The sequence below is a fragment of the Zeus faber genome (assembly GCF_960531495.2).
Source record: "Zeus faber genome assembly, chromosome: 7".
NCBI lineage: Eukaryota > Metazoa > Chordata > Actinopteri > Zeiformes > Zeidae > Zeus > Zeus faber.
The window spans coordinates 14,680,321-14,750,320 of NC_137203.1; the positions used below are offsets into that span (position 1 = coordinate 14,680,321).

A 70,000-nucleotide genomic window follows, 5' to 3' on the forward strand; every position below is an offset into this window, starting at 1 on the left:
TGGTTCGTTAGGCAAAGAGCATATCATGAAACCCACACATTAAGAGATGGCACAATGGCCGCTGAATGTTTGCGTTGCTTGATATGTTTGTCAACAGATTGATTATTTGTACAAAGAGGAATAATGAACTTCTGCAATTTGGCATGCCACTTAAAGTAAAAGAGAACTACTGTATATTCACTCACTTAATTATATATACACACACATATATATATATACACACATATATATATATATATATATATGTATATGTATATATATATATATATATATATATATACATATATATATATATATACACACACATATATATATATATACATAGAGTATATACATATGTGTGTGTGTGTGTGTGTGTGGTGTGTGTGTGTATTTGTTTTCATGTCTTATTATTATTTTTTTTAAATTTATTTATTTTTTCTCTTATTTTCATCCCATGCAACCCAACCTGCAACTTCTGTGAGGAAGTACCTAAATCCAGCTATGGAAAGCCTAAATGAAACATCGGGGAGCACCAGAGGGGGGAAGAATGAGCACCACTACTGGATGGACCTTAAGTTAACGACCAGCACAAACTTATTACCGACAACGATGGCAGAATGTGTCTGCGGCAAAGTATGAAAAAATCTGCGTGGCCTGAAGATCCACCGGGCCAAGATGAAATGCTTGGAAAAGGAGCAAGTGGTACAGTGTGCAGGGATCATCTCTGGTGAGACGCAGGAGGAGCCGGGCCCAGAGACACCCCACAGTGTCCGGAACCTCCACGTACCAATCGCCCCAGCCCCAGGCAGAGTAATTGTACATCGTCGGGTCAAGTGGCCTCCAGTTTGATGATGATGTGGACAACATCCTACATCCATCAACCAGATAGGGCAGGAGCCGCAGGTCCTGAAGCAGCAGTACAAGGAAGCGCGAGAAGAAGGACCAGTTGGAAGGACATTCAGGAGGTCGTCAAGGCAGCCAGAGCCAGTTCAGCCCCTGGACCCAACGAGTGCCCAATAAAGTCTACAAGAGGTGTCCCAGACTCCTTCACTGGCTGTGGAAGATCCTGAGGGTTATCTGGAGGAGGGGAATGGTAGCCCAACATTGGAGATTCGCAGAAGGTGGCTGGATTCCCAAGGAGGACAATGCTAAGAACATCGAGCAGTTTAGGACCACCTCGCTGCTTAGCGTTAAGGGGGAAAATATTCTTCACCATCATATCCCATCGGTTGAAGGAGTTCCTCCTGAAGAATTAATATTTGACACCCCTGTACAGAAGGGTTGAATCCCGAGGGTTCCAGGATAAGCATACTGGAGTGGTCAGTTGATCAGAGAGGCAAGAGAAGGGAAAGGAGGCCTAGCAGTGCTGTGGCTCGACCTCACCAATGCTTATGGATCCATTCCCCATAAGCCGGTGGAAACAGTACTGGATTGGCACCATGTCCCAGGCAAAATCAGGGACCCCATCTTGGACTATTACAACAGTTTCAATCTGAGAGTCACCTCTGGGACAGTCTCTCAGAAAGGGATTATCACTGGATGCACGATTTCAGTGATCCTCTTTGCCTTGGCTATGAACATGTTGGTCAAGTCAGCCGAAGTCGAATGCAGAGGTCTGCTCACCAAGTCTGGAGTCTGCCAGCCCCTCATCAGAGCCTTTATGGACAACCTGACAGTAACAACGACATCAGTGCCGGGGTGCCGATGGATCCTCCAGGGCTTGGAGAAAATCATCACTTGCGCTCGGATGTCTTTCAAGCCTGCAAAATCTAGGTCCCTGGTGCTCAAAAGAGGGAAAGTGAAAGACATGTTCCGCTTCTCTCTGGACGGCACCCAGATTCCATCTGTCACTGAGAAACCCATCAAAAGCCTTGGCAAGACCTTTGATTGCATCCTAAAGGACGCTGCATTCATCAGGGCCACAAATCGGGAGCTGGAGGCGTGGCTGACAGCAGTGGACAAATCGAGACTGCCTCCTAAATTCAAGGCCTGGATTTATCAGCACGGTGTTCTCCCCGCATTCTGTGACCCCTGCTAGTCTACGAGTTCCCAATATCGATTGTAGAGAGCTTGGAGAGGAGGATCAGCCATTACCTTCGCAGATGGCTGGGCCTACCACGAAGTAGCAGCTCTGTGCTGCAGCAGAGCTCTAGCATCGCTCTGTATTGCCAGAAGAACAAACTCAAGTTCCCCAGCCTGAATGAGGAGTTTATAGTTACCCGTGCAAAAGAGGTGCTGAAGTACAGGGAATCCAGTGACTCGTAAGTCTCCCAGGCTGGCATCGTAGTCAGGACTGGGAGGAAGTGGAGGGCGCGAGAGGCATTTGAGCAGGCTGAGTCACGCTTGTGTCACAGCGTGCTGGTCGGCCCAGTGGCATCTCGACGAGCAGGGCTTGGTAGCGTTCCAACCATGCGCTATGACAAAGCCCTGGCCAAATACAGATGCCGACTGGTCCAAGAGGAGGCGAGAGCTGGTGTGGAGGAACTGCATGTTAGCCAGATGGTGGGGATGCGACAGCAAGGCGCATGGACAAAATGGGAACAAGCCATGGACCACAAGAACCAGAACTCCAGGTAACTGCCAGTACCTTCAGCTTGTACCCCACCGAGCACGTATCCCATAGGGTTTTTTTGACTATGCTACACCTGCTCGTGAGGCAGCTCGTGGACTATTTAACCTGGTTCAGGGGGACTGGCGAGTAATTGACTTTTCCATTAAATTTTGGATCCTGACAGCAGAGAGCGATTGGAATTCCTCATCACTGGCAGACGCCTTCGACCACGGGCTCTCTGATGTCATCAAGGATGGGCTGGCGGCTCGGGACCCACTGACAGATGTGAACACTCATCGGCATCTCCTGGAGCAGAGGCGTGAGAGGGTGCCGACCAGTCATTTTCAAAGTCTTCCGCAATCACCAGCATCGCCTCCTCCTTCCTTGTTGTATCCTACCCCGAGCACCACTACCGACTCGGCAGAGCCCATGCAGCTTGGCAGGACCTGACTGTCTTCAGTGGAATGACAGCACCGTCGGAGGCAAACTGCTGTCTGTACTGGGGTCAGGGGGACCATTATGTGTCCAACTATTTGGCAAAAGGAGGGGCTCATCAGTCAACCAGAGGGCACTGGTGAGCTGTGCAATCCACTCCGAAAAACCCTTTCGTCCTCTGGTCCTCGCTCAGCTGTAAATGGCCGAGCCGTCTCACATGATCTCGGTTCTCATTGACTGTGGAGCTGATGCAAATCTTTCAGACTCCCTCCTGGCAGCGCAACTGGGCATTCCCCGGGAGCCCCTGTCGAAACCCATCAACACCAGAACTCTCGATGGTCACCTTCTCTGCTACGTCACTCATCGTACTGTGCCTGTATATTTTGGCGTATCATCTCATCGGCCCTATGACTGCAGTATTGGGCTTCTTCCCGGTTCTATGCCCCCGAGGGGCAGACTATACTCCCTGTCCATCCCCAGGCGGAGGCTACGGAGGCCTACATCCAGGAGTCGTTGACAGCAGTATTTTTTGACCCTCTATCTCTAGCCGGAGCGGGATTCATTTTTGTGGGGAAGAAGGACTCAGGAAGTCACTGCGACCCTGCATCGAGTACCATTGTCTGAACAATATAACGGTGAAGAACAGGTACCTGGTCATGCTCTTTGGTCTCTCTAACACTCCTGCAGTCTTCCAGGCCATGGTGAATGATGTTCTCAGAGACTTCATTAAAGTATTTTTTTTTGTCTACCTGGATGATAACCTTGTCTCCTCCAGATCTTAGCATGAATACATCTGCCATGTCAGGTGTGTTCTTCAGAGGCTTCTGTAAAACAAGCTGTTGTAAGGGCTGAGAAGTGTGAATTCCATGTGCCCAAGGTCTCCTTCTTGGACTTTGTGGTAGCTAAAGGGAACATGTAGATGGAGCTGGCCAAGGTTTAGACTGTCGTGGACTGGCCGGTACCGGCCTCCAGGAAGAAGTTGCAGCAGTTATTGGGGTTCACCAAGTTCTACAGAACTAAACCTGCCTAATCCCTCCCGTCAGTTTGTGGAAGAGGTGGATGCCTCAGATTTGGGCGTAAGGGCCGTACTCTCCCAGATAGCTGCTGTCGACCAGAAACTTCACCCCTATGCCTTCTTCTCTGGCAAGTTATTCCCTGCAGAGTGCAATTATGACATTGCAAACCAAGAGCTGTTGGCAGTAAAGATGACGTTGGAGGAGTGGAAGCACTGGTTGGAGAGAGCAGAGCAACTGTTCATTGTCTGGACTGACCACAAGAACTTCAAATACATCCCGTCAGCCAAGTGGCTGAGTCCCAGACTAAAGAACACCTAACCTGACACAATTTTTTGCGTCTACCAAGCTGAGGGTCATCCTTCACAGCCAGAGGAGATTCTGCCCCGATCCTGCATAGTTGGTGTGGTTACCTGAGAGGTGGAGCAGAAGGTTAAGGACTCTCTTTCTAACCACCCATCTCCCAGCACTTACCCTGATAACCATCTTTTTGTGCCAGTTGATGTACGCTCTCAGCCCACTAAATTGCCCACAGCCAGAGAGATGGCCGAAGTCATGCTAAATCAAGTGTTTAGAGTGCATGGCCCCCCTAGAGACGTGGTCTCTTATAGGTGGTCTCAACTCACTTTTCATTTCTGGACTGAATTTTGCAGTCTATTGGGGGCCACTGTCAGCCTCTCTTTGGGTTTCCATCCTGCTTACACTCCCCAGAGCCAAGATTATCAACCCAGCAGCTATTTGCATGCGTCTTCCGCGGTCTCTCCGCATCCATCCCACCTTCCACGTCTCTCGAGTCAATCCGCTTCAGGATAGTCTGCTTCACTTTTTACTTTAGACTTTTTACCTGATTGTTTTTGTGTCATGCTTATGGGTTCACATCCGTTCTGAGTCAGTGAGCGTAACAGTGCAATTGAGTATTGAGAATACACGCCACAAAAAAATACATAGATTAAAATGACAATAACAAACATTTGTTCCAATAACAAAGGTGTCAAAATGTATCAAATGAATCTGATTCTTGCTATTAGAAGTACAAAAGTTTCTTTTTTCTTAGATTAAATTCTTGTGCAATGATTCCACTCTGTTCTCTTAGTCTGGTTCCAGTTAGCAGAGCAGCGGTGTGTCACACTCCTTCGCTGCCTGGAAAGCACACCTCAGGGTGCTCGGCATTCAGGTTCTGTCTGGAGGGTCTCTGGTTGCAGTTGGTACACTGACAAGCCAACATCTGGCTCCTTCCTGGGCCTCCCGGTGCTGTCTGGGGGTGGAGGACCTGGGTCATTGGAGGGGGCATTGCCTTGTTTTTTCCTTCTTAAATGACTGGTGTCTGAGACGAAGTGATTATAACCTTGGGAAAGTCCCTACTATAGTATGAGATGAGGCCCAATATCTGTCAGCTCTTGCAAACTGGCCTTTCCTTTCCCCTGGATCGCCTTTCTTTAAGTACTTGGCAGAGTATGTAATTTGGGTCCATAGTATAACACTCTCCATGCACTGACCATTTTCTCTCGGAAGCGGACATTTTTCTTGATAACCTTACATTTTCAGAGCGAGGTGAGTTAATGACATGCTGCTTGTACTTCTGTAATACCATTCTCACATGCTCCAGGTGGTCTTCAAATGTGAAGCTATGTACAAAGGTGTCTTGAAGGTACAGGTGGCATATTAAAATAAAATGGTACTTTGTTATAAATAGTACTACATCGTGGAACTCAGCAAGGACAGATCCTTGACATAGACAAGGACTTCCAGCCTTCTTCGTGATGCACACCCTGAGGTGGCGATCTAACCTTTATGTCCCAAAGTTCTTCAGCGGGTCTGGGGTCTGGATGAGCTTCACCACCATCCGGGCTAGCCTAAGCCTGATCGATTTGGATGGTCGCACAGTCCATCTTGGATTCAGGGCTCTGGGCTTTCACCACTTCTTCAAGGTCACTGAAAACAATGTTTTTCGACAACACCTGGATCCTCACCATCTCTGATGTCCCCTTTTTACAGTTGTCTCATTGTCTGCCTGTTCTACCTAACATTCCATTCATCTTAGAAGGTTTCCTCCTTCTAGTCCTTATTATTTTACACCTGCTGTGTTTTTGTATGGGAAGAAGAAATTAAAGTATGTATTAAAAAAGGTATTCCTGCGATTTACTTAGTGAGCTCCCTGTATGTGTGTGTTTCTGCGGCTGGAACCTTGACTTTCTCTGCCGCTTACTCTCTCCCCCCTGTTGTACTGATTGTAGTTCAATCTGCTAACCATCAGCCCTGTGATCTCAATGCTCTTTGTCTTGATTTAGTTTCTCCTCATACTACTGCCATTCAGTATCGTTCTAACAATCCTTCTTCTGTAGGAGACAGCATGTTGGCAGTGGCCTGGACGCAGAGTCGTTAAATGTGGATATGCAATCTAGTAACAACTCTGAGCATTTTCACACTTTTGCACTGATCAGAACACGGCTGCCCTGGTTTGGGGACACTGCTTTTCATACTGTGTGTACTGTGCCTGTTCCAACAATATAGTAGTAAATGAGTCAGAGAATTTTAATTACTTGAAAAAAAAAAAAAAAAGTGCTTCGGGATACATCATGGTTATGTCTGTCAGCTCACGCCCACAGTAAGAGCAAAAATATTTATACATTTATACAAATATACATTGTTGTTTGATATAGTGAAGAATTATAATTATTTTCAGAGAATCAGGAATATTTAAACGCTGCTGTCATGACATATTTTAATATTTAGTTGATGATTATGATGTTATTTATGGAATGTGGAAATAATCAGCAGCCAGTTTGAGGTACAGCAACATTCAAATACATGTAATCCAAATAATGTCATTTGAGTCAGATTTAATTTTATTCAGGCCAAGAATGCTTTTTAATCCAATGCATTGACCTACATTGATGCATGTTGCTTGTGAAATACCGCCGTGTATATTTTAGGGACGTACACTGCACCGTGTTACAAATCAAGAAAACATGGGTCAATGTAACCGCATTTCTACGGCAGGCACATGGTAACGGGAAGCCTAAGAATGTCCCATGTGCCACGTGAAGGCTGATCCTAATGTTCTCTCTCTCTCTGTGGGTGTGTGAAATTCACACATGTGAATACCACCTCCTGCCCACAGACAAGTAAGCTGTCTGACCTTTTCCTGGTGGCTGACTTAATGAAGTGACTGCCATCCTCTGTCTCTGTGACTGCATGCTGCATCTCAGAATCTCACACATACAGATGTGAATGTGCACATCCTTATTGCTCCTTGGGCCGCCATTTCCGGCCATGTTAATTGACAAGGCGCTCAGTCAGTCAAGTCCGACTGTTAGAACCTGTGGGATGAGATGTGCGCCTATGTTGGAAATGAGAAGGAAAGGATAATAGAGACTGCGGTTCTGTCATTCAATGATTGGTCGTTCAAGAGGTTCCAGGCTATCATGGTTAAATCTCACCATTATCTCACCATTTAACAGATGTTAGCACTATTAGGGAAGGTATGTACAATGACAACTATTTGGATCATATTTTGGCATTTATCTCACTAACTATCATATAGACATGTATGGAGGATCGGAATAAATCATAAAGGGGCGAATTCACAAAGAATGGGTTGTGGCCGCTACATTAATTGCACCATGAATTGCGCATCAATTGCGGACGCTATCTGTGCCGTCACAGCGTCCAATTCACAAAATATATTGCGATTATAATATGCCAGCACAAACATGCCCAAGTTTTGCTGCTGAGCTTAATTTGCCCTCGTCTTGCCACATCATAAGGGCCATTGAAAAAATAAAAAATAATAATAAAAAAGGCAGCGGTGCCTCAATCTGCTCTGCTGCACGATCAATAAACATATCTGTCAACATTGGGATTCGAAAATAATGGCAATGGTCCGGCATCCCATTGGGGGTCTTCACGTGCTTCTGATTACAAAATCCCCATTACTTGTACCCCGTTGGGGATCTCCCTGTGTGTAACACCCCCCCCCCATCCATCACCCGAGGTGAGCTGGACCATTTCCGTTATTTTCAAATCCCGATGTTTAACTTGACAGGTATACAGCGATCAGCCAGAACATTAAAACCACTAATTGAAGTCAGCCACACTAATAACCACTAATATTGTGTTGAAAAACAAAAAGCCAACAGCCAAAACAGCTCTGACCCGTCGAGGCATGGACTCCACAAGACCTCTGAAGGAACAGCCCCATATGCAGCAAGCTGTGATGCACTGTGTGTTCTGACACCTTTCTATCAGAGCCAGAATGAACTTTTTCAGCAATTTGTGCCACAGTATCTCTTCTGTGGCATCGGACCAGATGGGCTAGACTTCATTCCCCACACGCAGTCGTCTAGCCATCACAATTTGGTCCTCATCAAAGTGGCTCAGATCCTTACACTTGTCCATTTTTCCTGCTTCCAACACATCAACTTCAAGAACTGACTGTTCACTTGCTGCCTCATATATTCCACCCATTGACAGGTGCCATTGGAACAGCTGTCAGGGGGTTTTTATGTTGTGGCTGATCGGTGTGTAAACTCTCAGGGAACGGATCGGCACCTCTGCCTTTTATTTTTGTCCGTGCAGTTACCAGGTCTCTGCAGACGGTATTCATTCCGACTGTGAGTGGCTATTAGCGCCTGTGTTTTGTTGCATTTGCCTAGAAATATGTTGACTTACGTATGTTGCATATGCCTAGAAAGGGGCCAATTTTGCATCAAATGTATGCGGAAAACCTCATTTTAACAGGCGAAAATAGCACCTGGCGCACCGAAACGCTATTTGTGCAGAGAGAAAATCTTATCGGATGGGTTCTGTGGCCTAATGCGTCTCAAATTAAGGATCCCCGATAGATTGGGAATCACTATAGACAGACTAGAGAGCAGTAGAAACCAATGTCATCCGAATTAACACAAACTCATGCTGCAATCACAATTATCGTTGAAGTAGCACCCTCCTGAACTCACCTCCCACTAAATAGTTAGGGTCAATTCTTGGCTATAGTGTAATTATTCATAAAAAAAAAAATAAAAAGGTCTGCGAAATAAGAAAGGAAAATGCTGTGGATCTCTAAAGCAATTCAGTTCAATTCACTCAGGTAAGAATTGATAATTCCCTCTAATACGGTCATATTTGCATTCATGGCAGAGCCCAGTGGAGCCGGACTGGGAACACTGGGGGGAAAAAGGGAACGACACAACCACAGCCTCAAACCGTAGTGGGGCCAAGCTCAACTTTACGGGGGGGGGCTCTGGCGCCACCTAGCGGCCAACACATGTCATCGCATCACTGCGTTGCAAGCAACACATAAAACTTGCACGGAGCGATTTAGGATTTAGGAGTTTTCCCCCCTCCTGAGCGTTTGACAGCGCTGTACACCATAAGTTAGGCCTAAATGAGGACAGAGGTGACATTTTGCAAAACGAGGGTAAATCCTCATCAAACAGTACTGTATCTGACCCATCAAGGCACCTTCAAAGTGTTTACCAAGCAATATAAAACATAATTTCATTCTAGAATATGCAACGATTGTCGGATTGTTTCATCTAAAATTCGTCCGAAAATCAAATGCTCGGCCAGACACGGCCTGCCGAACAACCGGCAAATTAAAAACCACAAATGTATGAATGAATATAAATAAGCCAATGTCCTCATATTTAGACAGCTCACAGTTTTAATATCACATATAAACAATGAGGCACGCGCAAGTGCAGAGCTTGATGTGTACATAAAAAGTATTGCTAGTGCAAGATAAAAGTCCTGTATCTCACAAAAAGAAAATTCCTCACGATGGGAGAACGCGCTTGCCATAAAATTCCGGTCTGTCAAAACCATTTCACGGACGCGGCGGCCATGAATGTGTAATTCAGTCACTTGAGGTTTCCTTGAGCGAGGGCAGAGTCGGATGGAGCACATTTGTTGGTAGGAGGCCGGCGCAGGGTCTCGGCGGCGGTGGAGACGGGGGGCCGCCTCGAGGGGGGCCGTTTCGGGAGGGCACGGAATCAAATAATCTTGACCACGGGGAAGTATTTGTGGGCAGAGAAGTCAAACTCTGGGAGCACCTGGGGATTGAGAATGGATTTGATATATTCTACTACACACCCAATACACTGTACACACACACACACACACACACACACACACACACACACACACACACACACACAGCTTCCAAACGAATCCTTTATCAGTTCATTCTACTCAGATGTCAAATTAAAGGGCAATAGTGGTGTCAGATTGAGTTTTAGCCCGTTTACCAGTCAGCACACGTGTAATTTACATCACCCCTGACCATTTTCCGGACGGTAGCTCGAATTAAAATATTTTTTAGTATTGTCTCGATTTGGGGGTTTTGGAAAATATGGTGCGAAACACCTGGACACGCTGACAATGAAGGTATTTGTGTCAAAGTAACTTAGCAGCATTTTGCTGTATTTTGTATCCGTTAATGCCTCTGCCTTTTGAGGTGACACCGGTCTGGTCCTTTTAAAAGAGTGGGAGGATTTTTATTTATTTTTTGACACTGTGGCGGACAAAGGGGGCGTGGTCAAGCACCGGCCCCGGACAACGGTGCGGAACAGGCATCCCTGACTTCTCAGTCTATTCTGGGACTTTTCATTTTCCGTCCTCTTTTCATTCACTGACATGCGATGTGGATGGAAAAGCAGAAAATAAAAAAAGGGGGCGTGGTCGAGCACCGGCCGCGGACGACGGCGCGGATCCCTATCCCGCGGCCGCCACGCCGCCTCGAGCCGGACCAATCCGACTGGAGGGAGGGAGATTTCTTAATTTTTCTAATTTTGTGGAGGGGATCGGCGCGCGGGCGCTGAACGGGGCCGATTGGAGGCGGCATGGCGGCCGCGGGAAAGGGAACCGCGCCGTCGTCCGCGGCCGGTGCTCAACCACGCCCCCTTCGTCCACCACAGACACAGAGAGCCACTGTTTATTGATTCTTTTCTGCTTTTCCATCCACATCGCAAGTCAGTGAATGAAAAAAGGACGGGAAATGAAAAGTCACAGAACAGATTGAGAAGTCAGGGATTTCTATTCTATGCATTAGTTTGTGTCTCACACAGAAGCAAGCGGGATGTGACCCGTTCTGGATGAGCGACACTTGAGTAGGTAAAGTGTGTGTTGAGCAGAGCGGTACCTTGGTGTCCTTCTTGTGTCCTCCAGCCAGCAGCTTGGTGACCACGATGTTGGGCTTGGCGACCTTCAGGATGCGGTTCACCTGTCGACATCCGACCACAGACTCATTTTCAAGCGTACGGTTCTGGTCTTCTACATTAAAACATATGATCACTACATATCATAGAAACTAAGGGTGAACGACATTCTTTAAAATGTTCCAATTTTTCGGTTCGAATTGACAGAATAACCCACAAGGAACCGAAAGAGGTCTTCTCTTTGTGTCCATCCACAGAATTCCTTCCTTCCTTCCTTCTTTCCTTTTTTATTTTTTTTTTAATCCCCGTTTTCTCCTTTCAAATAAGGGCTGGTGGTTCTGGGGTATCGTATATTTTCTCTTCTGTCAAACACGGCCATAAAAAAAAAATAAAAGCCCGCAGAGACTGTTAACCGCTGATTAACGGCCGTACAAAAAACACCCTCCACCGACCTCGGGGTCCGGGCTGGGCACGTTCTCCAGGATGAGCTTGGCCTGCTGGAAGTGTTTGCTGGCCGCGAGGTAGAGGTCAGCGGAGCCGGGCGGAGGGTTGTACTTCTTCAGGTCTGACATCTCCTGGAGGTAGCGACGGGGGAGGGGGGCGGAGGGGCGGGACACGAGGACGGCGGGAAAAAGTTGTCGTGGGAGGGAAGGAAAGCCGGGTGGAGGGGGGACGAGAAAGAGTTAAAAATAGGTGGAGGAGTTATTGGAAAAGCGGGAAAGGTGTGAGATACAGGGTGTCCGAGCGGGTGGAATATACACTGCACTCGACGATCGATTTATTTATTTTTATTTTTTTTTTTACACGGTACCTTGAACTGGATGTAGTGCACGGGCGGAGGGGTGACCACGCTGTTGAAGGGCGCAAATCGATGCTCGTAGCGAACCTGCTCGCTGTCCAGCTCGAACCGCGGCTTCCGTACCTTCCCGTCCATATCCAACGCCACCATGGTCTGTCCACAGAGGGAGAGAGAGAGAGAGAGAGAGAGAGAGAGAGCGAGCGAGAGAAAAAGAGAGAGCGAGAGGGAGAGAGAGGACACGTAAGTAGGCACAGGTTGAAACGTAGAGGAAGAGGTGTTTAGTCCCCCATCGGTGTTCTACCTTGTACATGCCGGCACACATGTTCTGGTAGGCTTGACTCATGGTTATCTCCTTGCTGAGAGGGCGGACTGCCGAAAAGGAGGAGAACACAGAGAGAGAGAGAGAGAGAGAGAGAGAGAGAGAGAGAGAGAGAGAGAGAGAGAGAGAGAGAGAGAGAGAGAGAAAGTATCAGCATCCCTCGTGCGTGGACGCGCCGCGGCAAGGCTCAAACCATTAATGGCGCGGGCCGTCGTACCTTTCTTCTTCTTCTTGGCTTTCTTGCTGCTCCGCCCTTTCTGCTGCTCCTCCAGGATCCTCTCCTCCGCCATCTGGGACGAGTCGGCTCGGCTCAGCGTGGACATCAGCCAGGCGTACAGGAACTCTGATAAATACCTGCGGACAGACGTGCACACACGCGCGCACACACAAGTATAATAATGCAGCATAAGTTGAGGTTTGACGGGGTATGTGTGTTTTTGTGCAAACATGCATCCCTCCTCTTTATAACAGCGGGTTTTTATAACAGCGTTTAGGTTCAGCACCATGAGTATCTCAACAGCGTAATCAAACACCGAGGGGTGAAGCACATGATGGGAGAGGAGTGCATTCTCACCAGTAGACGTAGTAGTACTCATGCATGCTGTAGAGCTCCAGTTCGAAGCCGCTCAGCAGGTACTGGATCATGATTCTCAAGTTGTGGTAGAGGATCCAGGTGCCCAGACACGCCAGATGCTGCCTCTGAGGCTCCAGCTTCATCAACAGACTGTGCAGCGCCGCATCCACCTTCTCCGCCTGCGGGGGGGGGGGGGGGGGGGAAAGGCGGAAACAACATTATACGAACATTATATTTTTTCCCCCCACTTTCAAGGACTTCACTGCAAAACAAATATAATCAAGTATTAAGTTTCCTCGTCTGGACTTTCTGGGGGTGAAGTTCTCTCATTCCTTTGTCCACTCATCTCCACCTGTTTATTCTGTTTCTCTCCTCTGTGTACAACCTCCAGTGCCAAAACATAACAGCCCACGTCTTGATTTCTACGGCACATCAATCTCTTGTTACGTCCCCCTCGCCGAGAAATGAAGAGATTTGGTTTCAAAGCTGGGAGTGTGGAGCCACACCTCATCCTGAAGAGTCGCAAACTCTTCCAGAATGTGTCCCAGTTTGTCCCTCTGCCGGGCGCGGTTGTGTCCGTGGATCTGGATCAGACTGCAGAAGGGCTGCGGTGAGAAAGCACACACACACACACACACACACACACACACACACACACACACACACACACACACACACACACACACACACACACACACACACACACACACACACACACACACACACACACACACACACATTTATTTAAGGATTTGACAGATCCCAATTGTTACTGTATTGCTGTGTCATACTGTATACAGTACTGTGTACTGTATATCTCCATACCAACTTTATTCACATGCACTTTACTGCACATATCTGTATATACAAATAGCCTATCCCATAAACATAACTCCATTCCCTTCTATTTTGTTCCACCACTTTGTATTCTCTTTTTGAGTCTTATTATATTTTTATTTTATTGATATTATTCTATTCACTAACTGCATTACGTTGTAGGAATCAGTTAGTTTCAGTTAGTTGCTAGGTAGGAATTAGGTTTAGCTATTATGTTCAGTTTAGTAACTATTGTGCATTATCTCCGGGTGAGTTCCAAAGACATTTCACTGCATATATGCATCAAAGTATGTATATGTATGTGACAAATAAACCTCTTGAATCCTGAAAAACAGAGTATATTTTAACTTGAAAAAAAAAAAAAAGGGGGGGGGGGGGGGGTGTATCTGCTTGAGCGGACACAACGGTTTCTTTAGTAAAGATCTGTACCCTGGAGCAGTGGGTGACAAAGGAGTCGATGTAGTCTTTGGCCTGGTGGTTGTTGAACAGGCAACACCTAGAAAACAGCACAATTACTGGCAGCCTTATAATAGCACCTTAAGAGAGAGAGGCTGCAGAATGAACCGCGCCTTTCAAAACAAAAACAAAAAGACGCTCCAAACAGCACTGACAACCGTCACGTCGAGGGTCCACGTACTTTGAGGAGAGAACAGGAGGACTGACAAAGTATCTGAGGGCGTCTTTTATCATGTCCTGCATCAGGTGCGTCCCAAACACTTTCTTGTTGTCGATCAGGAAGGTTGTCTGGAGACGCAGAAGGCCAGGGTCATTCGTACGGCAACTCGTCACATTTGAAATCAAACGGGCGAAGGGGAAAACCCCCCCCAAAATGGTGGCTCACCTGCAGCAGAGAGCGAGAGAGGACGCAGGGAGACTGCTCACTGAACTCACAGAAGAAGTCCTGGAAAAGCCCAAACACATGGTTTTCAGTGAAATGTTCAAAGCTTAACAACAAGATCCCAAGGTCTCAATTTCATTCTCTATTATTATTGTTAATTTTGTATATGTAGATGTTATTTATTTGATACAATTAAGAATTTGTGGCCATTTCTCATTCATGATTATCATGATACACTTGAGACTTTAAAACGGATGTCAACATATAATAATATGTTCTTCTACCATCCGAGCACCAATAAGAAAGGCAATTTTATTTTGAATTTGAGATATTTGGGTTAATTACCCCAAACCGCGTTGAAAAACTTTGGGTTTTAAATTAGGGTTACGTTAATAGCAGCAAAGGAGGAATCGAGAAGAAAGAAATACACTTTACAAGGTCCCGTGCTGGCTTGGTAACAAAGAAAAGTATTTTGACAAGACACTTTATCAGCCTCTGCTTCAAGGACAGCTGATCTTATCTGAGGCCGCCTGACGTCTCAGTGGGTGGGAGCATGTGTGAAAATGTATTTTTCCACATGTAGATAAGCGCGCGCGCGCGTGTGTGTGTGTGTGTGTGTGTGTGTGTGTGTGTGTGTGTGTGTGTGTGTGTGTGTGTCTGTGTCTGTGTGTGTGTGTGTCTGTGTTTTACCCTAGCTAGTTTCCTGTGTCCTAGTATTAAAAGACCTTTACCAGGATGCCATGAAGATTGGTGGTGTTGATGACATCGCAGACAGTCTTGATGCGTTCTATAAGCTTGCTGAAATACACCACCATGTCCTCCCTCTTGATAATCTTGGCGTAGCGAGGGAAGGTCGGGGGCAGCAGCCTCTGGTTGACCAAGGGCTCGAAACCCATCATGATGGGGTGGTCTGCAGCATGCAGTGGGTAATAAAGGTTATTACATTTTTTTTATTAATTTTTTTTTATAAATCACATTTCTTTCACATGACTACAAGATATTATGCAAAAATGAGCTGCATATATCCAGCGTATTCAATTCTACAGTCCTGAAAAAAGATTTTGGATTTGTAGCACTGCTCTTAGTTGATTGGGTTCGACTGGTTGTGCAATTAAGACTTGATTAAATGGCTCAAAGAACAGAAGGTGTGGCTGGTGTGTTAGTCACGGTACCTCCTTTAGTGGTGTCATTCTGGGACTGGATGCCGTGCTGAATACTGGTGTGTATGGCAGACAGTAAGTCAGCTGCCTGAGCCATGAGCTTCTGGGCCTCGCCCACAGAGCTGGTCTGGTAGAGCACACACACACACACACACACACACACACACAAACACACACACACACACACACACACACACACACACACACACACACACACACACACACACACACACACACACACACACACACACACACACACACACACACACACACACACACACACACACACACACACACACACGGAATTCTTATCTACATAGGAGCAAGCCTTTGTAATCAATGTCACATTTTGACAAAGACACATGGTGAGTGTTTTTTGTATGTGTGCAGCTGTGTTGATGGAATGCACGTTACCTCCTTCTTTGTAAAAGCGATCAAGGCGGTTAAGAGAAGTCGAGTGAACTTGATTCTGTTGAAAAGGGCCAAACACTGCTGGTGCTGAAGGGAAAGAAAAGCATTTTGGAGAGGTTCTGCCCAGTTAACTATTGGAGATTCGAGAGCTTCAAATAGAAAAGACGGTCCCAGGTGCGCGTGCACGCTCGTAAATATGTAGTGTCACAGCATCTACAATTCTCTCTCCCACACTAACACCCCCTGCCCCCGCAAGGTCAGTCACACTGCATTGAAAATGGGACTAAAATGACCCTGCGTTTCAGAATGGACGGGTGGATTGACTTACCTCCCGTTCCACCTCTGGATCTCGCTGCTCACCCTGTCGGCTGCGCGTGCTCTGAGGGAGGGAAAGATAAAACATAGTCAAGAGGAATGGCTCTCGAACATTCATTTTTCCAAGGATATTGCAAGCCAGCTGTGTTGTGTTTATCTCGACGGCAAATAAAAAAGACTTTAAGGGGCGGGGGGGGGGGGGGGGGGTGGCATCTGCTGTGGCCTGCCTAGTGCGTTCCTGGCCTCCGCTTTGAAAAAAAAAAAGCACCCACCTTGACTCTTCTCTGCAACTCATCCTCCACATCTTTCAGCATACCTAAAATCAAACAAACAAACATATGAGTGTGACACTAATAACCACAGTTTTCTTCCCATGATAAAAACACTCGATCTGTAACGGCTGCAGAATACCCAGATCACTAAAACACTCTCACCCGTAACCCGCAGGTCTGTGACGTTATTGGCCATCTTGAAGCCATAGGTCATGGCCTGAAAATCTTCCTGAAGAAAACACGCGGCAGTGGATGGAAAAGACGTGTCAACATTGACTTTCTAAATGATAAACTCCAGCGTGAAAGCAGTCAGCCGTGCATCTGTGTGTTCTTTTTCTAAATAGGGAAGAGAACTTCCATGTTGCTCACCTCCTCGAACACAGCGGCCTTGTTGACCTTCTCCCGGGCGATGTCGCACACCTTGAGGATGCCCAGGGCGAAGGCTTTCAGGGCGGGGTCCTCGATGAGGTCTGGGTTGTGGACGTACAGACAGGTGAACACAGTCTGGGCCAGAGAGTGGCCTTCCAGCCATGTAATCTAGAAACACACACATATTAAAAATAAAAAGAATGATCTTGGAAATAAGGTTATCTTTAATATAATGAGTCAATAAATTATATTTACATGTATATAAATTAATTTAAAAAAAACGTATCGATAGAAAAATTGGGACTGTTTTCATTGGACAATCAGGGAAGACGCACCAAGCAGCAGAAACACGTGTCTATGATGCCTATCAATTCAGGAAGACTCAGGTCTCTGACTTTGATGGCGCTGTCCTGCAAGAAAATACAGAAAAAACAAAGACAAAGATTAAATGTAAAAGAAGGTAAGTGTAAATGACCAATCCATGCAGCGTGGCAGCACCAGAACATTATCTGCAGTGGATAAACAGCACGGTTTGTTGCATTACCTGCATATACAATACATTGCAATATATTATATTAGATTAGATTAGATTCAACTTTTAACATAGTATGTGGAAGTGAATGCAATCACAATGTGTAACCAGAACAATGCGACAGAGAATAGCGATGCAGATATGGGAAAAACTTATTGTGCTCAGAAGGTCTGCATAAAAATAGCTTGGCGAGATCTAAAAAATTCCTTTGAAGCAAGTACAATGTGAACATTACACATTAAACAATATTACAGTCTCTACCGAGGAGGATCTGTTTTCGAGCGTGTCTTGGCAGAGGTCACTGCTGTACTCAGTCTTTTCAAGCTGTTATTGAAATGTGATTAATATTGTTTTCATAACAGAGAAGACGAAGTTAACAGCATTATTTTCAACAAGGCAAAAATCTGAAGTTTTACTGGAATGTATTTGTGGAGTTCTTCCTCAATGTTGTAAATGACAAATACAATTCTAACTTGACGAAACATTAAAATAAATGAAAAATAAATGTCCAAACCAATGTACACTTTCAAAAATAAATGGATGTTAATCAACAAATGAGGACATTCATAATTACTTGTTCATGATTCGTGGTTTTACAATTTGTTACTTTTGGAGATTATTATTATTAGACATTATTTCCATTGTGTCGTAGTGAGTGATCAGTGACACCGCACCTTTACGGCCTGTTCAAAGTTGAGAACCTTCCGGTTGACTTGGTTTCCAATCATTCCAGCGTCCATCTTAGGATCCATCATCTCAATGGCTGACATGGCCTCAAAAAGACCAAACCTGACGCAAAAAAAATGGAGTTAGGTGGCATACGGGTTTGTCTGAACATGTACAGAGTATAATAGCGCTGCATGTACGGTGTGGACTGAAATTATACCATACAGTGTCTATGAGCATTAGTGGATCTGACCAGTACAGCAAATTATTCTAAGAATTGTGGGAAGCAAATGCAATAGAAATATGTAATATTCAGGTAGTTATAACTACAATTGTTGGAAATGTATGAAGCCAATAGAACAAGAAATATTAGGATATACTCACAATTTGTCATGAAGGAGCTCTCCAAGGTTCAATTCTATATAAAGCACAAAGAAAGTCAAGTAACACGCTAAAGCTACTGTAACGCTCCAAAAACATTTTCCCTCTGTCTCTCACACACACACACACACACACACACACACACACACACACACACACACACACACACACACACACACACACACACACACACACACACACACACACACACACTACCTTTGCATGCTCCTTTGAAGTCGTGTGTAATATCGACCCAGTTGGCATTATTCCTCATTTTCTCCGGTATTCCCAGACCCCAGCCAGAATCATCATCCTCAACCGATGACTTCATCACCATTCTGACAAATGAGAGAAAAAAAAACTAGACAGCCATACAGATAATTTAGAAATATGTTCATACAGAGATTCAAGAGATGAATCTTGAATCTTGAAAACCTCCACAAATAGACACTAATATTGTGTAGCTCCCCGTGCCATCAAAACAGCTCTGACCCGTGGAGGCATGGACTCCACCAGACCTCTGAAGGTGTCCTGTGGTCTCTGGCACCAAGACGTGAGCAGCAGATCCTTTAAGTCCTGGAAGTTGTGAGGTGGGGCCCCCATGGATCGAGCTTGTTGTTCCAGCACATCCCACAGATGCTCCATCGGATTGAACCCTAACCCCGCCCATTCACATGATGTAGAAGAAAAGGTGATTCATCAGACCAGGCCACCTTCTTCCATTGCTCCATGGTCCAGTTCTCATGATCACCTGCCCCTTGTAGGCACTTTCAGCGGTGGACAGGGGTCAGCATGGACACTCTGACCGGTCTGCAGCTACACAGCCCCATACGCAGCAAGCTGTGATGCACCGTGTGTTCTGACACCTTTCTATCATAGCAGCATTAACTTTTTCACCAATGTGTGCTACAGTAGCTCTTCTGTGGGGACGGACCAGACGGGCTAGACGTCACTCCCCACACACATCAATGAGCCCATGGGCGCCAACACATCAACTTGAAGAACTGACTGTTCACTTGCTGCCTAATATATCCCACCCCTTGACCAGTGCCATTGGGATGAGATGAACAAGGTTATTCACTTCACCTCTCAGTGGTTTCAATGTTGTGGCTCATCAGTATGTATGTGTGTGTGTACACGCAGGCGCGCGCACACACACACACACACACACGCGCACACACACACACACTCTATGGGGTCACCATGAACATATGTCACTTCAGCATTGAAAAACAGCAGCTGCACACTCACTCACCTGAACCTGAAGTTTCTTGAAAGAAAATATTTTCGTGAGTCCTGACTTGTCAACTAAAATGTCATGATCGTGACAGACCTACTCTTGTATTGATATTTATGAAAGACCTTATAAGAAGGTCACCAGCACATAAACACGGAAGAAAGACAATCACTGGTAAATCTGCTTTGCTATGCCCATTTATGACTATTTTTCAGGATCTACATGTGCAGCAGTTCATTGTGAGGTCAGCTGGATTACTATTGTGTTCTGGGGGAGGACTGGTGCTCAGGATAGAGCCTAAAAAGGTGGCGATCGCTGCATGAACGACCTGCATATGTTTTGTGATAAAGCAGCTCCGGAACAACAAAAAACAAAAGAAGAAATTGTGTCGCTCATTATGAGGAGTTGATGTGGAGGTACAGATAAACTCATCCTATCTATGGTTAAGGTTAAAAAGCCATCCTGGATCAGATCATGAAGGTATTGGCTGGCGTCTAAGGAACGAAATGATTCAAGTCGGATCACTACACTGGACATCATCACAACAAATTGGAGGCATGTGTCATAGTGCAGCTAGTAAATCAATGTATATAGCATGATAAGCTAAACCAGACTACATTAGGCGTTATAGATGGAGAAGCCGGTCTTAAGTCAATTTAATAGATCGCCCATTTCTAGCAAACAACCTGACATTCAGCGGACGGTTCATATCATTCGTAGGCAAGAATGTTTGTAGTAAGAAACGGGCACGTACCTTGCAGTTCGGGCTAATTAAAACCTATTCGAGAGCTGGCGAAATCGAGGCGCACAAATTGTACGTCATATAACGTCGACTCGGGAGATGTAGTTCATCAGAGCGACGGGCGACCGGAGACGCCATTTTTGTAGTTGATGTCATTTCACACGACGGAAATGGAAATGACGCCCGGACGGCGTTGTCACGCGATAGCAGTTATGAATTAAATATTAAAAAACAAACAAAAAAAAACCAACTTTAATTTCATTAATTCGTGTATTTTATTATTCTATTTATTAAAAAAAAATTTTGAATCGCAAACAAGAACACAGAACTGTAAATAACTCATCTAAATATACACGCGAAACAACAAATATTCAACCCTGGAAATATGGACGCCATCGTTTAGAAATGGCGATTCGTCATTTTTGTTGTTTTCCAGAGCTTTATTTGAAAACTTAACGTCGTAACGTAATGCTTGAATGATCAGAAAAAAAAAGAAAAGTAAAAAGGGAGCAAAAAAAAACCAAAACAACGTTTTTACCAACACAATAAATAATGAAAGAAAAAACAAACAAATCATAAATGTGTGGGAAAAAAAAACAAGCTCACATTAAAAGCCATTTCCAATGGTTTAATCATCTTTTTTTAATTTAAAAAAAATATATATTTTTTGCTGTTGTTTTTATCAGATCAAATATTTTAAACAGACCGAAAAATCAACGCCGGCCTCGCTCACTCGTGTGCCAGTGTCGTCACGCCTCCGCGACCCGTTTCCGGTGCGTACCCTCGCGTTGCTACCGCCTCTCGCGATGGCGGCCGCGGCTCCCCCCTTGACAGTGACAGCTGGCTCCGGGGAGGAGGGGGGGGGCAGGGGCGGAGGGCGGCTCGCACCATAACACCGCCGCGGCGTTCGCAGACCAGCTCCGTGTCGCTGCCTCCCATCTTGGAATTGGTTCCCGCCCGTCACGGGACAACAATTCCTTCCGACGCAGGTTCGTAGAGCATCCTACCCTTCCGACCCATGCACCTAACCTCGCGTTGACGCGCGTTTGTTTACGAGTCCCCCATCAACATAGGCCGGTTAGCCGGCTCTAGCTAGCGGCCGCCGCGGAGTGACCAGTGGAGCACCTGTGACCCCGGCAAGACTTCTCAAAAACAGTCCCGTGTCTCCGCTCGTTCGTCCTGCGGATGGCAGCCTGGTCCTAGTGACCACCAACCGCTCTGTTTGTGTGATCATATTCCAATTCATAGCCAAATGAGGCCCCCTTTCCCCCCCCCCCCGCAGATTTTGACACCATTTTTCCAGCATCCACTCCGCGTCCAGTGTCCGATTAGATGAAACAAGGTTAGCTTAAGTTCATTCAGTTCGATGTTTTGTGGTGAGTTGTTGCAGAGATTCTGATCTTCTTGGGTTTTTGTGGACCGTCATCAATACGCACGTTGGTTCACTTTCTGATATAAAAGCCTTGTGTTGGATATGAGCAATTTATATAAACAAACTATAAAGATTGAAGTTCCCTAGGTCTGTTTTATGTGTGTGTGTTTTTTTTAAAGGTGAATACAAGTCGTAAAAAACTGTCATTTGTTGATTGTGCGTGTGTGTGTGCATGTTTTCCCCCAACGCACTCAACACAAAGCTCTTTAACCAAGTTTTAATACTTACAATATAATCTGGTTTTCTTTTCGTCTCCTTCTTGGGTTTTTATGGCAGCTTGCACCCTGTTTTTTGTGTGTGTCTACAAAGCTGCGTGTGTGTCTGTGTGTGTGTGTGTGTGTGTGTGTCCGTGTGTGTCCAATCACCGACTCTTCATACTGTCCTTTCTTCCTCTTCTTTCTTGATTATTTTACCCTCGATTTCCAACCCAATGGTACACAACCCTGGCCTCTTGAGAATTCTGTAAAGGATTCCACATCCTACCCCAGACTCAACCCCAAGTGTCTCACCCAAATAAAAGTCCCCATGTTTTTCTCATCGGAATTCCTCTTCCATTTGTTCCCTTTCCCTCCAGTATCTTTGACAACTTCAGCACAGGTCCATGTCCTGCTATGTCCAATTTTTAATCTTGGTATAATGGTCTCTTAATATCTATTTTCCCCAGGTTGTGAGATAAACCCACCTTATTTTGTATGTTGTGCGGATGTCTTCCTTTTAGACGGTACTGCCAGACATACTGCTGGAAATGTTGGCCATATTGCTTATCATAAGCATATCATAAACCTTTTCAGCATCAAGGAACATAGCGGCTGTCAATTTAATGCTAACTTCAGCTTTCCTTATTTCATCCTCCAGGCAAATTATAGGATCCATAGTGCCTCCACTGCATCCACTCAGGCATGGTGCCATCAGATTACCTTTTTCCAAAACAAACAGTCTCTCCGTAATCATTTTTTCCATCGCCCTGCCGCCATGAGAGGTTAAGGCAATAGGTCTGCTTAATTTGGGTCTTTCCCTGGCCTGCAAAGGGAAGCCTTCCCTTTACCCAGACTTTATTATACAATTTCAACAATTTCTAATGATCACTTCCTATAGTTGCTTCCTCATGCACACTCCAGTTGCTAATTCTTGCAAAATCTGCCGACACAAACGTGAGATCTAGCGCTGACCCATCTCCTCTGTTCACATCTGTCCTACACTTTCTCCTCCAGAAGTTCTTATATACCTCTGTAATTATTTTCCGTTTGTCCACACCCCCATAGCTCACTATGTGCATTAAAATCTGAAGACCATATGATCATTCGATCATTGCCTTTTCCTGGCCCTCAATTTGCTCCAAGCTATCCAAATCAAGCCTCTTGCTTTGGTTATAATAGTTAACGATTACCATCCATTCGCCCTCCACCTATGTATCAACAACTTTGTATTCCTCCCGGCTACTCTATCCCACCCAATACACACACGTGTCCCTGGATGAAAAAAATTAAAAATTCCTCCCCAGCAGAGTCTCCTGTTCACACTATATCTGTTTTGCTTTGTACTGTAGTTTCACAAAGGGCTTAATTTCTTGCCTGTTTGGAGGCAACAGTGTCTGTGCATGCCATTGAGGGACCACCACCATCATCAATCTTGAACAATACTTATCTGTCCCTGTATGTTGAGATTATCTTTTGCTCCCTCCAATGCCCGGCATGCCAAATTTAGGTGGTATGATGCTGCCAACACCGCCAATGTAATCTTTCAGTCTTAGATTTGACATAAACATAAATGTGACTAACCTTCCTCGTCTATCCGCATCTTGCGTCCATTATCTCGAACCTCTCTAGCATTATTCGCCTGTTTCCCCATGCTGCTTCACTACGAGCACCTCCACAACTGCAACACTAACTGGATATCTTCACATTTCCCATGCTCATGATCTCCTCCACATCTTGCGCATTGCCCTTCTTCCCTACTGAACTTTGTGTCACCAAAAAGTGTTGGCCTTTTTAACATCTCAATGGTCCAGGCCTACACTCTCTTACACTTTAGTCGAAAAATCCTTTGACAATCTTCTGTGGTAGCATGTCCCCTTCAAAGTCCACCAAGTCTCTTCCTTTTCAGCACCCCTCTCTTTCGCCTTCTGCTCTGTGTGTCTTCTTTCTTCAATCTCCCTCCCTCTCTTGTCTCCTGTGTGTTTGTCTCTTCTTCTTGTCACCTCCACCTTAACACACATTTCAATTTTTGTTTTCTTTTCATTGGCCCCATTGTCTTAAGTGCCATAGACAGATGTTGTAAAGAGAGTGATAAAGAAAAATAATAGTCACAAGTAAGATTGTGAAACTGTGACGGCCAGTGCCAAAGCAGTAATAGTGAGTGTGTGACATCTGTACACTCTACTACTAAGTAGCTACGGCAACCAGGGGCATTGTCATGTGATGCCCCTGGTCTTTGTGACATCACAACTCTCCCCATATAAAGCTGAGCTCCTGGGGGTCCGAAGGGAGTGACAGGCAGAAGCAGTGAGAACACTTAACAGGAGGGCGGCCTTAACCTCTCGCCCATCCCTGCTGTGGTAGTGTGGGATTACAGTTGATTCCTACACCTACAGCCAGTTTAAAGCCCCCCCCCCCCCACACACACACAACACAGAAGGAATCCGATCTTATTCCTTAATGACCACGCTGTGACGAATGCCAGTATTTCCCAACCAGACCCTTGCTCTATTGTACAAGTACCCTGTCTAGAGCTTATTTGTTTCTTTTCTTATGAGACCTGCCATATGCATGATGGTCCTTGTTCTTTTTGAAACCAGGCAAGAGAGGCCACGCAATCCCAAAAGAAAACTCTGACTATCTCTTAAGCCGTGTGCCAATGGAGTTAGGCAATTTAAGGGGTTTTGTGTGACTGCAGGGATGACAGCCGCATGACATCAATAGCAGAGGGGTTTGTTTTGGATCCTGTTTTGCACACAGGGGGGGGAAAAAAGTTTAGATAATGAAAATCTATTTGTTGCAATAAAGCGATAGATGTTTGTGTGGCGTTAAACAAGAGGTCATTAGCCTAAACTGAGATGCTGTGCTCACATGCATGAGGTTGCTCAATGACAAATTGCAAAGAACAGCTAAGAGCACAAATGAGCTTGAAGTACCCTTCCCGCAAAAAAGTTATTCTATTGTATTCAAAAAAATATCAAATAAAAACAGAACATTTAAACCTTCTATGAATAATTAAATGATTCTTTGACCCATTTGTTACATTGCATATACAATTTGGCATCTAACATTCTTAAATATCATTACTACCAATATTTATTTATTTGAAGACATTTTTTTTTATTGTGGGAAGTCCTTTGTTGATTTCTTTTTTCTTTTTCTTGTAGATGATTTAAAATGTCAATGTGGTAAAGATGAACAAGCCCAAAATGACCACTGAAAAAGGGTAAGTACCTGTCTTATAACCCCCCCCCCCCAACACACACACACACACACACACACACACACACACACACACACACACACACACACACGTAACCTTAATTGTCTGTGTGAAAGTCCTGTCATGACCATCTGTGCGAGCGGGGTGCTGGACCACAGCATCACTGTTTCTGCACTTCATGTTTTGTGTAAAAGACGCAGTGAAGGGAAATTTAGGATAGCAGCCCGGCCTCACACAGTCATTCTGGCTCTACTTTATTAAACCTCTATGATCCGTCATTCACAATAATCTCCAATAATTCTCCAATAATCTCCTTTGTTTATGTGCAGGCCGTTAATCTTATAATAAACCTTATAATGAGTCTATGATCTCTTCCATCGGACTAGGCTCAAATGACTCTAGTTTGCAGGAGCAGCACATCTGAAAAACCTTGCCATGTTTGACCAAGTAAAAATTGATTTGAAACCTTTTCTTCAGTGCATACCCCCAATTACAATGTGTTTGTTTAAACTGCACCCCTAAGCTACAATGTGTCTCATTTTATATATAAATTGGCCAGTACAAACATTTTTTTAAATTTCCTCTCTCTCTCTCTCTCTCTCTCTCTCTCTCTCTCTCTCTCTCTCTCTCTCTCTCTCTCTCTCTCTCATTTTTTTCTTTCCCTCTCACTCTTTCTCTTTCTGTCTTTATAAGGACATATGACATGAAAACTCAGCTCAGCTTGGTTCATTTTTAGAGTTTTTGATTTTCCCATGGTGCTCGTTTCTATGCCGGCAAGTGACCTTTCACCCTGTTGCCTAAGATAATAAAATCCATAGTGTAAACAGATTTCCACTAGCCTACAAAGCCCATAATTTCATCGCATTGCTGAAATGTATCAAACAATGTATGTGTTGGTTGTGATGGTGTAACACAGTCATCATAAAATAATCGTACTATATACAGTACATACTATGTTATGTTATCAACGAAAAATAATACATTATTAAAATTTTACATTAGAATAAAATACTTTATTTTTTCATTGTAAAACTTAGTGCACTTACTGATTTGTCATGATTGCATTGTGTTAGATTAGTCTAAGACAACTTCATGTCTTTCCCTTTGCACTAAGCATTTACAATTAAAATGACATTACAGCACAGTCTTAAAGGGCCTCACAAGCTTCACATAGAAATCAACGGCATCCCCTGAGCTTAACCCCCACCCAGGCAAGGAAAAACTCCTGGAAAAACTCTCAGAAAAAAAACATGAAAGAAACCTTAAAAGGAAATGGAAGAAACTTTAAAATGGAATGGAAGAAACCTTAAAAGGGAATGGAAGAAACCTTAAAATGGTCACAACGGTCAGGCTGCAATGGATGCTGAGTGAGCAGCGTTATTAGCATTATATAACACGCCTTAAACGATATAATATGCTATATTTAACAATACACTATGGGATTCTGTTGTGCTGATGCATGGTGCCACATGCAGCATCAGGAGTCAACACTGTTTGCTTTTTACCCTCTGACCCTGTTTCAAGATCTGTCCTCTTTTGCATTTTAAGTTCATTATTGCCAAGGCAGCTGTTAAACAAACAAGGATAGGTTAGAAGGAACTGCTGCAAAAAGGTCTGCATTTGTATTTGGTTTGTAAAGGTCATTCCTGCTCCCTCTCCTCAGGAGGGGAAATTTACTTATATATATACTTTATTGGTATACAACGAGGATTCTCAATCTCCAACAAGTGTGTGTGTGTGTGTGTGTGTGTGTGTGTGTGTTTTCAGTGTTCCCAGCAACTCCAGGTTGCTGATGCTGCTCGGCCAACTGGAGAGAATCAGCGGCGAGGCCATGGTGACAGATGTGGAAATAGCACGGCAGCTCACTGCCAAGATCCTGCATCTCATTCAGACACAGGGTGAGACACACACACACACACACACACACACACACACACACACACACAGATTTACTGACCATTACTGTGGTTTTGTCACGCTGGCAGTGGGTTGAAGTCTTTATGATCTATTCCATCAGACTAGAGTCAAATGACTTTAATTTGCTGTGGCAAAACATCAGGAAAAACCTTTCCATGTTTGACCAAGTTCAGTGCATGTCTCTTCTATTAGAACTGCCTCACAAAACAATAGAATACTACATTAGAGTCCAAAACTTGTCTAAACTGTCTCAAACTGATCAGGAAAAGTAACTTACTTTGTCCTTACTTTTTTTTTTGGCCTGATGGATGTGTGGTTAATCCATAAAGAAAACATTTACTTGTGATTTTCTTCACTGAATGTGAAATATGGCACCGTATGTGGTCCATTTCATTGGAGGATCATTTGACATTGAGATTCTTTTTGTTTATTTTTGTGTTCCAAGATACTTTGCTGTGTGATTTATGAAGATGATAGGCCACTTAGTGGATGTTTAGACTACTTCTCAGGATAGATGTTTGGGAATATTAGCGCTGGAAGTATTCCTGCCGCAGGAGTCAAGGCAGTATAACTGACACACACTCACACACACACACACACACACACACATACACATACACATACACATACACACACACACACATCACAGGCCCCAGCTTGCCAAAGTGTACTGCAGAGGAACATTTAAACTGCTACAAACATGGGAATAACTAACCAAAGAAAGGGTTTTATTTAATTTGACTTGGCAATTTTGACAGTTAAAAGAAAAAAAAGTTGATTCCATACATGTTAATCTCAAATTTAGACAACATCAGGGATGATGAGATAGGCGTCATACTTTGCACTGGGTGAAATACTCTGTTTTGGATTTATTTTTATCCGGCCACTAAAATTATTCAGAAAAGGGATTACGAAAGAGAAGGGAGTAAGGCAGCAGGGATGTCGCATGTCAAGATCTTGCCTCGGACAATAAGTTGTCACTGCTTAGAGATGGATAGATGGATAGATGGATAGATGCTTGATCCGTCTCCCTCTATCTATGTCTGTCACTTGAAATAGAAGTGTCTCCTGAATGACCAAATTCAAAATTATTTGATGTTCGGGGTCAGTTTTTTCATTGCCTTGCTGGCATGAGGGAAACACATTGTTAGACACACATTATCTTTACAAAGTTTATTAAATGTCCCAGGCTGAACCAAATGCTATTACCTATAGTCATTCTGGGTTCATATATTCCATTTTTTCTGTTTTAAACCAGTAGGAGTTGAGTATCCGCCGATACCAATTGGATACAGTCTTTTTCCCTCTCTTAAACTACTAAGCTGTTAATAATGCATTTGTCTGGATGCACTTTGTTTAGCCTAGCCATCTAAAAAACATCATGCTCAAATTGTGAAACAAATATTCTACTCCCCAAATGGAAGAAATACATAGCCCACAACATGACTCAGTTAAGCAGCGTCAGAGTACATATCTTTTCCTTCAGCTTCTGGTCTACTGGGACCTCATACGTCTCTGATGACGGGAACACAGGAGATATGAAATCTACCACTTCCACTGCTGTTCTAAACACACAATGCATTTGCCGGCCACAAAGACATTGGTCTGTCGATCAGTTAAACAAGTTCAATGTTGAATTTCTATTTAAATGCTGTATCTTTGTCACAAATATCAATAATATGTTGTAATATTTGTTGTTTATTATAGGCATAATCATTAATAAGCAAATAGTGTAATTTAATGCACCCAAAAGGATTTGTTCTTCTTCATGCAAACATCACTTAAAACAATGATTTTTTTATTCTTTGTTTTTTATTTTTATTTTTTTATTTCTTTATTTTTCTATGCTCTTTTCATTTTCCTTTTATGGCACTTTGAATTCTCCGGTTACCCTGTTAGGTTGACACGGAAGCACAGCCTTTAGATCTCGGCTGCTTTCCCTTGTTCCGTTGAGGAGTGTGCGCTGGCTGTGGCGCAGGTTGTGACATCTCTCTTTACAGCATCTCGCTCAAAGTTTAGTTAAGCTTTTACATAATAGTTTAGGCTAATGGATTGGATTTTATTTTCTGATATCCCATCCATTGATTTTGGTGAGTATCGGACCGCTACTGAGTGTCAGATCCCTGCCTCCCTAGTCTCTACACAACTGACTCAAATAGAGACCGAAACATATGAAAGGACACCGAGATCTTGAGTAATAAAAACAAAAAAGGCTTTTATTTATAAAAGAAAAATAAACCATAAATAAACCTTACTCAAATTGCAACAAAAAAAAAACAACCAAAAGGGGTTGGAGATCCCAGCCAAACAGAACAGGCGATGGGGAAGCTACTGGCCAGCCACGTAACGGGCCGTGCGAACCCAGCTCTTCCCCCTAAACTACCAAAAAGGGAGATAAACTAAAATAACAAAACCCAACATACCAGGATGTTGAGGAAGAAAAACAATTGGCATAAAAAATGGAAAGGAAAAATGATACCCTAAAACCAAAAAGCTGTGTTGCAGGCTGTCGGGCAAGTATGTGTGTGTGTGTGTGTGTGTGTGTGTGTGTGTGTGTGTGTGTGTGTGTGTGTGTGTGTGTGTGTGTGTGTGTGTGTGTGTGTGTGTGTGTGTGTGTGTGTGTGTGTGTGTGTGTGTGTGTGTGTGTGTGTGTGTGTGTGTCTGGCTCCAGTGCCCCTCAGTTCCCCATATATTTTTATTGACTCCAGGTGCTCCACTCATAGAGCAGGCAGGCAGGAAGGCAGAGAGAGAGAGAAAGAAAGAAACATGCCCATAAGCAGTGTGCGAAAAAAGAAGGAAAGAAATCAATCAACACAAAACAATGCCGTACATTTATTCTGTATTTAATCTCCATCCCTCGGATTGGACCAGATGCTATGATGCTGTGCTTGTGGTTCTGTAACACTTCCTCTTCCTCTCCTTTCACTAACTCAACATCCACTGATAAGCAGCTCTCAGGTACTTTATTATCCACCGAGGTGTAACGCTGCAATGCTGAGGTAAAATGGGAAGTGTGGGGGCTAATAATCAAGCACAAAAATGTGACCGGCCGATCAGTGTCAGATATATCCGATTCTGTGCCGGTCAAATAAACACGGCCGATACAGTGCTCATGTACTTGTAAAAATTCCCTATTACTCAAACCCAATACCAACGTAATGTACCGTAGTTGCAGTTGACGCCCAAAATAGAGGGCGAAAGAGAAAATGTCAGAAGATTAGATAAATTATGTATCGCTTGACAATATTCCAAAATTTTGCAAACTGTGCATTTATTGCTGTCACAGGGGAACTTCAATGTAATGAAAGGTTTGACTCTTTTTTTGGGACTCGGTTCTTGACGTGTCACTCAGAACGAGTTGTTTAATTTGATTCCGTTGGTTTAACGCACAGTGAGCGAAGGAGGACTTCCAGTTAACAAGAGTGAGAAGAGTCGGCCATTTATTATAATTACTTTTTTTTTTTTTTTTTTTTTTGCAATGATATGCAATTTATTTTGGAATGGCAAGTACCATATAAATATAATATAAATGTATATTTGTACTTAAAAGTGAAAGAGACTTTTATTTGAAGTTTGAACTGGAAATTTCCATGTTGGTTATATGTTGTGTCCTACTAAGACTCAATGAGAGTTACAGGTTGAATTAAACTGAAACTTGGTGACAATCCCATATTCTATTTTATTGGAACTCAGTGACCATTCCATATTGGGACACTTTCATGTACTTTTATTGTTCCATAGTGAAAAATGAACTATATTCAACACACAGTGTTAAATATGCAGCGATATTCCATATGTGCAGCTGTCCTATCACGTGAGCGTGATCAGATCATGCAATGTATTTTTCATTGATGTACAGCAGATATACACAATGAGACCAAATTACAAGAAAATTTGATTTCTCCGAAGACAGCGGATATCTTTTACATTGTCGTCCGATCAAAAAGGTCGGACGACAATGTAAAAGATATTTAACAGTCAATGGTTTATTATGAACATACAATTGAATGAAAATCACAATCGGCCAAAATACTCCCTATGGTGAATGCTCCCGTTGATGCTGATTAAATTTCTTTGAGTATTGTAAATCTGATACGCCACACCATCATCTCCTGCTTGAAGGAAGCACCTGCTCCCACATAACCCGCATCAACACAGAATTTGAACGGACGGTCGAACACAGGCGCAGCAAGTTCTGGGGAATTAGTCAACAAGGCCTTTACACATTCAAACACATGCTGGCAACTTGAGACCATTGGAAACGTGTTTTTGGGCTCAACCGCAGTGGCAGAAAAGATTTTACAAAAATTCCTATAATAACCCGCCCTCCTCAAAAAAACAGCTCAGCTCACGCCGAGAAACGGGAGGGGGGAACTACAGGATAGTGTCAACCTTGGAATTTCCCCCGGCTTGACTTGCACCCGACCTACAACTTTGCCCAAATATGTCACTGTAGCCTGGCCAAACTCACATTTCGCAAAGTTGAGTGTGAGATTAGCACCAAGCAACCTCCCAAACACTGAATTAAGTTTCCCATGAATTTGAATATATGACAGCGTGGTCCAGGTCACCCTAGACGCTTGATAAACCCGACAAGACTATTTACCAAGCGCTGAAACTCAGCGAGGGCATTGTGCATGCCGCATGACATCACCGGAAATTGCAAGAAGGTATCAGGAGTCACCAAGGCAAAAATCTCTTTTGTCCAAGGAGTTAGCGGCACCTACCAATTTCCCTTTAACAGGTCAAGTTTGGTTACATAATTTGCAGCACCAACATGATCAACGCAGACTTCTACCCGGGGAAAAGGGTAGCAGACTGGTTTTGTGACCCCCAATCCCTTCACGAAAATCCATGCAAAACCGGTCTGAGCCATCAGATTTATCAGCTAAGTAGCATGGTGAACTCCATGAACTGAAGCTAGGCTCTTTACCTGCTTTTGCTAAAGAAGGCTGTTATTAGGATTCTCTCTGTACGCATGTTGTTTGATCAGTGGAGAATCTCCCACATCAATATTATATTGTAACATATCGTGTTGGTCCCAGACAGCACATCTGTAAACAGAGACACATGAGATTCAATTAAACTGACCAAATCCTCATGCTGGGTCTGGATCAAATGCGAAAACAAGTGTCAAGTTTTAACAATATTTCAGAATTTTTCAACTGTCCTTGGACAACAGCACTGGCCGTTCCAACAACATCATCATCATCAAGCTCAACATCAGAGGCTGCTGAAAAATCCCGTCTCTCAGGGAGATCAGCACTGGCCAGCGCCAAAACTGCCTGGGCCCCATCAATAGGTTCAGCACTGGACAGCGCTAAGGCTGTTCTGACCTCTCTGACTGGAGAGAGGACAGATTCTCTAACGCTTTATCCCCTGGATTGAGACTCCTGCTTTTTGCATCTTTGTCAAACCATCCCTTTATTTTCGTTTGCGAGCAGACATTTAGTTTTGTCCAATTCACAAGCCCGGTGAAGCTCAAAAACAGAAAATACAGGAAAACAAGGCGCAGAGCACATAATTGTCAAAAGGAACTTGTTACCGGCTTTTGTGCGGGAAAAAGAACACAGCCCACCATTACGCGCTCAAACAGCTCACCGATAACCAAAATGGAAAAGAGTGAATGTGGAGAGATGGCCTGATTTGGTTTACCAGGGACCTGGGAGACATGGCATGTTTTGCAATGCTGCCGCACGTCTCCTTTTAGCCCTGGCAGAAAAAAAACATTGCAAGACACGATCATAACTTTTATTGGCTCCTAGGTGGCCAGCGAGTGGACTTTGATGTGCCAGTTTAAGGATTTTGTGCTGACTTTTCTGCAGAAATACAATTTGCTTCACAACACTCCACAATCATCCTGCGTGGAAACATGAGGTGGTCATTAATGCATGAGCACATCCTTCAAAGGCTGTGCGAACCCAGCTCTTCCCCCTTAACTACCAAAAAGGGAGCGTAAACTAGACCAAAACAAAACCCGATAACTGCAAAACTAAATTGCTGTGCTGTGCTGCAAGCTGTGGGGCATGTGTGTGTCTGCCTCCAGTGCTCCTCAGCTCCCCATTGATTGCTTTGATTGACTCGTAGTGACTCCTGCTCACACACAGACAGACAGAAAACACAACGCGTGGAGAGGGCGCGATCAGGGCGCATTTTTCGCCCCTGTCTCCCTCTCCGACGGTACCGACAATGTGCGCTTGCAAAAAGGTGCTGTGCCAAACCTGTGTTTTTATTTTAGATGTAGGCTATTTTATTTTACATCTCCTTATAGAACGAAAAAATGTGTATGGAATGAAACCGTGTGTAATTAGGACACTTTCTCCGTGACACCCCCCACCCCCTCCATGCGTTATGCGGAGAAAATGATCGGAACGAGTCCACGAGTCGTTCCCTGTTCCTCCGTGCTCCGTCCCCCCGCTGTTTTTAGTTTAGTTTTATTTGGAGGAATGGGATCGGAGCGCACAGAGGCGTGTTCGATTCACACATATAAAAAAATATTTATGATTCCCCTTATTTATGATTCCCCATTGAAATGTTATCCCTGTGCATTTTGCAAGCTTCTATCTGTTTTATCCAGTTATTGTATTGCACACTGACAGACAAAGCCCCCCCCCCAAAAAAAAAAACGACTGCTTAACTTGAAGAATCTCCGTTGACTGACGGGTTTTCGACTTATGATTAGACTCGTCGCCTTTCAGGGGGCAGCCCTACCTTGACTGTTAACCACTCTGAGTACTTGAAACAAAAGTAAAGGAGAGGGGTACATTGTGGTACATTGTGGTACATAACATGTACATGATCATGGATGTTTTATGTGCGTAACCTAGTTCCCTTTTTTTGCTCTGGCCCGTTGGCTAAGAAATTCATCAGCTGTAAAACTCGATATCTTGATCCAATGAATGGTCTTGATTTCACATCGGCACGCAAGCAGGCAACAAATGACCTGACCATAGCCTGCTGACACTCGTTGGGGAGACAGTATCTCACAGTCGCTTGGAATAACACTGTTTTCCTGCTGTTTAACTGTAAAAAACGTAGTCAATGCAGCCTCAGCGTATTGAGACACTTGGGCTTGAGTTGTAGTAAGGGGCTTAAAAATACAGCCTCGGTTCCTGTCGAAGTAAGAAAGAACTTTCGCCAAACTAGTACAGCAGGATTAGCGCAGTCTAGATCTTTTTTTCTTCCTTTATTTTTTCCTTTCCTTTCTGTGTCTGCGTTGTGACTGACCGATGGCTGATGTCTGTGACTCCCTTTCAATCAGGATCTATCAGCTGTTCAACTCCTCTCTTTTACTTGCCTGGCTGTCACGCGTCCCTCTGCCTCCAGTGGAGATGTGTGGATATCCAAAGAAGGAGGAGAAACGCTGATCCTCTTCACAGTAATCATACACTTGTTCCCGGGGCTTTGCTGTACCCAGTGTCTTGTGAAGTCATTGGGTCACTCAAAGACACACGGGGAGAACATGGGAGATTGAGAGACATTACGAGGGATAGAGAGATGGTTACAAATTAAATTAGTGAATTGACTCTGGGCAAACGCTAGAGGATTTGCTGAATGACTCACCAAAAGTGTGGGAATGGCCTCTTATTATGAGTACTAAGAATAAGTGGAGTATGCAGTAAAACGTGCAGTTGAGGCATGTGAAGAGCCATCATATACATTGGACTGGTGTAGAATTGCTTGAGCATGCAGAGGGAGGTCCTGTACTCGTGCCGCTGACTGTAGCGTACATTTGTCCTCAAAGGGGTGCAGATATACTGTGCTGGACCTTTTGAATGTTGACCTTAATGACAACGACCAAACCGTGGCCACGGACATCAACTCTGCAAGGCTTCACGCACATCCGAAGACACCTGAAAGGAAATTGATGATTGGGATCGTAGATGCCGTTTCACCCTGAGGCTACTTTCTCCACTTTCTCTTCGATCTCTCCGGATTCACCCGGTAACTTCCACAAATACATTCCACATATTTTATGTCTTGCCCTCGGATTGAGTTTTCTTGATATCCTTGATAAGCCGCCTCTAAGGAATACATTTAAAATCGGTCACAGAAGATATAATATTATTTTTGAATTTTTTTTTTTTAATACAAGCTTTCAGACATAGTAGGCAGGTGCATTTTCCTGTGATCCACTTTCTTTCCATAAATGCCGTATTTCTGTACAATTAAGTGATTTCTGAAAAGTCTAAGCTTTGTGGTAGTTTGACACAGGTTTCTGGTCTGTGGTCTACGGAGGTCATAAGTGTGATCCATTGCAATGCTGAATCCCGTGAAGTATCGTTTGTTGCTATCAAGTGAAGTGCCCTGGAGCAACCGCTACCTCCTCTAATGGCTCTGTTAAATGGTTTGACCTTGCACCAATCACGCAAGATGAAAAATGATTTTCTCTGTAGGGACATTTATTAAGTATATCGACGTATATTTTCCTTTTCATAATCAGTTTAGACTTTCTCCACCTTACAGCATTGCGTATTTATCCCTTTCTTGAACGTTATTGCCAGGCTTGTTATTATCATACAAATTTATATATATTATTATTTATTAGTGAAAAAAGCCAAAGCTAATTCAAAAGTGGTGAAAGAAAAAAGAAACCCGTAACGTTGTGTTTAGGTTTTGTGATAAAGTGCTTGCAGTGATTTTGTTTTTGTCTTTGAGGATTACTGTTGAAATGCCATTTTGTTTTTCCAGATCTTTAAAAAGTCTGGTATGACAGAAATGCTTTCGGGGCCACTACTCTCCCAGCAACCCAAGGGAGGGAGGGAGTGAGGGAGGGAGTGTGTGTGTGTGTGTGTGTGTGTGTGTGTGTGTGTGTGTGTGTGTGTGTGTGTGTGTGTGTGTGTGTGTGTGTGTGTGTGTGTGTGTGTGTGTGTGTGTGTGTGTGTGTGTGTATTTTGTGTTTCATTGCAGATCTATGTTTGAACCAGCACATGCTCTCTGCATGGTGTGCTGTGGCACAGCAGCTCAGTTTCATGCTCTGCATCGTAAATCAGATGAAGGCTTCCCACTCCTAACACATCTGCGCCTTTGTGATGTGAATTGTTAAACTTATTCATTTGTTTATTTTTTCATGTTTCCTATATTTCATGGAGGAAACTTGTCGTGTCCGCTACTCGTTATCGTGATAGGAAACAGGAACAAGTGGAAATCTGACATGAAGTTAATATTCTGGAATCCATTAAATGTGGATACAATTATACAGTATATATATATATATATAATATCCATTTTGTTAGCTGATATGCACAGCAACTTGGGTCCAATTTGTCGACTTGCCTTTCAGTTTAATATTCATCACTTAGTTGCTTTGTAGCCCTTGAGAAATTATTTGGCAGTATTTGGTTTCAGCCTCAGACCAGTTGGATCTATAAATGCTCTCCTAGCGTGCTCTGATCGAGCAGCCACCGATAGTGATCGGCTGATATTCGTTCTAAATAAGTGTGATCGGTGATTGGTAGACTGTAAAGGCCAATCAGATGACACAAAACATGTGAGACCATTTTTTTCCCTGTTATATACAGCAGTGTTTCCCATACATTGATTGACCGCCACATTCATTTTCTTTTTTTTTGTTTTGCTGTATAAATTAAAATCGCAGAAGAGCTGCGTGCAGTGCACAGCCCCTCATTGCCCCACTCTCTCTCTCTCTCTCTCTCTCTTTCTCGCTCTGACCCTTCCTGTGAAAAGCCCCCCCTCTCTGTGCACACTAGAGCTTTGATTGGGCCCCAATAAACAAGCCCGACCCGATCCAAGCCCATGCACGTTCTGTCTGAGCCCGTCTCACTGGCTGCGTTTATGGGCCTGGCCCGAGCCCGACCCCTGTTTAAAACCGAAATTTAAAACCTAAATTTTCTTAGTAAGTTGGCTGTCTATAAGTAAACTAAGTGAGTGCTGTGCCGGGTCATGCACATCTCACTGTTGTTTCCTGCTGCTATGGGACATACAGTAACCTAGTGAAAGTTGGATGTCTTTGTGTAAATACTTTACTTCTAAATAATTAATCCTATCAATTCAATTTATTATACTTCCTCATCTCTTAATTTTGATACTGAATACTCAACGTTGTTAAAAATTGTTTAACAAATAGAGTAACACGATAAATAGAAGGCTTCAAATCGACCCCGTGATCGGCCCCAAAAACCCCCGATCATCATGCCGTGTGGTGGCATTCTTTTTTTTTTTTTGTAAAATATAATTCAAAAATAGCCTTAAGAAGACCGAATTCATGTGACGAAAGGCCTATTTTGATTCAAAGATTTGTACATTTCAGTTTATTTATTTATAGGGTTATAAAATACATTATTATTGTGAAGGAATTCGGTTGGTTTAGAAAGTGCAATAAATGACTTGATTATCATTTTAGCCATAATCGTGCAGCCCGAGGTCAAGGTGGGAATAGGGGAGAGGGTTAGGGAAGAATAGAAGACGTGGATGGGAATTCATCTTGGAAACTCTCAAGCCGTAAGGCTAAAGATGTGAAGGAAGATGGATGCCATTCTCCTCTTAATTCTGTAAGAGGAGAATGGCAAGGTTCACGTGTTGCCAGCTGCACTGCTCTGCAGAGTCTGGCGTGATGTTGGACGCTCCCAACCAAGGCACACGCAGTGGAACATCTGACATCCCCAAATACAGCAGGGCAGCACGAGGCCTCCGTAATCACATTGGTGTTGGTGTTCACGCTGACAGGCTGAGGGTCGGGTCCCGATAAATCCAAGTATTCTCCATTGTCGCGGAGTCTCCATGTGCAAGCGTAATAACCTGTTGTGATGTTGCTGATGTTTGTGTTTTTGTTTTGTTTTTTTTCGTGTTCCAGAGAAGACGAGGAAAGAAGTGATGGCGAAAGGCTCGAGTGGCATGGAGGTCATCCTGGCTTCTCTGGAGGTCTGTCAACTCCTCAATAGAAAACACTTCTAACGACAGGAGGCTGGATTGCTCGACCTGCCTCCCTCGTTTTTTTTTTGTTCATGTTTGTGTTTGTTCTTTTTTCCCCTCACACGTTGATTCACGTTTTTCCATTGCCAGAACTCTCGAGATCTCCAGACCACGCTGAACATTCTCTGTATTCTCAGCGAGCTGCTCACAGTGGGTGAGTAGACTTTGCTTTGCAGTCAATTTCATCCCTCGATTTGGGAGTTGACAGGATAATTTATTCCCTGAGTGGATGACTGAATACTGAATTGTGGTGTATGCGTGGATTTCGGAATTCAGTCTGGATCTGCGATTATCATTGCCCTGGGGAGGTTGTTTTTAAAAGGGGAACAATTTTAACGGGGAGCTTTATTTAAGATTTAATATTTGAATTCAATGTTTTCTGGATTGATGCTTCAGTTACTTATTTTTATATTAACTATATTATCTATTTTCTAGATTGTTCCTAAGGAAAGTTGGCTGGCTCAGTATAATTGGTGTTTCATGGTTTTCATAGGTGGAGGTCGCAGGGTGGGAGGGTTTGTGTCCAAAGGAGGCACAGCCATATTATTCAAGCTGCTGATCACTGCCAGTAAGGAGTCCCCTCCCAGTGAGGAACTCATGCAGCAGCTTCACTCGCTGCTGGCCAAGGTTGGACCAAAAGGTAGGCCGATACACGGACACACACACGCATTCGCCCATGCACTTTTGAACCCAGTTTAGACTTTACTCGTCACTTATGCTTGGGGGAAAAAAAAGTGATTCCGGCAGAAGAAGCTTTTTGAAATACTGATGCAAGACTTGCAAACGATCCGTTCGTAGCGAACACATCTTTGAAATTACGGGAGTCTGGAGAGTGGAGTCTGAACTCTAATGGTAGAAGTACACCAGGCGCGTTGGCGCAGCGTGCGGGCACGGAACGTGGTTTTTCACCGGCTCCACTGGCTCCACCGGCTATGTGGTCCAGCGTCCAGACACGTCGGTGTTGAGGTAGAGAGAGGAGGAGTATTGAAAACAACAGCAATTTAAATCTCTTTTAACACACAGTTTGATATCGTCGACCAGACAGACACAATGAAGGAGACGCAAATGGAACCTCGGTGGATAGCCGGAGCCGGTTTATTGCAAAATAATATATCGGAAAATAACAACCTGGGTTTTGATGTGTCCCTTTTTATTATGGATCCACCCCCGAGAGACCTTGGCCAATTACCCACTATCCTGAACACCTCCCATCCAATCAGATGAACTTATGCACATTATAACAACCCACCAATGAATCTGAACCCTAATTTTTTTAATTATATGACATGTTGATCTTGTTTAGACTGTCTCACAATGTCCTACGATCTCTGCAGAGAAACAGTTAAACAAAGTCTTGCAGTTATCCAGGTTACAACCAGCTACAACTGTAACTGTTGAAATTGGTTAGTGGGATGTGTTGTACTGTGTTGCATTACTACATATGTTTGTTCTCTGTATTCAAAATGGGTATTGATCAATTAATAAATCAGACAGCAGCTCTAGGTCTCTGGTACAATGTAGGCTCATATAAAACACTGCTGCAGTTTCTCCTAGCACACGTCACCCAAGTGGCATTTTCAGGGACCCCAGCACAGAGACACAGACGACGGGGTTGTAGACACACCAGTTTGTTGTGGAGAGAGGGCTAGTTGGCATAAGCCCAGGAGCAGATGGACATGTGTCATGACAAGGGCTCCTCTCCTGAGAGTGTGTGGGGATGGGGGTTTTAACCTGTTGCTCGTGAGACCAACCAACGAGCAGCAGGTACGCAGCCACTCTGATCCTGGGCCCCATTTACCTCGACCCAGGACGGGTGTGGCTGCTCAAACCACATCACAAACATATTTAAATTGATTGCACTCTTTACAAAAACATTTATATGTAGCTTTATCTCCTGTTTCTATGGAAAAGGCCCGCGTAGCCACGCACAGTTAAAAAACAAATATAGACCTGCAGGAAGCGGAAACTTACGCCTGTACCCTGCGGCAACACCTCCGGTCTACTTCTTCCATTTGTTTAGCCCAAAGACATTAAGTTACTTAAGAAATTATTGTGGAGAAAAAAACAAAAGGCATTTGGCATAATTCATGTTGAATGGGACTGATACCCTTTACATTCCACCACAATACATCATTTTTAAAATGTAAATTACTTTTGTTATTTAAGAATAAATTACACTTTAATCTTCTGATCCCCTTGCTTTTCAATATGACGTGGAAATAGTTATTGTATATGTAGGATTTTCAAATTGAGGGAAATGAGTCCTCAACAGGGCTGTGATTAAATGTTGCTTATTAAAAAAGGACACAAATGCAAACAAAAACTGAAGGTAATGGTTGGAAAATAAACTCACTTGGGATCTTAGTCACAAGTGACACACACGCGCACACACACATCTATGCAAACTGACACGTACACTCACACACATCCATGCACACCCTGACGCTATGATTCCTGTTTACCCAGACAGGAAGTTTGGAGTGAAGGCACGTCTGAACGGCGCTCTGAATATCTCTGTGAACTTAGTGAAACAGAATCTGCAGAACACTAAGCTGCTGCTTCCCTGCCTCCAGGTCCTCAGGGTTTACTCTTCCAACTGTAAGTTAATTTTAGGACCGCTCTCCTGCATCGGCTCGATCTATCCACTCAATAGAATCAACAACACAAGGTCATCGATCTAAAGGGGGAAACAGAGGTTGAAGGTGTTATTTTAATGCGGTAACGTATTAAAATAACCCAAACGTTGGAATAAAATTCCGAAAGCATGGACTGTAGTCGTCAAATCAAATCGCCATCTTGTAGCAAAACATGCAATACTGCAAATATTTGTTATTGTTGTTTTTTATTGTTAAGAGTTTATATTGCATTTAATTGTTATGCATCTCGACATTTACCTCCCACTCTCCTGCCTTGAAGCCTCCCTCCTCTTTGGGTCCTGTCAAATCGGTAGACCACACGATCAGAGTTGATGTAGCTCCCAAACTGCCAAGTGCCAAACGCCTGTCTCTCTGTGTGTCTCACCGCTCCTGTGGATCTGTGCGTCCTTGTAGCAGTGAACGCGATCTCCCTGGGGAAGAACGGAGTGGTGGACCTCATGTTCAAGATTATCGCGCCTTACAGCAAGAAGAACACCAGCCTGCTCAAGTAAAAAGAAAAACCAAAAACCCTAAAGAGGCTCCACTTACGTGGGGAATCTCTAGAGTCACGTGTCGTATCAGCCTCCTGTCACGTATGGAAGCATCCACCGCGGTGTCTCTCTGTGACCCTCTGTCACGGATGTTTGTTCAGTGGACGCGTAGCTGTAACTCATCCGCCATGTCCCTCATTCCACAGGGTGACGCTGGACACACTGGGAGCTCTGCTCAAATCCAGTGAGTTATTCACCCTTTTGATCATGACACATCCACTTAGCATCAGAGACTAGCAGCTACTGTTCATTCCGTTCATTCCTTTCTTCACATTTCTCTCTCTTTATTCTCTTTCCTCTGACCGCCTCTTCCGTTGCTTCGCCTTGAAAATAATAAAGAAGGAATGGCAACATCTCAAGTTTTCAGAGATGAGCTACAGAAGATAAAACATAGCCTGAAATCCTGTGCCAAAAAGAGTTGCCGGGATTGTACTGCTACTAACGATAATAACCTTTTATTTGTAGAGCGCCTTTCATGCAAAATATGCGACACAAAGCTCGTCACATTAATATAAGACAAACAAACAAGCAAAACGCATGAAAGACTTCAGGCCTTGAAAGATTCCATTATTATTTCTCTTGAATTATTGGTCTCAAATTATTAGTCGTGACTCGTGAAGTATTCCGAGCAGGTCTCAAATAATTATCCTCACAACTGTTTCGGCCCCTTTTGTATCAACAATCCTGCTAACATGCATTACTGAGTGGATTCTTTTCATTCCTCAATCATAGCACGTAAACTGTTCTGACTTCCTTTAGTGAGCACTTTTATATCAAATAACTTTTAGCTTTCACACTTCCAACCTCCTATTATTTTTATTTCCATATCTCCCCTCACCTCAGCAATTTCCATATTGACCAGAGTTACATGAACTGTTGCGTTTTGTGATTGTCAGTTCCAGTTTCTCAGTCCGGCCCCTCTCTTCCCAATCAATCTTCTCATCCAGAAACCAACAGCCGGCGCACGGTGGACCGCAATCATGTTCCTGCTCTGCTGGCCGTCTACCAGGACTGGCACCGCAACGACACGCGCCAGCGCCACATGCTGATCCGCAAGGGCCTGCTGGTCTGCCTCAGGAACATCACCAACATAAAAGTCGGCAGGAAGGCTTTTTTTGATGCTGACGGCATGAGAGTCCTCTACAACACTTCCACTGTGAGCGACAGCTTGGCCCCGCTCTGCATCTCAACATTTTTTTTGCCTTTACACACACACACACACACACACACACACACACACACACACACACACACACACACACATACACACACACACACAGGTGCACATTTCTGATTTAGATTATTATTATTTTTTTTAACCAGGAGTGTCTCCCAGTGCGCACACTGGACCCCTTGGTCAACACCTCCAGTCTCATCATGAGGAAGTGTTTTCCCAAAAACCGCTTGCCTCTCCCCACCATCAAATCAGCCTTTCACTACCAGCTACCCCACGTCCCTGCTGGCGGACCGGTGGCACAGCTCTACAGCCAGCTACCTGAAGGTAGAAACACACACACACACACACACACACACACACACACACACACACACACACACACACACACACACACACACACACACACACACACACACATACATACACACACACACACACACACACACACACACACACACACACACACACTCAGTTTTAAAAAAGTCAGATAAAACAGACTTTCCTGTGTTATACATTTTTTATTACTTTAATGTATACCTTATAAGTGTATTGCCAAATCGGTAAATTAAATAAAATGCCTGTTTAAAATACACATAATGACACATAATCATAAAAAAAACCTTATATTTGATTCTATTTAATGTTCTGAAAACATTAAGTAATATTGTGTGGATATATTAAGCATTGTGATTTATAAATTCATTTGCGGGCGACATCTACATTATAAACATGCAGCGTGTCACATTAAATTGTCTCGTGGGCCGGATGTGGCCCCCGGCCCTATGGTTTTAGACCCTGCTATACAACTTCTCTGGTGGTTTCTTTTGTGTGTGTGTTTTGAGAGGAAACTCTATGTAACTGTCACATTACCTTAACATCGGTATGGACAATACCGGTATTTGTGCATCCCTAAGGTACTATTTATTCTAATCTTATGTCATCCCCTCCAACCCCCCTCTATATTTCCCACCAATTCCAACACAAGCACACCTCACACTTGGACTCACAAATGCAGTCCTTGTATTGCTTAACCGACTTAGTGTTTTTGGACAGCACCCTACTCAAACCACTGCACACAATGTGCCTTGCAGGTCGGACGCCTCACCAGCTCCACAACAAGCCCTTAAAGAAGGGTAAGACCTACATAAGACGCTCTGTACTAAAATAAAAACGTAGATTCACTCAGGAGCGTTCTCTCACTCTGATATCATACTCTACTGTATCTCACTAACACTTACACTAATTAAATACATACTGTCACTTAGACTCATGTACTCTCACAATCCTTCCTTCATTTGCTTCCCACATTCTGTCCAGAAGTTGCTCTGTGAAATATACCAGATCTACCTATGAGTTTAAATGTTTGGAGTCCTCTTTCCATTAGGAATCTGCTACCCACAACCAAAGCTGCTCGGTGATGCACTGGTACTGGCGGTGACACCAGGGAACCTTTTGCACAACTCTCAGCTTTTTCTCTAGTCTTAGGAGAGTTCAACCCCGCAAACGACAGAGAGCCGTAGAAAATATCATCTCTGTGGTTATCGAATCCAAAGCATCTGCAGAACTCTGCTCTTCCTCTTCCTCCTGATTTCTCACCTCTGTCTCGGTCATGGCTGCTTCCATCTCACCTCCCGTCACCGTGCTTTCTTCTCTCTTTTCACAGCATGGCGACTTGAGCGTCACCATAATTAAACTCCTATCAGCTGGGCGTTAGAACGACTGTATGTCAACTTGAAAACAGACTCATGCAGCTCTGTGTGTGTGTGTGTGTGTCTGTGTGTGTCCACTTGTGTGTGTGTGTGTGTGTTCCCAGTGGATGACGTCGTGGATGAAAGTGATGATAATGACGATACGGAGGCAGACACGGAGAACGACATGGAGAATGAGGAGGACGAGAAGGATCATCGCTCTGCGGTACTGGTCTGGACAAACACACTCTCGCACTCTCTAGCACAATCAATTCGGAGCTTTCAATCCAGGAACTGGTGTATTCATCTGACTATCCGGTGAATGAATAAAAATATAGATATTGAAGGGAGGCATCAAAAAACACATTTTCACATCCTTTCTGTACTCCGGTCTCGCTCTGTCTTTACCGCCTCCTGTGCTAATCTCTTTCCTATGGTCTCACTCTCTTTCCGTCCGTTCCCCTTTTGTTTCCCAAGAACGACGACATAGAGACAGACCTGAACAAACTGTGTCCCAGAGAGTTTCAGAGTCGCCCATTTGAGGAGCTCCAGGTCTACGAGAGGTTCTTCCTGGAGCTCTCTGAAGACTTCCAGGTCAGTGGTTAAGGTCACAACACACAGGGAGTTCACAAAGAGTCTTTTTGAGTAGCAGGGTGACTGCAGGTCCTTAAGAAGTCTTTCAAATGGCAGTATTACAAATATAGGGCAATTTAAGTCAATTGATGAATTCTGTTTTTGATTGATTGAGTTTGAATTTATGAGGTGTTCCTTTCAGTAATAATTCAGATTTTAATTTATCCTTACATTTATTTTTGTCAAAATAAATGAACTTCTTATGTATATAGATGGCTGAACCTTGTTGTTTGTCAAAAAATAAGTCAAAAATGTCTTGAAAACTATTACATTTAACTCTTTGATCCACAATTAATTATTTTTTGATAATAATAAAAATAATTATCGAAAAAGAAAATACAAAATATACAAATAGTATTTTTTTTCCTCAAGGGTTATAACTTGGACTGTGCAAAGACGGCCTCGACAACATCCAGTTCTTGGTCGCTGTCCTCATCATCTGCCTCCAACCCCGCCAGACCCATCATAGTGCCTACGGCTCAGGCGCTGCCCCCCAGGCATGCCCCGGCGCCCCCTGCTGGCGAGGAAGTGCACGTCACCAAAGGCCAACAAGGCGGCTTCCCTCCCCCCGCGTCGCCGCCCACCTTCCCCACTCCCTCCGTCCCTGCACCTCTGCCGCCCCTGGAGCTGGACACCATTCACGTCATCAAGGACAAGAAGGACAAGGCGCTCACGCCCTCCCCGGACGCCCACGCATACCCCCCTCCACAGACCAGGCTCCCCTCCGCCACAGCCGGGCTCGGGCTGGAGCAGGAGCTGGTGCGCGTGCTGGAGCGCGTGGCACTGGAAGCGGACGCCCCCCTCAACGGCGGGAGGGCGTCGGAGAGCGGGGGGTCTCCGGTCAATAGCGTGAGACACATCCCTTCCCCGCTGCTGGTGGGCGGCATCGCCTCGCGCCGCGTTGGGGGGGCGGGCAGCGCGGGGGGCTCGGAGTGCGGCTCGGAGGGTCCCGAGGAGGATGGAGCGCTTCTGGAGGTCCCGGACACGGCGCTGCTCCTGCCCCTCCACGACCCCGACCTGTACGTGGAGATGGTGAAGGGGACGCGCTCGGTGCCGCAGTATGCGGAGGTGGCGTACCCGGACTACTTCGGCCATGTGGCCCCGACCTTTCGGGAACCGCTTTTGGAGAGAGTGTACGGCGTGCAGAGGTGGGTTTTGGAAATAATGGAAAAGGGTACACGTCTGCATAAAGATATGATATCTAGGAAGACTAAACAGTTTACTAGCCTCTCATTTACTATATACAATTCATTTGATTGATTTTTCCCCGGAATTAACAGGTTCAAAAGCACCTTGTTTGAAGTTTGTAGTTAATGGTATGATATATGGAAAATATGGTATTTTAGTATCAAAAAAGGCAAATAAGGAAATACTTGTGGCATAAAACTGTTTTCTTTTGCTGTTCTTTGGTTCATATTAAAGAGGGCTCTCGTCTCATGATTGGCTTGTGCTCCTGCAGGTCTAAGATATTCCAGGACATTGAGAGGTTAATTCATCCCAACGACATCTTGGATAAAATAGTCTATGATCTGGACAATCCCAGGTGAGTGTCTCATCAAATTAATGAAAGTGAAATTTGTGACATTTTAGAATATTCAGTCCATTTATGTCGTATTTTTCTCAACGGCATCCCTCTACGTCTTGTGTCTTAGTTGTCCTGTCATCGAGGATGGGGTAACACTGAAGTTCAACTCGCAGTTTGAATCTGGAAACCTCAGAAAAGTTGTCCAAGTCAGAAAGTAAGATGTTTTTTTTTAGTGTGTATGTGAGGTGTGTGTGTGAGGGGCGGCTCTTTAATTACAGTAGAATCACACATTTGAAGGATTACAATAGAACACATAAGATATCTTGAATCAATGATGTGTACAGTAGTGTATGTTTGAAGGCATGGTTCCTAGTTTGCTGAAGTCGGCCGTCTGTCTGTCTGTCTGTCTGTCTGTCTGTCTGTCCAGGCATGAGTATGACCTGGTGCTGAACTCAGACATCAACAGTAACCACTACCACCAGTGGTTCTACTTCGAGGTGAGCGGCATGTGTGTGGGAACCACCTACCGTTTCAACATCATCAACTGCGAGAAGTCCAACAGCCAGTTTAACTATGGTGAGACCAATAGTGCCCAATAACAGAATCCTTATTACAAACAAACAGCGAGACGTACACAACGTTTTAATTATATTCTGATTCGGGGAAAATGTAATTTCCAGTCACAGTTGGTCGTGCTGAGCAAAAAGGAGCTGATTGTGGGGCTCATTTTGAAGTACAAAATGTACTGCTTGAATAAATAATCATGGATTCATAAAATATAATTGTGTGTGTGTGTGTGTGTGTGTGTGTGTGTGTGTGTGTGTGTGTGTGTGTGTGTGTGTGTGTGTGTGTGTGTGTGTGTGTGTGTGTGTGTGTGTGTGTGTGTGTGCGCGCGCGCGTCCGCACATGTGTGTAGGTATGCAGGCGTTAATGTATTCTGTGCAGGAGGCAATCCACGGCAGGCCTCGCTGGGTCAGAACGGGAATGGACATCTGTTACTACAAGTAGGTCTATGGACCTGTTTCCTCATCGTGTCTCATTTGCACAGGAGGCAAAATGACGCAAAAAAACCTGTGACAAAGTGTGTTCCTTTGTCAAATAATTATTTTATGTTTGTCTATTCCTCTCCTGCTGTATTTCTATTAAGTTTGTTGCGCCAATATTTGCAAACATTGAGCCTTTTGAAATGACAGAAATAATATATTCTTTTCTTTCACATTTTAGGAATCATTTCTCCAGGAGTTCCATTGCGGCAGGAGGTCAGAAAGGGAAGTCCTACTACACAATGACCTTCAGCACAAACTTCACTCACAAGGATGACGTCTGCTACTTTGCCTATCACTACCCTTACACATACTCTACCCTCAAAGTAGGTTTTACAATTCAACCTTTTTTTTTTTTTTTTTTATATATTTTAGCCAAGATTTGTTTGTTTTTAAAGTTCTACATTTATCCAAAGCCAGACGGACGGTGTCTCCCACCGACTCCCTCATTGATATCTGAATCCGTCTTCTCTTCGTGGCTTCTGCTATGTTTTGCTTTTGCCCATGAATGTAGCTCTCATCATACTTAATCCCGGACGATATCGAGTCACATCATCACAATATCGATACGTCGCCCAGCCATACTAGACATTCTGAGAATAGTACGAGAGCATAAGTGATAATAACGTAATTTCTCAAAATCTGTGCCCTCGGTCTTGTTCCATCTTTCCCCCGATCCTCTGTGTCGCTGTGTCCGAAGATGCACCTGGCCAAGCTGGAGGCGTTAAGAACCCCTCAGATCTATCTGCGTCAGGACGTCCTATGTGAAACCCTAGCAGGAAACAGTTGCCCCCTCCTAACCATAACCGCCATGCCTGAGACAACCTCGAACGACCACATCTGTCAGTTTAGTAAGTAGCAGTGGGTCTGCATGTCGACCTTCCTCTTTATGTGCTCATCACCACCACCACACTTTAAAAAAACACCTCCGGCTGGTGTGGTTAAAACTTGATTAACGCACAGACACTAAGGCGTATCATGCAAGACGACTGGTTTTGCTCATTTTACTAACATACTTACATTACTGTTCCTTTCTTGGAACATTGATCTGGAGAAGGGGGGGGGGGGAGTATTGCGTTACATGTGGCCGGGCTTGTGGGATCACAAACTGCCAATACCTTTTTGCGTCCCTAAATCAAGTTGCAGTCTACTGCACCGCTCCGTCTGGTGTTCTAATCGTGTTTGTGCGCCGTTCTCTGCTTACAGGAAACCGCCCGCTGGTCTTCTTGTCTTCCCGGGTACATCCGGGGGAGACCAACGCCAGCTGGGTGATGAAGGGCACGCTGGAGTTCCTGATGGGCACCAGCCCGTTAGCGCACAGCTTGCGGGAGGCCTTCATCTTCAAGATAGTGCCAATGCTCAATCCCGACGGGGTCATCAACGGAAAGTGAGTCCCGAGGGGCGGAGTCGTTCATATGTACATTGATATAGACTATCATACTAGTCTAGTATGATACTAGTCTATGTCACCTTTTCAAGTGGCGCTCACCCTCAAGTACAGTCTTTTTAGTCGTAGCTCTCTTACTACCCTATACGCTGTCATTCTCAAACCCCTTTCATGTCCCTCTCTGTGTAATGTACTATATTCCTCTAGTCATCGTTGTTCTTTGAGCGGTGAGGATTTGAATCGCCAGTGGCAGAGCCCCAGTGTTGAACTCCACCCCACCATCTACCACACCAAGAGCTTGCTGCAGTACCTCACACATGTACAGAGGACGCCACTGGTACGAACTGTGTTTGTTTTTTTCTTTCTTCTTTTTTTTTTTTTTTTATTGAACTCACTAAGGGCGCCTGTCATGAACTGAACATAAAACAGAATCATTTTAATCGCAAGGATATCTGCCACCTCTGCCTTGTATTATAGTATTCATTAACTTTATTTTGCCCTTTAGCGCACTCACATAAACCTTTTCGGCCACTTTTGTCTTCAAAGCTAAAGGCACTTTCTGAGTAGTTCGGGGTTAAAGTGCTTTATTTATTCTACAGTTGGCTCGAAGGAAACCCACGTGGTAATCAGTAACATTTACTTAGATTTAAAATAAAAAAAGAAAATGCCATAATTTCTTTCAACTCTTGTGCCGTACAGGTGTTCTGCGACTACCATGGCCACTCTCGCAAAAAGAACGTGTTCATGTACGGCTGCAGCGTCAAGGAGACGGTCTGGCAGTCAAACATCAACGCTTCCTCTTGTGACTTGAATGAAGACCTGGGATACAGGGTACATGCGCACACACACACACACACACAAAGACACTAATAAGCTAGAATAATGATGCGGTAAGAGACAGAGAGAAAGACACCATCAGTCTTTTCTCTATTTTTGAATTACAGCTTTCTCAGCAATGAATATTGATGGCATTTAACTTAATGAAATCAGCTCTTATCCACTTATTGCTTGTATTGTATTGCAAAAGAAAGGACGTTGCTATCAGCGATGTATTACAGTTTAGTCACGCAAACATCATTCTCACGGTTGCACTGTATGTTATCCCGCTCTGTCTAAATCATCTTGTTGTTGGCAAGCTGTGTCGTTGTGTAGCTCTCATCCATTCCACTAAGTCTTGGGGTTTTTTTTTGCAGAGAGCAAAAAGAAAATAATTTGGTGTTTTTCTCGGTCATTCCCTCTGAGCTGTATCATTCCTGTGGTCTTTATTTGTTTTTTTGTGGTCATGTCTGCAATAGCAACCCTGCAATACACCCCTCCTGTCCAAATATTACCATTTAGTTAAGTTAGTAATTTACTTATACACATAAATACAAACTGGGGATATGGCTTCAGACTTTTTTTTTTACTGCATGCCCACAGCAGTTACGCCTGCATCATGTCCAACATCAATTACCTCTTCCGCCGTGAAGTTTCTAAATGCTTTTATTTTTTTTCTAGACTCTGCCTAAAATCTTATCCCAAATGGCCCCAGCCTTCAGCATGGCCAGCTGCAGTTTTGTTGTGGAGCGCTCCAAGGAGTCCACGGCTCGGGTTGTGGTCTGGAGGGAGATTGGAGTGCAGCGTAGCTACACCATGGAGAGCACGCTGTGTGGCTGTGACCAGGGCAAATACAAAGTAAGTGTGTGTGTGTGTGTGTGTGTGTGTGTGTGTGTGTGTGTGTGTACTTCTTCACATCTCTCTCAATATTTCGTTAAGATGCGCTGCCGGACTGTTGAATCTCAAAATGTCCACAAGGTGGCGCCAGAGTATGTGTCTTTAATTTTTTTTTACTGGTCTATCAAGGGTGTTTTTATTAATTTACCCGTCCACGCCTTTGACCCTTTCTCTCACTCTATCTCCGTCTCTGTCTCTCATCCCTCCTTCCTCCCTTTCAGTTGATCTTTTTTCCCTCTCATCTTCCTCCCTCGTCTTCTGTCTTCTTCGCTCCTCTACCCCCCCCGGTTTCCCCACCGCTGGAGGTTGCCAATGTCAACATGTGAAAAGCCCCAGGGCCGCTCTTGTGTTCATCTTTCTGGGACCGGCTCAGTCCGCAACCCCATTCTTGGTTCGAGGGGAGAGTGCTTGTCCAGATGTGCAGGAACTCATGTCTAGTGAGCTGGGATTACAGATCCCTGAAGCCGTGCCACTCTAGATGTTTGCTCTTTTGCGTCTTTCTAACGCTGTGTGTTTCCACTGAGCCGTCTGCGTGTCTCGCTGTGTGTGGTTTTTTTTGTTAATGTGTGTCTGATATGTTTGAAATGTATTCACAGAAAGGATAAACCCCCTCGAGATGAGCCATCTCCATTTCAACGGGGGTCCTAAGACACAAATACACATTGTGATACATCAGAACAAACAAACACTGATATGCATGCCTGCATTCCTCATCCTTGACCTCTGTCACTCCCCACCCTAGTTTTCTTAGGTTTGTTTATGAACAGTGTGGAGATTTGTCTTATTGAAAAATGTTATGCTGAGTGAGAAAGAGAGACAGTGCGTGTGTTGATTTTAATACCCCAAATTTCCACAGCAAAAGGCCACCGCAGCGAGTTATTTCCTTGTGGGGGTATTTGTTTGATGTAGCCAGACAACAATTGACAGCCCACTGGTCCACTGGCTCCAGAACAACGGTTTAAAAGCCTTTTAGAGTTTGACTCCCTTCGTGACGTCCGATCTGTACTGGCTAAATGCTTTGACTCGCTTCACTCTATAATTGTTTAGTAATATCTGTCGCCTCCAGGGCCTCCAGATCGGCACCAGGGAGCTGGAGGAGATGGGAGCCCACTTCTGTCTGGGTTTGCTCAGGCTCAAAAGGCTCACCTCTCCGCTCGGCCTCCGCAACCACCAACATTTTTTGGATGTGGAGAGTGATTTGATGGAGACCCGCTGCAAAGTGGCCAGGTTAGACTTTAGCGCTATGCCATTTGGAAATGTGTTACTTTGCTGCACATTGTATCAGTTGATGTCATATGTCATCATACCTTACCGCAACTGTCTGTCTAATGTCTCTTGTGTTTTCCGGAGCCCCACTCAGGCAAGGGGGCACAGGATGGAGCCAACAAATAACGTGTGAATAGGCTAACTGCTTTATATGGAGCCATATTCCCATTGGGAGTAGACTCTAAGCTGCCAACAACCTTCTCCTGGTGCCTGCAACCTTGTCGGTACATGAACTTATAATTGAACAGGGACCTTTTATTTCCACTTTTGTGTAACCCCTCTGACCCAGGGATTCTGCTTTTTGTCTACGTTTGCCTCTGATCCAAATACAGTCAGTTAATAATAATATTCTGGCTTTCCTTGTCATATGAGGACCCGAAAGGACAAACAGCGTTAAAGGAGCAAAATACAAACCATGAACTAGAGCTCCGTTGTACATCCAGGACTTCCGCTGACCATAAAATGTCCTCATTAATTCAGAGATTTGATGTCCCCACAATAATGGTCTCACACCACTTAAACACAGCAAAGAAATTACTGGATGTGGTTAAACCAAAGCCCTGATTGCACAGGTTATCCACACTTGTGCCGCTATCCCTTGCGAGCTCTCTGCCGGGCAAAGCGGCATTAAAGCGTCTACGTAGGAGGGTGTGTATCCTAAACACCAGCTAATGCTCCGGTCTCTCTCTCCATAGTAGCAGACTACCCTTTTATATTGCTTTATTCATTTATCATTTATGCATCTCATCATTGTGGGACCAATAAAGTGTGTGTGTGTGTGTGTGTGTGTGTGTGTGTGTGTGTGTGTGTGTGTGTGTGTGTGTGTGTGTGCTTGTGTGCTTGTGTGCTTGTGTGTGTGTGTGTGGCGACATCCTTTGGGATTGCTTTTCATCCAAGGTTTATTGTTTTTATGTGTGGGCTTTGATATGGTACCACTTATCTTTTAAAAAGTCATCACAACTATGATATCATGGCCAAAGTGTGTGTGTGTGTGTGTGTGTGTGTGTGTGTGTGTGTGTGTGTGTGTGTGTGTGTGTGTTTTTTAGTGTGGGGTTGGTGTAGCTGTGTATTGGTAGTTTTAAGCCACATTAAAAGAGGCATGTAGGAGTGTGTGTGTGTATGGGGTGGGGTGGGGTAGTCTTTCTGTAATGGCTTGTAATGGTTTAGGAACTCTGTCGCTCTGGGAGAATACTCACTCTTTCTTTTATCTCTGGCCAGCACTCTGCACATCCAGATTTTTATACCATTACACACACACACACACACACACACACACACACACACACACACACACACACACACACACACACACACACACACACACACACACACACACAACAAACAAACAAACATTCCCACTATAGAGTCACACACTCTTTGTTTCTCTCACACACACACACACACACACACACACACACACACACACACACACACACACACACACACACACACACACACGAGGAGAAGAGGTTGAGAGGTCAGAGTCTGGTCCTGATCGACTGTCTCCCAGGGATCACATTTCAGACCATTAACACCATTAAAAACCCACTAAAGCCACTAAAACCTCAACGAACCAGTGACCATTTAACCATTAAGACCCAAAGGGATGAACGGCGCATCGGGGATTGTTCACAATCACCGTTAGTTAGCGGCTGATTTTCAGTTATGTTTCACAGATGTATTGTATTCTGTTCCGTGGATGGTTCGATGAAAAGATTGCCGGCTGAGTGCAAATGCATCAAGATGAACATTGCTTTTTAATCAAATAAGCTGTACTAGAAGTAATACATAAAGAAAGACATGCATTCACATAAGTGAGCTCCACCTCAAATCACACAAAATCAATTTTCCTGATATGCGTTCTGGTCGTGATACCAGGTTGAAATGCGTTATATGTACGGCAAAAAAAAAAATGCAGAGCTTCTCCTGATCCCTAAAATATCGATTTTTAATGATCCGTCCGTCCCCCGAGAGCGGCGACGAACCCCCTCGACAGCGGCAGCCCACGGGGAGGGGAGTCTCGTTCACGTGCTCTGCTCTGTGTCCTTTTCCCACCAGCAGCAGCTGCACCACCTACGTGATGGAGGAGGACGAGCCTTCCTTCCAGGAGGAGGTGGACTACAGTGCCGAGAGCAACGACGAGGAGGCCGAGGCGGAGCACGACGCCCCCAACGAACCCGAGGACATCCCCGTCCAGGAGCCGCTGACGGACTTGGAGGGCAACCACAGGAAATGAGCCTTCACATGCCCGCTTGACACCCCACCACCAGCCAGACCAGAAACACAAAGTAGTTTTCGTTTAGCCAAGGTGTTGATCAGCTCACCACCTGCCACTTGTGCGCGCATATATATAAAAAAAAAATTGATTGTCAAAACAGTGATCATAGCTTGATCAAATGGCGAGTTTAGCTGAACGTCCTCAACCCGAGCACAAGTGCTGCAGGGGTGCGGCCTTCGAACAAACCTTGGTCAAACCTGCTCTATTTGGACATAATTATTTTCTGGGAGGGCACATTAAAGCCCCGCCGGGCCGCTCCACCGTCCCCCCTCACGTCAGGAAAGCTAAAATAAACCACCGGCTCGACACTCGTGGAGTTCACTGAATGCTTTACCCAGGAGGGAGCCGCCCCCCGTCACCTGAGCTTTCACAGTCCATAAACTTTAACCTCTCTCACTTAGCCTTGACCTCAGACACCGTATAGCCTCTGAGATTGTCTTAACTAGCCGGAACACCAAACAGCGTGCACTTTCACTGTAAACCTGAACTAATCCATTAGCTATTGAATTGAAATAGGAACCATAACGTGGAGGGAAGTAGAAAACACAATTAAAAGTAGTCCTAACAGGAACCTCAAGGCATAGGTTCAGCGGCATCTTTGGTTGATGGTGTTTATTTTTGAGCTCCGATCTTTGTAATTGTTGAGGGAAAAGGTGAACTCACCCACTGGATTGATGGACTGATCTCACCAATCTGCCTTCTTATTCACTTCCCTTTCCTTCCTCCATGCCCGCTGCACTTTATCTGCAATTGTGATTTATTTTTATTTTTTTATTATTATTATTTTTTTTACTTTGCTTTCTGCTTTTTTTTTTTTTTTTTTTTTTTTTTTTCCTCCCATCCCCACTTTGTTTAATTTCATCTTCCTCAACCTCTTCACCTGGAAGTTCAAGGCTGTGGTGACACTTGGGATGACCAGACCAGACGATACAATAGATACCAAGCTTGTAAATCTCAATGATATAATACGTTTTCCAACTGTGTAGTAAAACCCAATGATGTCAAAACGTCCTGACTGTTATCGTATCGTAACCTTTTTACGTTATTGTGAATTTATTGCATTTCCTGGTCATTATATATCAAATGCATTGTAATGTAAGAGTGTCACCCATCAGTATCCCAGCCGGGCACTTGCCTCAAATCAAAACCTTTTAGAGGATTGTTCTGAGTCCTTTTGAAAGAAGATTGGAACAGAGGGTGCAGAGAGGAGCCTATCAGTATCCGGAAAGGCACAGAACGAGGATGAACTTGGAGATGATGTTTTTTGGATTTCTCAATCGCTTTTGGCACCACCACTTGGGGCAGAAGCTCAGGGACATACTGGTCCATCCTGGTCTAACTAAAGTGAGTGATGGACCGCCGCCTTGGGAGGCTCCACACCATTTAACTAACCAGAATTCCAAGTCTGATAAGCTTCCGAGCGGCAACTGGAGTCCCCCAGGGAGCGGTCCTCGCTCCCCTCATCTTCACTGTCACGTCTGTAGATTTCCGACGCAGCTCCAGCCTCCTGTCATCTTGGGGGAATTCTCGGATGATGTGTCGTTTGTGGGCCGCATCGCGGGTTGATGACGGGGCCCACGGGGAACTGTCGGGAGGGCAGTGGGGCTGGTGCGCGATGTTCAGTGATTAACTTCACTAATACCAAAAAGAGGCACTATCACCCGCTAACATCAGATATGGACGTAGTAATCTGGACAGTGATCTGGATTGGATTGCAACAGACTGTAAAACGGGAAAGGCCCAAGATATTTTTCCCTTAGGAAGCTGCAATCTCTTAATATGTGCAATACCGAGCTATATAATTGTGCTTTATGAGACCGTTGTCGCTTGTGCGGTGTTTAATCCTGTGTGAGTCCTGAAGGGGGATAGACCCTTGTTTGGATTTTTGTTCGCTCTGTTAAGCTGCCAGGGAGAGAGGGTATATTATATACTGGGAAAATATTACATTACTGGGTTCTATAGGGCTTTTATTTAATAATATAGTATGTCGCGTCGGGTCCAGCATCATAATAAGTGTCCCGGATAAAATCCTGCTGAAGAAAATTCTATTCTTGAGCTGTAAACCCCATTAAGGCACACCATCCAACCCTGTTTACCCTGCGTTTGCCTTGATTGTTCAAAACTGAAATGTATTACACACACCGATAGAATGTTTTCACACCCTTAATAAGAGGAAATGTTAATGCCACGGCATATAAAGTGCAAATATAGACACAGGCACACAATCACATACTGACACAGAAATATAATTCTTTGGTTGAAGCGTCTTAGTTTGGCACGGAAGTATTCAAAAACAATATAAAATGGATAAAGTGAACATTCACCAACTGTCACAGTCACGTTTTCACGACGAGGAAAGAAGCAGCTGAAATGCGCAATTTGCACGAGCTGCAAGATACGTTGGATGTACATTACACATTGCAGGCATACAAACCAACAAAATAACGCCATTTTCACCCGGTAGTCGCAGTCCTCGTAGCCCAACCAAAGCTTTTATCGCCGTTGTGATTTTAATTTAAAGATGGTACTGGAACTGTTTTTCCGCACTACGTCTAGGGTTTGCTTGCTAAAGAGCCATGTATGAAACAATATGGTGCTTTAAACGGAGAGTAATAAGTAGTCCTTTGGTTGTATTATTTCTTTCTTTGTGGAGGTAGGGAGATGAGCTTTATGTTGCATTTGTACAGCCGGTACGTGTTTGTTTTATTTTGTTGTGTTTATAAATTATTATGTTTTGTTTTTAATTTAGGAATGCAACCTGTGGGTTTACATTTCTGTTATTTTTGGTTTGTTCGGTCTTTCTTACTAGAACTGGCCAATGTTTTAGGGTCATGGAAGGTGTGCGGGTGTGTGTGTGTGTGTGTGGTAGATGTAAGATGTTATTTGTATGATGGAGCAAATCCATACTTCTAAAATGACTGCCTGTCCATTACTAGGGTTTAAAAGTTGAAATGTCCACTGTAGTACTGGGCAGCTCGTGGTTTTTTTTTTTTGTTTTGTTTTTGTTTGTTTTTTTTGGAGCAGAGTTATCAAGCTGAAATGGCAAAAAACAGTTCATTTGATTGTAACACAAATACACTGAAGCTTAAGAACAAACTCATGGAAAATAAAATGTGAATGTGAAAAGTGCTTCAGCTGTTGTGTTTGCCGCGCCGTGGAGAACAAATGAGGGCTTGCTTCGGTTCGTCTCTGTAAAAGGTAAAAAAAAAAAAAAAAAGCTCAACTCTTCACACATGCAGTATAAAAGCATCCTTTCAAAATAGAATTATGTTGACCAATTTATCTGTTGTATTTTTGTATGCCATTTGCATCAAAATATTCAGTGTCTAATGATTAATCTAACACCCAGTAACCAAATGCAACCAGTCTCATGAAGTACCACACGGCAGGCTTTGCCGCTGAAAGACAATTTTTTCGGAGTCGCTGCTCTCATTAAATGAGAGCAGCGAATGATGTGCAAATGAAGGAGAGGCAGGGGAAACGTTTTCTACCTCTCCTTCCTTTGCACATGTGGGCTGCTCTGCCTCGAGGTGAAGGAAAACTTTGCATTCTCTTCACTCGGGTGTTTATTTTTTCCAGGTGGTGAAAATAACAAGGTGCCTATTCTAGGTCAGTGTTTATCGGCGCAGACACATTTTCAAGTTCTAAAGCCACTACCTGGGGTTGTAGGGAGATCCTGAATGAAGGGGTTGGTCACGGCCAAACGTGGTGCTTGGCCTTCCACGTCAACGTTGCAGTTGTGAAATCCCAAACATTCTAAGGCATTGAAGTTACTAAGCAACTGATCTGTTGACGGTACAGCTGCCAATGAAAACGGCACGTGAGGATATAATGACTACATCAAACAAGCAAACTTTAAAAAAAATGTTTTATTTCAAGTATTTTTCACAGCAACGCGCTGAAAACTATTAATAGGGCATTCACCACCGAAGAAGGTGGATCGACGTAGGATTACTACATTTTAGGGAGGTCTCTCTTACTCATTTCATTTCACGTGACTGACGTGAGACACTTTTTGATAACTAGTGATTTAATTTGCTGTATTTTTTTCCTAGATATTCTTTGGAGGACACGGTGTTTCCCAGCCAGTGTTCACTGGCTTCTATAAAGGACAAAGCACATTGAAAGTATTTATTTCCTTTCACGCAGGCAGTGGAAATTTCATCTATATTGATCCATTCTGGTTAATCTAGACAGGATGCTTGGAAAATCAGAGAACACAATGCACTATGCCCAGTCAAACCACTAAGCGATGGCTCTCAATCACTTTTGGTATTATGCCCAGAAAACAACTGCATTCTTGTCGCAGGACCAATCAAGTGGAAGAAAAGCTGCCTTTAGAGACTGGTCAATACTAATAAAACTGAAACATGAGCCAAAAAATAAAGAAATAAAGAGAAGCAAAGCCCAGGGGCGACTTAACGTCCCAGGTACCAGCGTTTTGAATTTAATACAGCATTTTAATCCAGATTTTAATTTGATTTTACTTCATAATATGCGCAGGTACCTTCTTAATATTCTCAGGAGTCCAGGAGTTTTATTTTGTGCCGTAACTACAAAAATTATGAAAGGGCTTTGGGGACGGCATGCTTTTATAATGGGGGAAATTAAGAGGTACCAAAAGTCTTTAGTCGCGCTGAAGCAAAGTGTTAAATGGATTTCAAATGTGCATGCACGGAATAATGTAGAACACTCGGTGGTAAAAACAAGAAGGGAAGGGAAGAGGAGTGCGAGCTGACACGGGTGAGCGACAAGACGGAGAGAGGAGCGGAATTTGGAGAGATGGAGGAGAATGTTAATCTGGGAGAGGCGGCGTTTAAACAGAGCGGCTCTTATCCCATTTAAGACTCGTACCCCTTCCTGTCCCCGCTGTAAAAGAACCTGAAGTGCATCAGACAAAAGTGAACCCCCCCTCACCACCACCACCACCACCACCACCACCTCCCCCACTCTCAACCACAGCAGTAATTGGTTGGTGTAGTTAGGTGGGGTGTGTGTGTGTGTGTGTGTGTGTGTGTGTGTGTGTGTGTGTTTTAAAGGGACAGCACACCTGAATACCACCCAGCATTAATAGGATACATTAAATGTCCATCATAATTCCAAAAGGCTTTAATGATATTTTAAGGTTATTTTTTTATATATATACTGTAAGCGTAGCTACTCCTTATGATTCAGAAATGTTATAGTGGGTTATAGATAGATAGATAGATAATTTAATGTCTCAGCAACTCACTGCAACACAATAGACAAAATAATAAACCAATAATAATAAAGAAGAAAGAAAATGGCAATACAGGGAAAATTTGGAAAATATACAATAAATCAGTCAAGTCACGTTTAATAGCCCTTAATCACAATACAGTCCCAAAGGGCTTTCCAAACCCACTGACCATGATTTCACATAGAAATCAACAACATCCCCTAGTCTGAACACCACCCGGGCAAGAAAAAAACTCTCAGAAAACCCGGAAAAAAATAGGAGGGACCTTGAGAAGGGGCCACAGAAGACAAATCCCAATTCCAGGATGAACGGGCTGCAGTGGATGCCGAGTGGGCAACATTAATAACATAAAATTCAACATGACAAATCACAGGTTCTTGTATTTCTATCCTATGCAATGTTAAAGCTAGACAATATGAGAGTATTTGCTTGTGCAGAGCGCCGCAGGTAGATGCCTCCAGGGAAGTGGTCCTCATCAGGTCCGATCCAGGTTGGTCGGAGCAGTATCCTCGACACCTGGAAAGGGTCTCGACCCCCCATGTCCACCGAACAAGCCTCCTTACGCTCCCACTCAGGCCCCCGATGCAGTGTAGGACTAGATATTAATATCCACTAATTGCATATGTGAGACATCTGTTTTTCCCCTGCGGAGCATGGTGGCCAGGATTGTGGCACGCTACTCCGCCGCCTGTCTGGACTTCCCTCCACTGCTCCTCTCCCCTCTTACCACCTGATGGAGATGCAGTGGGAGCTTGGTCCATTAGAAGCTCACAGATATTTGGAAGAACCCCGTCATGTACCAGTGCTAAGGGGTGAAGGCAGGGTTGAGAGGCAAGTGTTGTGGGGTGGTTTAAGTAGTGACACCTGTCTTGGGTCTAGATAATTGAGCCTGGGATCAGGGGTGGCTGTACGCCTGTTGCTTATCAGAGCAAGCAATGAGCACAGGTTAAATCACCCACACACCCACACACACAGGAGGAGCCCTTGTCATGACATGTTTCCACAATAAACTGGTATGTTTCATCACCATCGCCTGTGTCTCTTCCCCGTGCTGGAGAGTCCCTGTTCAGGCGTCACTCTGGCATTTCGTCCTGCCACCTAAGCTTTTTCAGGGCCCTCCGACACAGAGACACAGGTGATGGTGTCAAAACATACCAGGTTATTGCGGAGAGTGGGCAAGATGGAACAAGACCGGAGCATGTCGTGACAAGTGCTCCTCCTGCGTGGTTGTGGGGATGGGTAATTTAACCTGTGCTCGTTGATTTCTCTGATGAGCAAGAGGCATACAGCCACCCCTCAACCTGGGCCCAATTAACTAGACCCAAGACAGGCGTTGTGTTTAGACCACACCACAGCAAGTTAACAGGGGATTGTGGTTAACCAAATGCAAGATTGTAAAAATTAGTCTTAAAGCTTGATTTAAACATTTCTACAGAAGTAGAAGATCTGATTTCTACAGGCAGGTTGTTCAAGAGTACTGGGCCCCGAGTGAGAATGCTCTGGAGCCTGCAGACTCATTTTTGACTATCGTAATCGCTAAATGACCAGCATGTTGTGAGCGCAAGCCTTGAGATGGTACATAAGGTACCACAAAGTCAGTGGGGTAGGAAGGTGCTAAGCCGTGTAGTATTTTATAGGTAAGCAGAAAAACCTTAAAGTCACATCTGAAGTAAACTGGGAACCGCTACACGGTGACCGGTATAGGGGTAATATGGTCATACATTCTAGTCCTAGTCAAGATTCTTGTCGCAGCGTTTTGTACTAACTGGAGGCTTTTAATACTAGATATGGGAAGGCCAGAGAGCAACGCATTACAGTAATCTAAGTGCGATGTTACAAATGCATGGGCTATGGTCTCCGCATCACTCATTGATAGAATGGGCGGTATCTTAGCAATATTGTGAAGATGAAAAAATGAAGTTCTGGTAATGTTCTTAATACGCAGTTAAAAAGAGAGAGCGTGATCAAATATAACTCCTATTTTTTTTTTGCTGAGTTACTTTGGGTGATAGTACAGTTATCAAAGTTCAGAGAGGTAAAAGGTGCCTCTGTAATTCAAATACATCACTCGAGGACATGTGGTCAGTATTCTGTTGTGCTACGATTTTTTTCAAGAACGTTGGAGATGAGGAAAGATTTGATTACTGTTGTGAAACTGTTGGATTCGATTGGGGTTGAGGCAGAGTGCTTTTAATCTCCTCGAAAAAGGTCAAATTTCTGAGTTAAGAACTTAAAGTGTAACAGTTAAATGTACACAATAAAAAAAAAAGCTGGCGATATGCACTGATAAACAAAAAGTATGACAGATATAACCTAGAAAAGACAGAGAAATGATGAAAAAATGTCCAAAAATGAAAAACAAGTATCAGTCTTCATGATCCCAACTTCTTTTTAAATATTTTTCGAGACGACCCTATAAACTACAGCCTTATACCGTTACGGTACCTGTATATGTGTGCGTGTGCATGTGCGTGGGTGGGAGTTGAACAGCATTTGGCTGTTTCCTTGGGACCCCATGTTCATCAGAATCCCCATAATTAGAATCCACCCCCCTCCCCCCTCTCTTTCCCACCCTCTCTCTGTCACCAACACGGCACAATGTCTGCTTCCACCCTTCTTTCTGTCGTCTAAGTGGAGCCTTAGCTCCGTGGGCTTGTCCAATAGCACGGCCAATTAGTGCCAGGGTCTGACTTGGCTGTTTCTGCGGCTCGCTGGTGGTCCCACTGAGCGGGAGAAAAGGCTCCTATGAAAAAGTCCACAAAGAACAGCCAGACAAAAAGCTTTTCAAAAAGGGCTGCATGTCACAGCAGCAGCACCCAACGCCGCTTTGTGTGTGTGTTTGTGTGTGCGCGTGCGCGCGCGAACTGCGGCCCGGATCTCATTGTGATTCATCATGAGCTCCAAACTGAAGAGTTAAGCAGTGGAAAGCTGTTACACGGTAAGACAGGTCAAAGTGCTGATGACTCCATCAATGACGAGCCGCCATCAAAGCCCTGCTGGGGTTTGTCTTTTTCTTAAATCCGTCAGCTTTGACCGCGTTGTATTAACCCCTCGCTGCGTCTTCCCGACGTGGACTCAAGGGAGTCAAACATCTCCCGGAGGCTTGTGGAGAGAGACGCGAGGCCGGTCAAACCAGAACGTGGTGTTTAAAAGGAAAAAAAAACAAAAAACGTGAATAATCTTTTCATTAGAGCCACTAGAGGGAGCTCCAGGTGATTAGAGGTTTGAGTGTGTGTCTTTTTGGGTTGAAATGTGTACAGTATGTGGCATAATCATCGAGGAAGAAAGAAAATCCAAGATACCTAGAAAACAGAGCAGTCATTTATAATTAAAAATCTGCCCAATGAGTGATTGGGCACAGATTTTTAATTATAAATGACGGCTCTGTGCAAAGAAAGTGTCCATGCAAAGAAACACATACCGTACATAAACACACGCACGCACGCACGCACACACACAAAACAACAACGACATAATTGGCTATGGAGGGAACAGGGCCAACTTGCACCTCTCGTTTCCATGGTAACCGGAGAGACAGATTTTTCTGAAAAGCACTTACTCACATCCCGTCTGTTATTCGTTTTGTTTGTTCATTCATTCATCCTTTGAGCCTTTCTTTATAAAACTCTTCCTCTCTCTCTCTCTCTCTCTCTCTCTCTCTCTCTCTCGCTCTCGCTCTCGCCCCCCCCCCCCCTCTCTCCTCCAGTGAGATGCCCTCTTAGCGTGTAACCCATATGCAAATGAGGCAGACTTGAGACCAATTAAAGGGGTCAAATAAGGAGGCAGCACTTTTTCTCCCTCAGCCGTGGAAAATGGAGATAGTGGCACGGCACAGGCAATCTCCCAGGGAAAGAATTATGATGACACGCAAAATTGACCTCCCCATGGGGTAAAAAAAAAAAAGAAAAACGGAACAGACCGTGTTTTATAATGCCTCTATAATTTACTCCCAGCGGTGAAGCAAGACGCTAAAAATGAGAATTTCCCGCGCATTGTCACTTGGAGCATCAATTCAAAGAGCTCATTCTTCATCGGCAAAATGGAGGCGTTCCGCACGCAGCCCTAAATATTGCTCTTCCCTTTGCATACCCTCCTTCTTTTTTCCCCCTCCCCTGTGTCGCCCAGCACAGGGGAGGAAAACACACAGACACACGCACACACACACACACACACACACACACACACACACACACACACAGACACGTCTTTCCCTTTCTTACTCCAGGGTGTATTCGTTTATCAGTGGCCGACCCAGCAGGAAATGGGAAGTACGGGTTCTGTTCTGTAGCCAAAACCCTGGAGATTGACCACACACACACACACACACACACACACACACAGACACACACACACACACACACACACACACACACACACACACACAAACACGCACACACACACACACACACACAAACACGCACACACGTCCTTGAGTTCAGAAGTACTCTTCCGTGGGTTTTTTCATCTCTATTTCAACAATTTTTGCGCATCCGCCTGCAGGAAACACAAGATGCTCGTCGTCTTTTTCCCACAAACCAGCCTTCCAGGTACAACCACAGAATGTGAACGTGTAGAGAGGAAGCGCCCAAGCTGGCAAATGGAAAATAAACATTTTAATAGGGGAGGAGGAGGAGGAGGAGGAGGAGGAGGAGGGGGAAGAGGAGGAGGAGGAGGAGGAGGATGAGGAGGGGGAAGAGAAGGAGGAAGAGAAGGAGGAGGACGAGGAGGGGGAAGAGGAGGAGGTGGAGGAGGAGGATGAGGAGGGGGAAGAGAAGGAGGAAGAGAAGGAGGAGGAGGGTGAGGAGGGGGAAGAGGAGGAGGAGGATGAGGAGGGGGAAGAGAAGGAGGAGGAGGAGGAGGGTGAGGAGGGGGAAGAGGAGGAGGAGGAGGATGAGGAAGGGGAAGAGGAGGAGGAGGAGGATGAGGAGGGGGAAGAGGAGGAGGAGGAGTAGGAGGATGAGGAGGGGGAAGAGGAGGAGGAGGAGGAGGAGGAGGATGAGGAGGGGGAAGAGGAGGAGGAGAAGGATGAGGAGGGGGAAGAGGAGGAGGATGAGGAGGATGAGGAGGGGGAAAAGGAGGAGGAGGAGGATGAGGAGGAGGAGGATGAGGAGGGGGAAGAGGAGGAGGAGGAGGAGGATGAGGAGGGGGAAAAGGAGGAGGAGGAGGATGAGGAGGAGGAGGATGAGGAGGGGGAAGAGGAGGAGGAGGAGGAGGAGGATGAGGAGGGGGAAGAGGAGGAGGAGGAGGAGGAGGATGAGGAGGGGGAAGAGGAGGAGGATGAGGAGGAGGAGGATGAGGAGGGGGAAGAGGAGGAGGAGAAGGATGAGGAGGAGGAGGATGAGGAGGGGGAAGAGGAGGAGGAGGACGATTAGGAGGGGAATGAGGAGGAGGGGGAGGAGGAGGAGGAGGGGAATGAGGAGGGGGAAGAGGAGGAGGAGGTGGAAGAGGATGAGGAGGAGGATGATGAGGAGGGGGAGGAGGAGGGGGAAGAGGAGGAGGAGGACGATTAGGAGGGGAATGAGGAGGAGGGGGAGGAGGAGGAGGGGAATGAGGAGGGGGAAGAGGAGGAGGAGGTGGAAGAGGATGAGGAGGAGGATGACGAGGAGGGGGAGGAGGAGGAGGAGGAGGAGGAGGATGAGGAGGAGGAGGATGAGGAGGGGGAAGAGGAGGATGAGGAGGAGGAAGGTGAAGCCTTGGGGAGAGAATGCATCAGACGGTCATTTGGACCATTCCACGGGGGAAGATTGCGGTTTAATTGTCGGGCGTGTCAGGGTGAAGCGCGAGAGAGGTTCCGGCGTGTGTGAAATGCAGGTAAAGAAAGGAGCGAGGGAGAGATGGAGAGAGAGAGAACGAGAGAGAGAGAGAGAGAATGAAAAATGAGGTGGAACAAAGATCCTCACATCCTGCGTCGGTGTCCAGTCGTGGCAAAGTCAATGGATGGAAGCCAGTTAGATCCAAGGACGTGAAGATTAAGTTAGGTTACACACACACACACACACACACACACACACACACACACACACACACACACACACACACACACACACACACACACACACACACACACACACACACACACACAGACACACACACACACAGACACACACACACAGTACATATACAGTATAGAAACATGTCCATTAGTAATTGTATGGTGGCTACTTCCAGAACACTTTAGTGTCTGATTAGTAAAACATTAGAGTACTTCTGATAGACACACATGTAGACAAACCGTCTCTCTCTCTCTCTCTCCCTCTCCCTCCTTTCTCCCGGCAAGTTAAAGCCAAGGTATGTCTATTACAGAAAGTCATTTATTCTCTGTCTGTGTGTCTGTCTGTCTGTCTGTCTTTCTGTCCGTCCGTCCGTCCGTCCGTCCGTCCGTCCGTCTGTCATCTATCTTTATATAATTGAACTTACATAATCTTTTATCGCCATAATTTCCTGATTCATTTTAATCAGCTGCGTACACAGATGCACTCACTCTATTATTGATGAATTAAATGAACTGCTTAAACTGTTTACATCGTTGTATAATTCCATATTCATTATCTATTATCTTCCTATTCCATATTCATCGTCGCGTTCGTTTACCTCACGAGTTAGACGACGTTGCACCAATTCAGATCGGATTTTCCGGCGGTTGATGGGTGATCCCACTCGAGACTCAAGACACGTTTTTTATCTTTTATTCAACTTACGTGGCGCGGCCCCCATTACGGGATAAAGAGGGCAGCGCCGTCGTCTTTCAGCCGGAATTTGTCTTCCAACCTCATTAACTAATGCAAAGTCAACAAGGCAGTAGACAGTAAATGGCCTGCGTAAGAGAACTGGCACATGAGCGTGGCTGTCAGCGATGGCTGATGGGTTGTTTGGGTTTTAAAGAGGGTTGCGGGGGGGCGGGCGGGGCGGGGCGGGGGTGGCTGGGGGTTGGGTCGGGGTACGTATCAATCGTTTTCCAACCTCATGTGATAAGGAATCGCGTCGCAATTCCTCTTGATGCCGCGCCCTCCGCTTTCCTCGCCGCCGTCCTTTTTTTTAAAATTTTTTTTCCAAAAGATCGCTCACCTGTCCGAGTCCAAATCTCTCATCCTCCCCCGCGTCGCCCCCGACCCCAAAGTCCGACGGAGCGATTGTCTCGGCACGTGTCAGCGGGGGGGAAAAAAAAAAAAAAAGAGCGGCTTCCAATCTCGTCCACAAAGGAAAGCAGCTGTCTGGCGCTCCTCCTAGATTTAAGAGGTAATTTAAGGATTGAGACAGGCAGCCGGCGCTGGGCTGCCTGCCTATTGACAAGAGAGTTGTTATCAATTCAGGGGGCAGAGATGGATGAGGAGTGCATCCCCGACCGGAAGAGCTCCCGCTTTTCGGAGGGTTTAGGGCGGGACGCGTCCTCCCAAAAGGCATTTTCGGGGCGCTCGAGCGGGGGGAAACAACGGGTGACCGCGTGTTCGCCGAGCTCCGCGTGTGACCCCCCCCGACGTTGGAAAGAGAACGACGACAACAAAAAAGAAAAAAAAAACAAGTGGGGAGAGAATGAGGGGAGTGACGTTAATCCGCGTCTCTTACAAGGGATTGAAACGCGGCGCTGAAGATAACTCCTCCTGTCATGTCGCGGACGCCGCGCGCGGGAGATAACGCGCGCGGCCCCGTCGGTCATTATTGCGACGTAACCCCCCCCGACGGGACTCGTGCGGTATCGCTCGGATGGGGGTTACTTCGCGATAACGGCCACCTGGCTGCACATTATCACCCTTACTACACGGCTACTTCCCAAATAAAAGAATACATTGATTTTTAAATGAAAATCACAATCAATCATGTGAAAGCAGGTGGTTGCCCATGACAACGGTCATTATCAACAGATCAGAACGATTATCATCCAGAATTTAATGACCTGATAGAGGCTGACTGCCTCGATTGACCAATCAGAATCGAGTACTCCAATATACCCCTTGAAATCCATGGTGCCCTTTTTTAGGTGCAGTGTTTTTATTTTTACTCATTTCCTTTTTAAACGTGAAGGGGCATCGAGGATTTTAGCGATCGGGACGTGGGGGGCGCATGTGATCTGCGCCCCGTGATCCGCTGTTTTGGGGTTTTTTGAGCGCCTCCCCCCTCTCGACGTCTCTGCACAGCCCTGTTCCACATGGCCAACGTTATACATACTCTAATAGGGCCACTTCCCCCTCCTGAATGGCACGTGGGGAGGTATGAAGATGTTGAAATAAGCGGTAGGTTTGATAGGTTTTTAATTTTAGATTTCTTCTCACCTAACTGAAAATCGAAAGCGCCAGAGGCGCTCGCAGAATAAAAAGACGCACGCCCTGGCGCTCGTGCCTTCCGGGGTCCGGAGGAGCAGACGGAGGGAACGGAAGGGCGGGGGGGGGGGGGGGTTGCTTTCCGGCTAATTAGTTCCTCGAGACGGGCAGGGCTGGCTGCGCGAGGCGTCCGGGACTTTAAAGTCAACACAGTGACAGAGACCACAACGACACGGACGAGCTACCCTGAACCGGAACTCATCCAGGGACCGACCGATGAGCCCGAGACGTCGAAAAAAGACGAGGAACCGATGAAAAAGGCAGAAGCCTCCATTCCACAGCGAAAGCGGACGAGAACTTCCAACTTTTACGTCACCGTGAAATGGCATTAGGCTAGATTCAAGATTCAAGATTCGAGAGGTTTATTCGTCACATGCATTTACATACTTTCATACATATATGCAGTGAAATGTCAATGCAACGCACCCCCCGGTGATTACGCACAATATGTCCGAGACAGAACTCAGTAGCTACCTAAGAATTTCTACTTGACTAACTAACTGATTCCTAAAACGTACTGCAGTAAGTCGAATACTATAGAATAAAATAAAATATATTGAATAAAATAAACTCAAATAAAATAAGAACTCAAGGGTAATGCAGGGTTAGGGTACAAAATAGATAAAGGGAATAGGCTTATGTAAATGGTATAGGCTATTTATGTATATACAGATATGTGCATTATACATACTATACAGTGTATCGAGTGATATGTCTGTTTTACATGGGATGTGGTAATTAATTTATATTTATTCATGGGAAGGACTATACCACACTGACACTAACACTTCATTTCAGACATATATACTCACCGGCCACTTTATTAGGGTCACCTGTCCAAATGCTTGTTAACACAAATAGCTAATCAGCCAATCACATGGCAGCAACTCATTGAATTTAGGCATGTAGAAACTATATAAATATATACATATACATATATATATATATATATATATATATATATATATATGTATATACAGTATATATATGATAAGTTGGAACCGCACTACACATTTATTTGTCTCGAGAGTTTTATCAATTTGGACCAACTGCAGGAGTATTGGGAGTAGAACGCTGTCATGATGAAGCAGTTTTGCAGGGAAAGCTCCTTTAACATGACTAGGAGGGCCCAAAAAATAATCAACGATATTAATGTGTTTTGGAAGCGCCAAAGACCTCTAAGCCACCATTTCATCAGTGCAATCGCTTACCCCGACAGTCATTGTGTCCTGAATTTTTGTTTTGTTTCACCCATTTCTATGCCGGTCTAAATCGCGACTAAAATGATCCTGCTTCAATTAAAAAATGCCTTTCTAAGACACTTAAATTAAGACTAATTAGTTAGTCATAGATTATGGTAATGAATGGCTATTCAGCTCCTTCTGTCTGGTCCTGGTGCTGGTCTTAAAATTAGGCCTAATCTGTGTCCAAAAAAAAACGCCCCATGAAGCTACTTCCATCCCAAACTTTAGTATAAGATTGTTAATCTCCTCCTTTTATGCAATGCAATTCATTTATTTGTCATTTTGCAATTGTGGCTCAGTAACTCCCAAGTACAACCAGTGCATCGCCATGAATTAGTATGAAGAGTTCAGTTCCTCCCTCATGACCCTGGTGAGAGCCAACCTGCCCAAATACAATCAACCTCAATCCATGAAGAGGCAACACACACACACAGACACACACACACACTACACACACACACTACACACACACGGCCACGTGCGGGCGGGCGCAGGGCAGAGGTCCCAACAGAATTAGTCAATTATTAAGCGGTCTAACCCTCTAAGAAAGAGTGTTATTGATTGATAATCACTATGGGTTTAATAATTCAGTTGTTTTAATAGCCGAGATGAAGAAATAGAGGAGGTATGGGAAGAGACATCACAGGTCCTGTCAGGGCCATAAGAAGGACAGACAGGATGAGAGGATGGTGTTTTCTAGTGAAGAAAGTTGATTTACTGTATAGTGATGTTGATATATAGATATATTGATATATTATGTAGTATACAGTATATTGTACATTTTACTCTATGATTTGATGTTCAAACGGACCGCCTGTTTATGTTGGCATGTGATCTGTGTTATTTGATCTGTCTTTATTGCATCTATCTGGGATTATTTTATTATTATTGTGTTCTTTGTGTTGCCTTAACGTGTCTTCACTGAACAAACAACAAGAATGTTGAAGTTTCTAATGTAATCTAATGTCATCTTATATCATATCATATCATATCATATTATATCATATCATATAATCTAAAATAATGTGATCTAAT

General features: G+C 44.6%; 2 protein-coding genes across 3 annotated transcripts; one reads left to right on the forward strand and one right to left on the reverse strand.

Annotated features, from left to right (window-relative positions):
* Positions 1-9,628: 9,628 nt before the first annotated feature.
* On the reverse strand, positions 9,629-21,566 carry naa35 (N-alpha-acetyltransferase 35, NatC auxiliary subunit). Of its 2 annotated transcripts, none has more exons than XM_080004079.1 (23): positions 21,372-21,566; positions 18,828-18,949; positions 18,615-18,648; positions 18,239-18,353; positions 17,368-17,442; positions 17,033-17,200; positions 16,826-16,892; positions 16,664-16,707; positions 16,405-16,455; positions 16,080-16,163; positions 15,678-15,792; positions 15,237-15,415; positions 14,509-14,568; positions 14,305-14,411; positions 14,097-14,163; positions 13,337-13,435; positions 12,831-13,009; positions 12,474-12,610; positions 12,239-12,306; positions 11,950-12,090; positions 11,591-11,713; positions 11,123-11,203; positions 9,629-10,034 (listed from the first exon to the last, which is right to left on the reverse strand). In XM_080004079.1, exons 1-23 carry the CDS (start codon positions 21,527-21,529, stop codon positions 9,975-9,977), a joined length of 2,334 nt encoding a protein of 777 aa, XP_079860205.1. In that variant the 5' UTR covers positions 21,530-21,566; the 3' UTR covers positions 9,629-9,974. The 2 variants fall into 2 exon arrangements, with proteins under 2 accessions (XP_079860205.1, XP_079860206.1); XM_080004080.1 differs by lacking the exon at positions 21,372-21,566 and adding an exon at positions 20,603-20,651.
* Positions 21,465-57,314, forward strand: agtpbp1 (ATP/GTP binding carboxypeptidase 1). Its single transcript, XM_080004081.1, has 27 exons — positions 21,465-21,579; positions 25,384-25,442; positions 27,207-27,337; positions 38,170-38,237; positions 38,379-38,442; positions 38,782-38,928; positions 40,755-40,886; positions 41,339-41,432; positions 41,622-41,659; positions 42,423-42,631; positions 42,799-42,976; positions 43,744-43,785; positions 44,466-44,566; positions 44,818-44,934; positions 45,346-46,121; positions 46,433-46,516; positions 46,626-46,712; positions 46,926-47,074; positions 47,415-47,502; positions 47,723-47,867; positions 48,242-48,392; positions 48,748-48,928; positions 49,136-49,265; positions 49,628-49,759; positions 50,426-50,602; positions 51,708-51,868; positions 53,969-57,314. The coding sequence occupies exons 2-27, from the start codon at positions 25,411-25,413 to the stop codon at positions 54,141-54,143; spliced, it is 3,789 nt and encodes a 1,262-aa protein (XP_079860207.1). The 5' UTR covers positions 21,465-21,579; positions 25,384-25,410; the 3' UTR covers positions 54,144-57,314.
* The last annotated feature ends 12,686 nt before the right edge of the window (positions 57,315-70,000 follow it).

Bases quoted from the DNA above. Each gene is read 5' to 3' on its own strand.
- naa35 (XM_080004079.1), bottom strand. From the start codon at position 21,529: ATGGGAGGCAGCGACACGGAGCTGGTCTGCGAACGCCGCGGCGGTGTT. The intron at 11,714-11,949 runs GTACCGTGTAAA...CGCTACCTCCAG, and splicing joins TGCACTACATCCAGTTCAAG to GAGATGTCAGACCTGAAGAA. The intron at 10,035-11,122 runs GTACCGCTCTGC...CTCAATCCCCAG, and splicing joins GACACAAGAAGGACACCAAG to GTGCTCCCAGAGTTTGACTT.
- agtpbp1 (XM_080004081.1), top strand. From the start codon at position 25,411: ATGAACAAGCCCAAAATGACCACTGAAAAAGG. The intron at 42,632-42,798 runs GTGAGCGACAGC...TTTTTTAACCAG, and splicing joins TCCTCTACAACACTTCCACT to GAGTGTCTCCCAGTGCGCAC. The intron at 48,393-48,747 runs GTAAGTAGCAGT...CTCTGCTTACAG, and splicing joins CGACCACATCTGTCAGTTTA to GAAACCGCCCGCTGGTCTTC.